Source organism: Carya illinoinensis, chromosome 6, assembly GCF_018687715.1.
Source record: "Carya illinoinensis cultivar Pawnee chromosome 6, C.illinoinensisPawnee_v1, whole genome shotgun sequence".
Classification (NCBI taxonomy): Eukaryota; Viridiplantae; Streptophyta; class Magnoliopsida; order Fagales; family Juglandaceae; genus Carya; species Carya illinoinensis.
This window is the reverse complement of record NC_056757.1, coordinates 9030627-9102715: the sequence shown is the minus strand read 5'-3', so window position 1 is coordinate 9102715 and position 72089 is coordinate 9030627. Positions and strand designations below refer to the sequence as shown.

At 37.0% G+C, this 72089-nt stretch overlaps 1 protein-coding gene and 1 non-coding gene across 2 annotated transcripts; one reads left to right on the top strand and one right to left on the bottom strand.

Annotated features, from left to right (window-relative positions):
• The first annotated feature begins 27688 nt into the window (after positions 1 to 27688).
• On the top strand, positions 27689 to 27770 carry TRNAS-AGA. Its single transcript has one exon. It is a non-coding gene; the product is annotated as a tRNA-Ser (tRNA).
• Positions 27771 to 28565: 795 nt separating this feature from the next.
• LOC122312606 (F-box protein SKIP23-like) lies at positions 28566 to 29813 on the bottom strand. The gene has a single exon (XM_043127259.1). It carries the CDS (start codon positions 29778 to 29780, stop codon positions 28566 to 28568), a length of 1215 nt encoding a protein of 404 aa, XP_042983193.1. The 5' UTR covers positions 29781 to 29813.
• Positions 29814 to 72089: the final 42276 nt, after the last annotated feature.

The following is a 72089-nucleotide window of genomic DNA, read 5'->3' as shown; positions in this document are numbered from 1 at the left end:
CTTTGATTTTATTTTATTTCTCCATTGCTTTTCATACAGTGTAATATGTATTGTGTATTGTAATGGGGGAAGGTAGCTGAGGTATGTCTGCAGAGAAGAATCTCGCCGTGAGTTACTGGGTAAGGGCATAACTCTTTAGATGGTGGCTCAACACGTGGTGTAAAGGAGTGGCTTAGAGGGGCGGCACAAAGGGGCTGTGAAGTCTAGAGTGGGTGCCGCTCGTGGTTGTTCTTGGTTCTCATCGAATGAGGGGAGGGTCGATGCTTGATTGAGCTGAAATATTGTATATTTTATCTATTTAAAACCAATGTATTTTAAATTCATCATGACATTATTATTGGTTTTAAATGGAAAAATGGTTAAAATGAATAAATCAAAGTTGTGATTTTAATTGATTAAAAGCATGAATTTCTGCTTGAATTCTACCAACTATTGATTACTGTGCATTCTAGTTCATAATTTTTCTTGCTTTCCATTATCATTTGCGTTTGTACCATTGTTTTTCTTGTTCTTCATGTTCATAAAGTTTCTTGAGCTATCTTTCCATCTTTTGGGTTCAATCCATGAACCTCAAAAGATAGAAGCACTTCTTGCCATCTTTGAATGGAAGTTGCTCAAGCTAATCTTTCATTTATGTTATTTTGTTGTTGAGTGTTTTCTTTTTAATCTCCATCTCCATTTTTCATGCATACCATGGTCCATTATGTTCATGCCTTGTTCATACTTTGTCTTGAGCTTTCTCACCATTCAAACAATCCCAATTCCATCTAACCTCATACACGACTACACCAATCACCCCACAAATCCACCAACTCATTTCCAACCCACCTAAATTATACATTAATTGGAAGGCTGCTTGTTTGGCTTAACTTACATCGGTTGGTGCAGCTAAATTAAGGTGAGGAACATGTGATGGGAAGGAAGAAGTCATCAAATGCTGCTGCTGTCCACCAATTGCTGTCCACCGAAATGCTTGAAGTAGAGTGCCATATTCAACAAGAGAAGTCAGCTGTGAATTGTGGTTGGGGGAAGTTTGTTGCCGACTTAATATATAAACATATTGCTGGATGAAATAAGAAGAAATATAGAGAAACTTGTGCTGAAATTAAAGTGCATGATGTGCTGGAAATGAAAAAGGAATTGTGAAAAGAAAAGAAAGCAAAGCCGGTGCATGATTGTGGGGAATTTCCAGAATTAATTGAAGAGTCAATCGGTGCTGCTTTTGAAGAGTCAATCAGTGCATGAATTTTCTGGAGCTGCATGGGGTACGTTGAAGAGAGGATGAGACGTGTAGAGAGAGTGCAAGTTTAGAGAGATAGTCGGTTTGTGCATGGTTAAAGAGAGGGAGTCGGTGGGAAATAGAGAGAGACGTGTGAATGAATTGTTGTGTGCTGAAATTGAAATAACATATTGAAGAAAACAGATTGAAGAAGTCGGCTGGGAGGCAATGAAGAAACCGTGTAAGAATTTGCAAGAAGTTAGGCATGAAGACTTGGTTGTTTGGTTTGAATTAGTAAACCAATTGAATAAAATAAGAGAGCAGGAATGCAATACAAGACACGGCAATTAAGAGAAATGCAAGAGGCGGCTGAATTGTGAAACAAATTGAGTGTGAATGCAACAAGAAGTGGCCGAAATTAAGGTGTGAATGCAAGATTGAAATGTGAAACCAATTAAGGTGTGAATGCAAAAGGTGGCTGAATTAAGGTGTGAATACAAGATTGAAGTGTGAAACCAATTGAATGGAGATGCAACTAGCCAAGATGTTCGGCTATAAAAGGGTGCAATCCGAAACTTACAAAGACAGAACTCAAACTTAGAAAAACACAACTCAATACACACAATTTTCTGCTATGTACTTGAAAGAATTAGCTCCTTATTGTTTTCAGAAATTTTGTTTCTCCTTTTAGCTTCAAAGCTTTGTTGTTTTAGCATTTTTTTTTTAGTGTATTAAGATTTGTTCTAGAATTGTATTTCATTAAGTGTAATACCTTAATTTCCATTAAGTGTGCTAGTTTGTTTCATTACTAGTTTGTTTCATGCAATAAAAGAAATTGTTTTAGAAGTTTTAATTAAGTGTGCTATTTTGTTTCATGCAACAAAAAGAAATTATTTTAGAAGTTTTAATCAAGTGTGCTATTTTGTTTCATGCAATAAAATAAATTGTTTTAGAAGTTTTAATTAATTGTGTTACCTTAATTTATTGCAAGAAAGGTTTGGTTTTAAGCTTTTGTTTTTGTTTTTGATTTTTCTGAAACATCATACGTGGGGAGTAGAGGAATTGTTCTAAAGTTTTTATTAAAGGTTTAGAGATTAATTTTCAAGAGTCATATGTGAGAAGTTGTTTCCTTGTTGTTTTGAATTTCAATTGAATAGTGAAAGGAAGTTTTCATTTAGACTTTTCGTTCCCTATTTTATTTAACTTCAGTTTAAAGTTTATAGAATACTTTTGAGATATTTTTTACTTAGAAGTTAGGGTAATTTATTTTCTGTTTACTTATTTCGTGTGATTTATTTTTTTCACTTCCTTAAGTTTTCATTTAATAGTGATTACAATTGTTATGTGTTATTTTGAAAATTTGTGATTTAATTACAAAGATGAATTTTAGAATCTTGGTTTTGGGCATTTTTAATTTTCAATTCATGTTTTGTCAATTACTTTCTAAATTAGTTTAATTCTTAATTTAGTTTTATTAATTTCTGAATTTAATTTATTAGTCCTTTACATTCCAATCCGACAATCAAAAAAAAAAAAAAAATCAAAAGACATTAATCTAGTCCATGACTAGTACCCTTTTCCATCTATTGCACATACCATCATTTTATTTTCTCTTTGTGAAATTTTTTCACCTTTTTCAACGAGTTTGATTTCTAAGTAACTTTCCCTGAGGAGACGATCTAGGAATTTATTCCTAATTATTACACGACATCCTCCTGCACTTGGGATAGCTTTAGTGCTACTCATTTTTGAGTGAGTCAATGCTGTAAGGAGGTTGAGAAGCTCCTCGCCAGCGTCCCTGTAACAGTGGCAAAGGGGTCTAAAGCCCACTACCATGGAAATTCCATGGTATGGAATAAAAAAACAAAAAATACAAAAAACAAGAGAGAGAGAGAGAGAGAGAGAGAGAGAGAGAGAGAGAGAGAGAGAGAGAACAGAAGGGAATTAAAGAATCAGGCCGACTGTACAAGCTCGACCCATTACTATAACAAACTAGGCCCCTACTTGTTCTTGAACCTTCGGCCAGGGTTACTAAATCGGTCTAGTTAGATCTAAACTGGTCAGAATATAAAATATTAGTATATTATTATTTTAATATTATTTATCAAAAAAATTATTAATTAAATTTTATTCATGTTAGTAAATTTTCAATACATGTTATTATTGGTATATACATGTGTTAAATTTTATGAAATATCTTATGTACGTGTTATTATTATTAAATACATGTATGAATTGTTTATTTTGGATCTTATTATCTTGCCATATATATTTGTTTGTCCAATATGGTGCAAATGATTTACATTATAATTAAAGAAAAGATTGGTTACCCAAAGGTACAAGATTTTCTTAATTTTGGTAAAAAATTATTAAACTCCATAATAAGATGGGTATGAGGAAGTGGACAAATTTGTTTGTCAAGATCTACTCCCAAACGAGGGTCTTGATGATACTATTAGTTCATCGATCAAAGTAAGATTGGAATAAACAAATTTGTGTGTCAAGATTTACTCCCAAAGGAGGGTCTTGACGATACTACTTGTTCATCCATCAAAGTAAAGTTGAGGTGAACAATTTGTATGTCAGAGTTTAATCCTAAAGGAGAATTTTGGTGATACAGCTAGTTCATCCACATAATTTAAGATTGGAGCGAATACTTTGTGTGTCAAGATCTACTCCCAAATGATGGTTTTGATGACATTACTAGTTCATCCATCAAAGAAAGGTTGAAGGGAATACTTTGTATGTTAGAGTTTATTCCCAAAGGAGAATTATAATGATATAGCTAGTTCATCTACTAAATTTAAAATTGGAGATAACACACTGTGTATCAAGATCTACTCCCAAATGAGGGTCTTGATGACACTACTACTTCATCCATAATTATTTAAATTATGATTATTGTTTGTGAGTGTCAAACTCAAAGCATTAATGTGATTAAAAAGATTTTCTCATAGTAAGTATACGAATATCTTTACAAGGTTTTCTCTATGGAATGGACTATAGTATAGAGAAACATTGTGATGACTCGCTTTTATGTGTATTTTCACTGAATGGTTATTTTTAATTTAATTAATATATTAATTTATTTATTTTAAATTAATGTATTTTAATTGGTTTTTATTTATTTGATGTTGTGTTTAATTTATTTTAATCGTTTTACGATTTTTAATATCGTTTTCGGCGGATCTGTTTTGGTTTTCAGAGTGAGGACTGGACCTCATTTCTTTTCCTTTATCTTTTCTTTTCTTTCTTTTTCTTTTTTCTTTTTCTTTCTTTTTCCTTCTTTTTCTTCCTTTTCTTTTTCTTTCTTCTTCCTCCTCTCCCGCGTACGCACAACAGCCCCTTTTTCTCCTTCCGTCGCTGCCTGTTTGTCAGCCCAGTTCTCCACCGTCCGGCCACCATTTAGTGCACCGCCATTCTCTTCTCCTTCCACCAGAGATCATCCGCACCAATTTTCAGAGCCATCGGACCAGCCGTTAGCCTTCGAGAGCCGCCGGAAGTCGTTGCACCTGCTCTGTTTTTGCACCTGTTGCCGGTTGCTTTCGTAGCCCAGAACCGCCACTCGCCAGTGGCATGGCCTACACCACCCACCCAGTTTTCTTCCCCTCTCACCGGTGAACATCCCCACCAAGTTTCACCTCCATCCGAGCCACCGTTAGCCGTCACGAGCTCCTCCAAGCCATACGGTTTTTCACCGTTTTCGGCGCCGTTGCACCACCTCCGGCCACCATATTTTCATAGCATCTTCCCCTACCTCTTGCAGACCTAAACCACCCATTTCCAGCCTCGGTCTGTTGCTGGAGCAGCTCCCACGAGCTCAACTCCATTCAGCCCCTTTTTGGCCTTCGATCGCCATTTCCACCACCACCCACGGTCAAAACTCATTTCCCTTAGCTTCATAAATATCTAAAGGCCATTTTCTATCAATCTCAAGCCTTGGTTTGTCCCCGTTCAAAAGTGGGTATTTTACAACCCACGGCCACAGTGTAAATTACACTGTTACGTTGCTTTCCTTCCGCCGTTTGCAACGCCGCGTGTTTTCTAAAAATACCATATAGTGCTGTAAGTATTTTCCAAACTCTACTTTTAGATTTAAATATATTTTGCTCATTCAATAATTATTTATCTGTTGGTTGGCTGATTCCGGACTGAGTTCGAGGAGTTCGGGGGTCGGATGGATGGAGGACGGAGTTACTTGTTTTATTGATTTATGGTTGGTTGATCGTTTTGTGCATTGAAATTGCATTTACATGGTGCATGCGCGTGCGTTTTATTTAATTTGAGAAAAATCTGTTTTATTGGCGTAAGTGGATTTTCGGGAGCGTGTGTATCACGAGCCCAAGCCGAGATGGGATATTATCTTGGTGGAGCTCCTCTGGTCACTCGGGAGCAGAATAAACTGAGTGACGTCCCCTGAGTTGTCGCTGGGCGACGACGGGAGCGGGGGCTAGGGGATGCTTGGCTACAAACGCGCCGGGCGCGGAACTGGGAATCGCTCTACTCACCGACTCCGTGGCCCTTTGCTGGCGAGAGCTAGAGGATGCTTGGCTACGAACGTGTGGGGCGCAAAACTGGGCATCGCTCGTTAGGTGTCACATTCGTGGTCGTAATCTGCGGTGTGTCACTGGAGCCAGAGTCTACAGATGACCCCTAGGGGAGGTCATGGTGCATACGGATTAATTGGATAATAGTTTGAGATGGATATGGGCCAAATGTGACTTTTGGCGTGATATTTGGAAAGGGTTTGTTTTTAGGCCAAATGGGATTTTTGGCGTGTGTGGAAAAATATGATTTTATGGGTTTTGCGCATTGGCATCACTTCATGCATATTGTTTGAGTTCTATATATTTTTATCTGGTGGTGTTTGGATTTTACTTACCTGCGGCACCATTTTGGTTCCGTAGATTTTGGTGCAGAGATCGAGGATGAGGAGGAGGAGGCTGAGCCAGAGGATGCAGCTCTGTCGGGGTGCTGAAGTTTATGCTTTGTATTTAGTTTAAAATTATGTTTGTGTGCTGTAATATTTTAATATATATGTTTTGAACAGCTTTGTGTTAAATTAAGAAAAATTCTGGTACTTAGTTATATGACTTTGCTATCCGCTGCGTGTCCTTTCGTGCACATTTGTTGCTTTTGCACACATTTAGCACACGTCATTAGGGTGGTGACCCGTGATGTCATCATCCGGACGTCTCGATTTTTCAGTATCCGTGCGTGGGGATTTGGGGGCGTCACAGGTGGTATCAGAGCGGTTTGGCTCTGGGTAAAAAACCACATGTCCCGTAGGTAGCACCAGATTGTTTTAAGGTTGTGTTTTAAAATTTATTTTAAGTAAAGTTGCTTTTGAATATGTTTTAATTGTTTTATTTGTTTGAGCTTGTTTGCTTGTATGTGTTTATTTAGTTGTGTTATTGCATGTTGGTTTTTTTTTTTTTTTGATTTGTTGTTATGTGGTTTGGTTTGGGTTTTGGTTTTATGTTGTTGGTTTTATTTGTTTTTCTTAAAGGGGGTCAAAGTTTGTGTTGTGGCAGGAAGGCGGTATAATCGAGGATACTATTATTAGGCATGAACATTTAGTGTAGTAGGCTTGAATTTTTAGTGATGTGGTTTGCTTGTATGATGTTGAGGTCTGAAGGGAATGTCATGGTTTAGGCAATCTTTGTAAGGTGGGAACTCACGTAGCAATGAGGAGAGGAATTAGCTTTAAGTCGCTTAGGATGATTGAGGTCAAGGTTTTGTGGAATTTATGTAACGGGGCTATAGTATAGGAGAGTGTAGGTTCAATGAAACTTTAAGGATACGTTTAAGGGAATTTTGTTTAAGGTTTGGGGTCTATTGCCGCTGTGACCTGGAAGCGCTTTAAGAAAGAATTTAATGACCGCTTCTTTCCCACTTCCGTGAGGCGGCAAAAAGCAAGAGAGTTCTCAAGCTTAGTCCAAGGGAGCATGACCGTGGAACAGTACGCCCGAAAATTTATAGAGCTTGGGCGATTTGCTCCCCACCTCATCGCCACAGGGGAGATGCAGGCCGAGTGTTTTCAGGAAGGTTTGCGACCAGATATATGCAAGATGGTAGTTTGCCACCGGATATCCACTTTTCAGGATTTAGTGGATGTGGTCACTCTTGTAGAGTGAGAGAATAATCTGAATATGGGCTCCCCTTCAAGACAAAAGAGGCGGAGTTTTACTGGTGAAGGAAGTAGTTCGGGTTCGCCTCAGAAGTTTGTTCAGCGGGCCGAGACTCGACTATAAGCAGCCTTGGGAGTGCGTATGGGAGGCTGAGTTCCAGTTTGTGGCAAATGTAATAGAGCTCATGAGGGTGAGTGTCATCTGGGTAGTAACTAATGTTTTGAATGCGGCCAGACGGGACATCTTGCTCGTGAGTGCCCTAGTTATGTTCAAGAAAGCCGTGGACCTCGTCAAAGTGGTAGAACTAACCAGAGGCAATTAGCTCGGGCTCATGTGCGCAATGACTCTTGGTACTATTGGAGGCGAGGTTACGGAGATTCAGAATGCTGGAGTCATGGCAGGTAGGGGTCTAATCTAATCTTTAGTGATGAACGCCTTGTGTGGTTTGTTTTTCTTATATTATAGAGGCTTAGAGAGAGTGACATGATCTGGGTGATCTTTTAGGGAAGTAGAATAATTGAATTCTTTAGTTCCGTGGAGTTTATGAAATGGTCTATAGTGTAGTAGATTGTAAGTTCAACAAATTTCAAGGATAGATTTGATGAAATTTCATGAAAGTTTTAAAGTTTGGGGCCTTATAGATTTTAGGAAAATAAGTTTATGGTAATTAAGGTGTTAGGTTCGACAAGCTTTGGGGGGGAAATAATTAAGTTTCGAGTTTTAGATTTCGTGATTCGGATGAGTAATTTGGTGGCAAATAGGGCTTTAGATTTTACAAGCTTTTAAGGTGAATGTTTTGGATTAAAGCTACCAATCTTTAGAATTTTAGAAAAAGATTTATTATCTATTAATGTTTTAGAGTTTGAAAGATTTGAGAAGTCAATTTTTTTTCTATTATGGGATGTAAGTTCTTTGATCTTAGAGATTCCGGAAGATGATTCTTGTTTGATTTAAGATTTTAGAATTGCAAAATTGAAGGACTGATTTATAATTGGAATTGAGTTCTTAGTTTTACAGACTTAGTGCTATAGCTTAATCTACTCTAGTGAGTAATTAGTTTGTAACCATTAAAATGGGGTTGATTAGAGTTGAGTTATTGATATGAAAATTTTTCTAGAGTAGATTCCTTTGAGAATTGGAGGTAATGATCTAGTTCGTGTTTTTCTTTGAGGATTGAATATATCGAGCTAGTTTAGAAAAATATTTACTGTTAACCCGAGGTTGTAGTGGCAGATTTTAGGAAATGATTCTATCGATTCGAAAGATATAGGTCCATCAGGGTGTTGGAAATAGTAGATTTTGTGTTGGTGTTGAATACGATTGAATTTGAGGCTATACGATCCGTAGACTTTTGGGAATGGATTCTTAGCAAGTTTAAGATCATTCTCGGTACCAAACTTTAAGCAATGACTAGTTGCTGATTTAAGGATATAAGTTTAGTAGATTCAGGAACGATTCTTGTTGAGTTGAGGATATAAGTCTAGGTGATGGAAATGTGATAATGGATCACTTGTACGTTTGAATGATTTTTGGTGTTGGCTAAGAGTGCATGAGATCGGTGAGTAGTAATGGTACGTGCGTATGGATGTCGGAGAGTGCTGGTCCTAGTCTCATCTATTTTTGGCTTAGTAGGAGTTGAAGAGGAATCTGTGTGGTAATATTAAATTCAAGAGATTTTGGCTTTGAGTTGTTTGGTAAATGGAACAGAATGTGCAGTCGAAGCGGGTTACCCATTGGGATGATGGTTTGAAACGACTGTTGTGTTTATCTTGAAAATTAATTGCGACTTGAAGTCATACAAATTTATATTGGTGAGGCTATACTTTTCTTTGCAGATCAAGTATCCAGTTGGGAGAATTGGGGATATGGTTATTTAACTTGAAAGGAGATCGTTAGGTCACCATGTGGGATGTATCAAGTAATAAATCTAGGAAGTTGAAACTTATGCATCAAAGGTGGGTAGCATGATCATATGTATGAAGTAATAAAGCAGTAGGATCCTTGAATGTTGTTTAATAGTTTTTGATGGATTGAAGATTTAAACAGTATGACCTGTCTTGAGATGTTTTTTTTTTGTGAACTGCTATTGAAGGAATTAGTTGTGCCAAAACTAGAGTTTTTGAGAGTACAAGTAAGTGGGTGAGTTACCAAGAGCGTTTTGATTATGTCTGGGTGAAGTCAGTGGTAGTTTATAGTGAGTGAGTTATTGCAAGATTATATGTTATTCAAAATATAGGTAATGAGTTTGAAGTTTGGGATATCAGATAGAAGTTATAAGTGCTCTCGATGGTTGGCCGGGAAGGACTTGGGCCTTTTGGAGATGTTCCTTATCTTTAGAAGGGACAGGTGTATTTTGGGATGATGTTATGCTTGGGGCCTGGAGGTTGATTTGTACTGGTTTCCGTCATCAATCATTGGATGTATTTTTGCGGAATGTTGGTTTTCGTTAGGGCAACGATGGCCAACTGAGGAATGAGTGGAGATTTGTGATTTCTGGAAGTATATGATTTTCTATGGGAATGTGGTAAAAGTTTTCTTGTGATTAGGTGTGGATTGAGCTTGTTCTTCATGATAATAATTTTTGAGGATATAGCCTTTATGTATGTTGGTGAGTTATCAGAGTGCGCGCGAAATCATGATTTTTGGAGATTTTTAGAAGTTCAAATTTTGTATCGATTTGAGGAATTAGTAGTGATTCGGAGTTTTAATATGAGATTAATCTTTTGGTCGTGCAAATTTTATTTATTGATGGCTAATTTTAGGTAGTGGCTATTAGGTTACCAAGGTTGGAATAGGATGAAAATTCGAAAGGTAAAGCAGAGGCGTCGTCAATATTAGCAATTTATGGTGTGAAGATAATAACCTTTGGAAATGTTGGGAGTTGTCGATGATATGTATCTCTCAATTAGGTTCAGAGTTGTATCTTGTATCTTTTTGGCGTTGATGGTTGATCTTGCAAATTTCGAGGACGAAATTTGTTTTTAAGGGGGGGAGGAGGGGATGACCCGCTTTTATGTGTATTTTCACTGAATGATTGTTTTTAATTTAATTAATATATTAGTTTATTTATTTTAAATTAATGTATTTTAATTGGTTTTTATTTATTTGATGTTGTGTTTAATTTATTTTAGTCGTTTTACGGTTTTTAATATCGTTTTCGGCGGATCTGTTTTGGTTTCTGGAGTGAGGACTGGACCTCATTTCTTTTCCCTTATCTTTTCTTATCTTTTCTTTTCTTTCTTTTTCTTTTTTCTTTTTCTTTCTTTTTCCTTCTTTTTCTTCCTTTTCTTTTTCTTTCTTCTTCCTCCTCTCCCGCTTACGCACAGCAGCCCCTTGTTCTCCTTCCGTTGCCGCCTGTTTGTCAACCCAGTTGTCCGCCGTCCGGCCACCGTTTAGTGCAACGCCACCACCATTCTCTTCCCCTTCCAACAGAGATCATCCCCACTAATTTTCAGAGCCATCGGACCAGCCGTTAGCCTTCGAGAGCCGCCGGAAGTCGCTGCACCTGCTCTATTTTTGCCCCTGTCGCCGGTTACTTTCGCAGCCCAAAACCGCCGATCGCCGGTGGCGTGGCCTACACCACCCACCCGGTTTTCTTCCCCTCCCACCGGTGATCATCCCCACCAAGTTTCACCTCCATCCGAGCCACCGTTAGCCGCCATGAGCTCCTCCAAGCCATACGGTTTTTCACCGTTTCCATCGCCGTCGCACCACCTCCGGCCACCATCTTTTCACAGCTTCTTCCCCTACCTCTTGCCGACCTAAACCACCCATTTCCGGCCTCGATCCGTTGCCGGAGCAGCTCCCACGAGCTCAACTCCATTCAGCCCCTTTTTGGCCTTCGATCGCCATTTCCACCACCACCCATGGTCAAAACTCATTTCCCTTAGTTTCATAAATATCTAAAGGCCATTCCCTATCAATCCCGAGCCTTGGTTTGTCCCCGTTCAAAAGTGGGTATTTTACAACCCACGGCCACAGTGTAAATTACACTGTTACGTTGCTTTCCTTCTGCCGTTTGCAACGCCGCTTATTTTTGAAAAATACCATATAGCGCTATAAGTATTTTTCAAACTCTACTTTTAGATTTAAATATATTTTGCTCATTCAATAATTATTTATCTGTTGGTTGGCTGATTCCGGACTGAGTCCGAGGAGTTCGGGGGTCGGATGGATGGAGGACGGAGTTGCTTGTTTTATTGATTTATGGTTGGTTGATCGTTTTGTGCATTGAAATCGCATGTACATGGTGCATGCGCGTGCGTTTTATTTAATTTGAGAAAAATCTGTTTTATTGGCGTAAGTGGATTTTCGGGTGCGTGTGTATCACGACCCCAAGCCGGGATGGGGTATTATCTCGGTGGAGCTCCTCTAGTCACTCAGGAGCGGAATAAATTGAGTGACGTCTCCTGAGTTGTCGCTGGGCGACGACGGGAGCGGGGGTTAGGGGATGCTTGGCTACGAACGCTCCGGGCGCAGAATCGGGCATCGCTCTACGCACCGACTCTGTGGCCCTTTGCTGGCGAGGGCTAGAGGATGCTTGGCTACGAATACGTGGGGCGCGGAACTGGGCATCGCTCGTTAGGTGTCACATTTGTGGTCGTAATCTGCGGTGTGACACTAGAGCCAGGGTCTGCAGATGACCCCTAGGGGAGGTCATGGTGCATACGGATTAATTGGATAATAGTTTGAGATGGATATGGGCCAAATGTGACTTTTGGCGTGATATTTGGAAAGGGTTTGTTTTTAGGCCAAATGGGATTTTTGGCGTGTGTGGAAAAATATGATTTTATGGGTTTTGAGCATTGGCATCACTTCATGCATATTGTTTGAGTTCTATATGTTTTTATCTAGTGGTGTTTGGATTTTACTTACCTGCGGCACCATTTTGGTTCCGTAGATTTTGGTGCAGAGATCGAGGATGAGGAGGAGAAGGCTAAGCCTGAGGACGTGGCTCCGCCAGGGTGCTGAAGTTTATGCTTTGTATTTAGTTTAAAATTATGTTTGTGTCCTGTAATATTTTAATATATATGTTTTGAACAGCTTTGTGTTAAATTAAGAAAAATTCTGGTACTTAGTTATATGACTTTGCTATCCGCTGCATGTCCTTTCATGCACATTTGTTGCTTTTGCACACATTTAGCACACGTCGTTAGGGTGGTGACCCGTGATGTCATCATCCGGACATCTCGATTTCCCCATGTCTGTGCGTGGAGATTTGGGGGCGTCACAAACATGAGCATGTCAAATTTACACTAAGAGTTTTAACCCCTGATTTATACATTTTAAGTCTAAAATCAATTATTATTGAGAATAGTGATAAGGGTTATAAAGGTATAATGTTTAAGAATATTGAATTGATTATTACATATCAAACTATAGGAATTTCTTAGTTTTGCACATAAATGGTTTACTTTAGAGGCATTATTATGTCATTAAAGTAATGAGATATGAACAAGTTAGTAGCATGGTTGTTAGGTAGATACAAATTTATTTTGCTAATTTGTATGAAAAGTCATTTGTATCTTTTGGCAGAGGAAAGGATTGTGATAAAAATATAACAATTATGTCAATTAAAGTTTAAAAATAACAATGCCACATGAATGTTTAGTTTCCCTAAGCATAAGACATGAGTTGAAGGGAAGGGTAAACCTTTTTTTATTGAAGGAAAGCAAATCAAATATATCAATAAAAAAATGCCACAAGAAATAGAGAGTTTCTTGAGATAATGCATATAGACGCATGTAAAACATTTTTCTTTACAATGTTTGGTAGATATAAATATTTCATTACTTTCATAGATGATTTTCACGGTGTGGAATCTGGATGTATCTATCTTGAGAAGTCTCAAGCCATTAGTAATTCTTGAAGTACTTCTCATGGGGAGGAAATGCAGTTAGATAGAAATGTGAAAATCATTTAATTGAATTGGAGTTGTGATGAAAAAAATATTAAAAGTTTGGTCATAACTCCGACCTATTTCGTTAACTTCTTGAAAAAAAATGTAGTAAAACTGTTAAAAATAATGGTCTAGAACTTATAGCGTCTTAGTAATGTAGTCTTAATGACATATTTTTGACTTATGGATAGATTTAAGGCATATACATGTATCGTAGTCAAGTTAAAGTAATACCTTATAACCCAAATGAAAGAAAGTTGAATCCTATAATAATTATTGGGTACATTATCATTATTGATTAGTCAGGATATTCAAATGATTTAGGCTGTATTGTTTCTATTTATAGTTTGAATTTTGAGGAAATTGAAATGTGCAAAATCAATGAGAGCATAGAAACTAGAGATGTGATTATTGTAAAGTACATTCATGTACTTCAAAAATACTTATAGGTTCATTTTTATTATTATCTCAATGATAATGTGAAACAAGAAGCAAATGATCATTTATCTCATAAGAGAAACACTGTTGAATAATTGGCCATGCAGACATCAAAACAGGTAACCTCATATAATCTTCTTGATTTGCTATTTGGTTAGGCTACGTGGTGTATCTTCAAAATTTGAATTTGACATATAAACAAATAAAAGTTCACATTTGTTTTCACAAGTTTTAGAAATAAGTGATTCTATAAAACATCGATGCGTAAAAAAGCAAGTGACTGAAATCCATGAATAAATGTAAAGTCTGTAATTTCATCTAATTGCCTAAAAAGTATAAAAGTTTATTAATGTAAATGGGTCTTGGAGACAAAACCCTAATTTTAAAGGCAATGTTTAACGATATAAAGTCAGACTTCTAATCATGGGTTTTATTTAGAAATGAGTATTGATTGGAGAGAGATTTTCTATTTAATCTGAAAGAACTCGTTAATGATCACTATGGCATTAGTAGCTCATTATGGTCAGGAGTTACATTAAATGGATGTGAAAACAATTGTAGAGTGAAAATCTGAAGTTTTGACTCGTGGTGTAATGTGCTCCCAAGTGTAGAAGTGTCAAGTTGTATCAAGGATAAGTCCAGAATCGTATTCCACAGGGACAATGGGTTATCAAAGCATATAAGAGATTTGTGAGTAACAAATGAATCAAGTATGAGAGATGAAAATAAAATTCAAATGCAATGCAAAAAGATAATCGAAGTTGAAATTAGAGTTTCTAAAAAAAACAAATTAACGAACACTTGGGTTGGGTATGAGGCTCTCTTTATTTTGGATTCTAGATAATTTTCTCGATTAACAACCCAATCAAGGTATTGATAATCGGAAGATAAAAAGATAAGCTCTAGATTTGCAATATTTTCCTAAGGGATTTTCTACTTTACTAGCCGAACACACTTTAACAAACAACTGAGAGAGGCCTTGATAGTTTTCAAACTCTTGTTGTGCCTTACGTCAACAACAAAACAAGAGCAAGAGCCACAATCTATTTTCAATTTAAATCCGACTAGTAACATAGTGAAATCAATAATTATCAACAAAATATTGCATCGATCTAGAATCCAAAACAAATCACGTCCCATTCCACAACCCAAGCTTAACAAATTAGCTACGCATGATATTTCTAGCAATAAAAAGTAATCTAAGTAAACTCATATTAAAAATTAAAGAAAACACTAACATAGAATAAATCTTAAAATGCAAAATAGATGATCTATAAAATACCCAACAGTTCAAACGGTCAAAGCTCAAGTAAATAAAACAAATCAAAACTAAATAAATGAATAAAACTTAAGAAAATTAAATGAAGCTTAACGCTGCCCAAAGGAAATGAAAAGAACAACAAGCCAAATTTACTAACAAACCAAATAAAATGAATCCGTAAATAAAAGTTTTATCTAATCCAAAGAAAAGTAGAGGTTGAAACAGCCGCCACAAGAAACGAAATAAAATAAAAACAAATAAAAACAAGAGAGAGTTCCACCGTCTGAAATGAAAGAAGATTGAAGAAAAATGAATATCTACCAACCAAGAACTTAAATGAACAGAAGACGCCGACTCAAATCTGTCCATAAAACGTAAACCGTAAAACGTAAGAAAGTAAACTTAAGAACTCTTCTACCACTGCACGAGGAAAAAAACTAAAACTAAAAAAGCAAGTTATGAAAAAAAAAACAATCAACCAAAGTCTAGAAAGAAAAGCACCGAAAGAAAATAAATTAATCTAGCCGACTTCACTCCAAACGAAAAGAGTAAAGAAGTAAAACTAAGCTACTTCACTGCTACTGCCTCTGTCTAAAAATGAAAAAGAAAGAAAGAAAAATAAATTACTCTGCTGCCTCTAGATAAACGGAAAAGAAAAGAGATCATCATCTACTATACTGTGCTGCCGAATGTAAACCAAAAGAAAGCTATGAAAATCTACTGCTAATGTCCAAAATAACAAGCAAGAATGAAATAAATAAACTAGATACCAGCCGCCTCTCTTAACAAGAAGAAAAGAAATAAACTTCAAGACTACCTACTGCTATGAACGAAAGACTTCCAAGCTCAGATACTGAACTGTCGCTCCTCCCCCTCGGTGCTGCTGCTTCCAGCTAAATAAATAGCTGATTCCCTGCTATTGCTGCTTCCCATCCACGTGAAAAAGAAAAAGAAATAAAAAGCTCTGCTGCTGCACGTTCAACTTCCATGTGCAGAAGCAAGAAAGGTGAAGTGAACAGCTTGTCTTCCAGCCATGTGCTTGTTCTATTTATCTTGCAATGGTTAGCACGTGTGGTGTGCTGCTATCCGAAGGCTGCTGTCTGCTATAACTTGTTGCGTGTGTGAGCTGGTGTTTTGTCCGAAAGCTGCTGTCTGCTGTAATGTGCTACGTGTGTGAGTCTACTGCATGTGTGAATCCGAATGAGTTTGTGGGTTTGCATGTGTATTGCATGTTGGTCTGCATGTGTGAGCTGGTCCCACGTTTTTTGCATGTGTGCATTTCGAATGAGTGTTGTCCGAAGTGGTCTTTTTCTGCATGTGTGATTTCTCTTCTCCTGCTGTAGCAGCTGCTGCACATCTGAGTGATCTTGTTGCTGCATGTGCTACGTCCATTTCTTCTCCTGCTGCTCTGCATCTGCATGTGTGATGTGTTCCTGCATGTGTGCATGTGTAAGTCCGAATGAGTGGTTGCTGTCCGAATGATTTTTTTTCTACATGTGTGAGTTGGTGTGATCTGAATGATGTTGCATTTGATCTCTATTAGATGAGATTCCATAAAACCATAATCAATTTCTCTATTTTCTCATAGGTCACATTCTTTCTTTCCTTCCATAAATGCCCTACAATATATAAATGAAATGATATTATAGTTTAAGTATTTCAAGGGCAAATATGAGACTTTGATGTGCAAAAAATATTGGCATCAATTAATTTGACATTCAATATTAGAATTTGATGCATAATTAAGTGTTCAATCCTTATTTGATAAAATAAATCACTCATTTAAACAACTTAATTATGCAATTCTAACCCTTTATCAAGTTTACAAGAAACGAATAAAAGGATTACTTAGAAAAGGTAATAGATTTTTTAGAAATTGGTATCTAAAATTTGATAATACCAATACTTTTTTGGATTTAAGAAAAATATTTATTGTTAATGTATACCCTCGTAGGTTAGTGTGAGTATATTTCTATTTATGGTCATGCTTGTACATGACTTTTTGGCAAGTATGAGGCATGGTTTGTAGTATGACATTAAAGTCATGTTTATAAAGTACTTTAAAAATGAAATTTATGAATGAGACATCATTCGCAATTGGGATTGAATTTAATACCAAGACGATGACTGTTAGGATTGTCTCAGTATAGTTGCATAAAGTTTTGAAAGATTTTGCATGAAGAAATATTGGTCAATGGATACTTTATAAATAAAATGTGACATGCTAAGTATTTTACAGTGTCCTAAAATTAATTAGGCTGTTAAAGAAATTATGTATATGATTGTTATAAGAAATTTGATAATTGCACAAACTTGTATAAGGTTAAATATCAGTTTTTCAGATGGCATTCTTGGTTGTTGCCAAACTAACCCAAGGATGTTTGACCCAAAAGCTGTGACAAGAGTGCAATGTTATTTGCAAGAAATTAAAGACTATATTGTTGTCTTAAGAAGAACTGACACTCTTAAGATAACTGAATATTCAAACCTTATTTTGTAGGATTACTCTATGATGGAAAATACAGTTATGATTATGTATTTTGCTATTGAGTAGAGTTATTTTATGGAAAAGTATGAGGCAAATCTCTTACTATTTCATGTGCAATAGGGATTGAGTTTGTGGAGTTTGTAGTATGCTTTGAGGCCATAGTGTATGATATCTAACTGAAGAAATTTATCTTAAGACTTGAAATTGTCAACTTATAGCCAAGTCGCTAAGAATGTATGGCAAGAATTTCTCAGAGTATTTTTCTCTGAATGATGAGTATTTAATAAAATTTTAAATACCTAAGTGTTAAGGAGAAAGTACAAAAACAAATATGTCCATAGTGTGTCAACGATTATAATCCAAAGAACATATTGAAAAGATGGGTTCTATGCTTATACCCATAATGTGAACATATTATTGAGATCGCTGATATGCGGAATATTTTGTTATTGGATATTAAAAGATATCTATTATGGTTGGTTCTGTTTTCTTGTATTTCCACTTTATATATACATTCGATGGTATGAATGAATGACGACAAGATTACATCTGTAATATACATGAATTGGAACCCATGGCATCACATGAGTATTAGCCTTAATTGTCTCAATTAAAGATAGTGTTAAATTACGTTACTAGTGTTGTGGTACATGGAATAGAATTTGTTGGTTTTATAATAAAGGATCGCCATGACTCACATTGTAGTTGATTTGACATTAATATTATGGAACTCATGTAATGTATCTTGAGTTATGAAAGCTTTTTGGAAATGAACTTGCGCAATCTAGTTAATTTCCTTTAATAAACCCATGCCAGAAAATGTTATTTTATTGTCGTATGGGCCAAGTGGGAGAATGTAAGAGTTTTATTTAAATTCTATGTCCCACATACCCATATTTAATGAGTTTAGATTATCCCAATCTTATCACTAAATTTAAATGAGTTACAGTGGGACTAGAATACCTCTATATCTAATCACAGTAAGACACAAACTCTCTAAATTTCATGATGGCCAGAAGTCTATAAATGGCACTGAGGGGTTAACGGGTTCTTACCTACAATATTATTGTTCGCTCCCTTGTTGATCATGCTTGATTTATTGATGTGCTTCACTCCATTGTATAGACAACTTAAGGTTAAGACTATTTTATTCTTTGAATTCATTTGTTATAATCAAAATCTATGTGTAGATATATAGTTATACGAAACTTGAAACCTTGGATTCAACAATCTCTCCCTTTTTTATGATGACAAATACTTGATAGATCTTGAAACTTGTATTAATATTTAAGCTCTCCCTGAGAATGTGCGTTAATTTTTCAAACAAAAGTATAAATATAATCCCAAACATATATAATAAGTTTAGCACTCCAGACAATGTTAATGTTTTAGTCTAAAAATTCTCTCCCTTTTGGCATCTTTAAAAAGGATCCGCAGCAAGTAAATGAACTAAAGAAGAAAAAAACGGTGTGTTAGTAAGAAAAACTGTAGATAGCTGAAAAATTGAAGCCGCCCGTAACCTGACAAGTGTAGCTGGAGATTTGAACAATCGCCTGATGTTGTTGGAAAACAAAATTAAGGGTTGAGTTTCTAAAAAAAAATGATTATTTTCACCCATCTAATACCCTATAAAATCAGTTTTAAGGTTCATCCAATTCGCATCAAATTTTATTCTCATTTCTAAAACTCATCTGCATTCCTTCAATATTCTTGCTTTAAATCTTCAATTCTTTTCTCAATGGCTCATTCTTCTAACATTTCTCTAGATCCATCCATGAGGTATTCTACACTTCAACCTCTTGTCCTTTCTATAGCTGTCATTGGTGCCATGTTGTAGCAAGAAAATAATAATTTGGCTAATAAATTAGATTCCGATGTTATCTACGACTTGATGAGTCTAGAAACTCGTTACTTTTCCTCTATTGTTATTTTTTCCAAATGGCTACAAGTCAGAAATCATGAGATTGAAAAGCTTAAAGAACAAATTGTTGTACTTCAACGAATTGTTCAAGAGTCTCACACAAGGGAAAGAATCATTCGGCAGAAGAATAAACAGTTGAAATATCTATTAGATTCTTCATTCTGCTTGCCAGTTCCCATGGATAGGGATGACATGATATTGTATGAAGAGATTGAGCGTTTCAAACATGAGGCTAAGAATATCAAGTTTATGTAAAAATATTTAAAAAATCTCTCTCTATTTTTATTGACTCTGATCTATCTTTTAAGAGATATTCATAGCATGCATCATACCTATTTTTCTTTAATTATACATAATCTATATTCTGGTAAAGGTTTTTTGAAAATATCTACTAACTGATCGTGTGTGTTTGTGAATTCTAATACTATATCGTCTTTCTACATATGATTTCGAAGAAAATGATATATTATTTCAATATGCTTGGTTCTAGAATGTTGTATTGGGTTCTTTGAAAGATTTATAACACTTATATTATCACATTTGATTGGAATATGATTATACATAAGTTTAAAATTTTCAAGTTGTTGCTTCATGTCAAGAATTTGAGCACAACTATCCGCAACAACATATTCTGCCTTATCAGCAGATAGTACAACAGAATTTTATTTCTTACTAAACTAGGAAACTAGTGCATGACCTAATAAATGACATGCTCCACTAGTACTTTTTTTATCTATTTTACAACAGCATAATCTGCATCTGTGTAGCTGATTAAATCGAAAGATGTATACTTAGGGTACCATAACCATAGGTTAATTGTACCATTAAGATATTTCAGAATGCACTTAACTGCAATTAAATGAGATTCTTTTAGAGATGATTAAAAGCGTGCATATAAGCACACACTAAACATAATATTTAGTCTACTGGCTGTCAAATATAAGAAGCTATAAATCATACCTCGATATACTTTCGAGTCAACTGAATTATCGGTTTCATCTTTATCAAGTTTAGTGGATGGACTCATTGGTGTTCCAATTTCCTTAGCACCTTCCATCCCAAACTTTTTCAATAATTCCTTAATATATTTTGATTGATTGATGAATGTCCCACTTTTTGCTTGCTTAATTTGCAATCCGAGAAAGAATATAAGTTTTCCTATCATGCTCATTTCAAATTCTTCTTGCATAGTCTTAGCAAAAACTTGGCACATATTTTCATTAGTAGCACCGAATATTATATTATCAACATAAATCTGAATCAAAAAAATATCATCATTTTCATATTTAATGAAAAGAGTTGTGTCGATTTTTCCTATTGAAAAATCTTTTTCAATCAAGAAACCACTGAGTCTCTCGTACCAAGCTCTACGAGTTTGTTTGAATCCATATCGTGCTTTTGTGAGTTTGAAAACATGATTTGGATAAATATGATTTTCAAAACCTGGAGGTTGCTCAACATATACTTTTTTATTTATAAAACCATTTAATAAAACACTTTTAACATCCATTTGAAAAAGTTTGAAATCTTTATAACAAGCATATGCAAATGGAATTTCAATAGCTTATAATCTTGCGACTGGTGCATATGTCTCATAATAATCGATTCATTCTTTTTTATTAAAATGTTGGGCTACAAGTTGAGCCTTATTTCTATTAATGATTCCGAACTCATTTTTCTTGTTTCTAATAACTCATTTTGTTCTAATAATGATATGATTTTTAGGTTTAGGAACAAGTGTTCAAACATCATTTCTTTCAAATTGATTTAATTCTTCTTGCATAGTTAGAATCCAAAATTCATCAATAAGTGCTTCATCAATATTTTTTGGTTCAATCTGAGATAGAAAAACAATATGATTGCAAATATTTTTAAGAGATGATCGAGTGCTTACACCTGGTGAAGGTTCTCCCAGAATTTATTCCATTGGATGATCTTTCACAAATTTTCATTGTTTGGTTACATCTTGCATTAAATTTTGATGATCTTTCCTGATGTTTCTATGTTGGACTTCCTCTATTGTGCTCTCTTTGTTGAGATTAAGAATTTCCTTATTATTTATACCTCATGTTTCTTCATCAACGGATTTCTTGGAGAGTAGAGAATTAGATTTATCAAATACTACATGAATAAATTCTTGTACAGTCAAAGTCTTTTTATTGAATAGTTTATAAGTTTTACTATTAGTAGAATACCTGAGAAGATACTTTCATCAGATTTTGCATCAAACTTGCCTAAATTATCTTTGTGATTCAAAATAAAATATTTGCATCCAAATACATAAAAGTAATCAATGTTTGGCTTTTTATCATTCTAAAGCTCATAGGGGGTTTTATCTAGTTTAAACCTTAGCATAACTCTATTTATAATATAACATGTAGTACTTACCGCTTTGGCCAAAAGTAATTAGGCAAGTTGTTCTCATTGAGTATTGTTCTTATCATTTCTTGAAGAGATCTATTTTTTCTCTCTACTACCCCATTTTGTTGAGGAGTTCGAGAAGCAGAAAAATTATGTACAAAATCATTTTCATCACGAAATGTTTCAATATTTTTATCAACAAACTCTTTTCTCCTATCACTTCGGATACTTGAAATGGTATAACCCTTTTCATTTTGAATTCTCTTGCATAACTTGGTTAAGGCATTATGTGCCTCGTCTTTATGAATAAGAAAGATGACCCAAGTATATTTAAAGAAATCATCAACAATAACAAATGCATAATATTTTCTTCCTAAACTTGCAATTCTATTTGGTCCAAAAAGATCCATGTGTATCAATTATAGTAGTCTAGTCGTAAAAATATATTTATTAGTTTTAAAAGAAATTTTTGTTTGTTTACCAAATTGGCATGCATCACAAATTTTGTCTTTAAAAAAAATTACTTTTGGTAAACCTCTCACAAGATCATTGTTTGAAAGTTTGGAAATAAGTTTCATGTTGGCATGACCTAGTCTTCTATGTTATAGCCACCTAGTTTCATTTTGAGTTGAAAAACAAATAGCATCTTGTGAGGTAATTTCTTCAAAATCGATTGTATAAATATTGTTGCTTCTAAAAGTAATAAAACAAATATTATAATCATGATCATTCAAAATAATGCACTTATCTATTTTGAAAGTAACTGTAAATCATTTATCACATAATTGACTTATGCTTAAAAAGATTATATTTTAGACTTTCAACAAGTAGAACATCTTCAATTATGAGAGAAGATTCATTACCAATTTTACATATTCTCACGATCCTCCCTTTCGAGTTATTTCTAAATATCACGTGTTCTTCTTCTTTAGATTTAAGATCAAAGAACTTAGTCTTATCTTCCGTCATGTGTCTTAAACATCCATTATCTAAAAACTATTTATTTTTACTTGTGGAGAACTTCATGCATACCTGTAAAAACAATTAAAATAATTTTTCATAGTACCCAAATTCTTTGGGTCCTTTATTTATTAGTATTAGAAAAAATAAGATTTTTAGGTACTCATATGGCCCTAATAGTCATTGTATGCTTTCTTCTAATAAGACACTCATGATAATTATGACCATTTCTATTACAAAAATTGTAAATATCATATGACATATATGGAGAATTTGAATGATTATAATAGTATCTTTTTTTGATAAAATTATTTTTATGAAATGAATTTTGAATACTGGACTTTGATGTAGAATTATTATCAAAGAAGTTTTTATAAGATTTGTATTTTTATTTTTGCATATATCCCAAACTTGCCTTGTCAAAAACACATATTTGATTAGCAAGAATTTTTTCAAAATTTTTTTTTCCATTCGTAAAGTTTTCAACAATATTTTCTAAATCAATTTTCTTCTTCTTCAACTCAAGATTTTCATATTTCAAAACGATACTTTCTTTTTTTAAAATATCAATTTCGTTTGTTAAGGAAGAATTTTTCTTTCTCAAAGCAGTGTACTTGATACCCAATTTTTCAAATTTCTTATATACCTCTCCTAAAATATTTTACAATTCTTCATATGAAGGATCTTCAATATTATCAATATTTGTTACCTCAATGTCATCTTTAGCCATAAGACAAAAATTTGCTAATTCTCCATTGCTTGCTTCACTATCTGAGCTACTTGAATCATCATGCCATGTAGTTTTCATTACTTTCTTACCCTTGTTTCAATCTTTTTTTAGCAGAGGACAATCTGATTTGATATGACCAGACTTATTGCATTTATAACAAATTAAAGTGTCATTTTTACCTAAATATTTCTTGGAAAACTTTTTGAATGATTTTCTCGGAGGAGTTTTATTTTTCTTTAAGAACCTCTGAATTCTTCTTATTATCATTGCAACTTCTACATTTTTGTCGTTATTTTCTCCATCTTCATCACTTTCACTTTAATGAGAAACAATTTTAAGTGCCAAGCTTTTCTTTGGCTTTCCTTCTTCTTTTCTTCTTTTCAATGTGTACTCATGGGCGATAAGTGACACGATGAGTTAATTCATTTCGAGTTTTTTGAGGTCTCTAGCTTCAAGAATCGCTGTCACTTTTGATTCTCAGCGTTTTTGTAGAGAGTTGAAAATTTTTCTTATTATCTCTACCTTGAAATAAATTTTGTCAAGAGCTGTCAAGCTGTTTATGATGTTAGTAAGATGAGTGTGCATACTAGAAATTGATTCATCATCATTTATCTTAAATATTTGATATTCATGAGTAAGAATATAATTTTTTTTATTTATTAAGAATATAAATTTTTGATTCATTGACTTGCGAAATTCCTTCATAAGTAACTTTCAAGTTATCTCAAATTTCTTTTACCGTAACGCAAGTCATTATTCTATTAAACTCATTTTCATTGAGAGTATTATATAATAAATTTATATCAGTTAAATTCAAAGTATAAAGTCTATCGTCTTCACGATCAAACTCTTCTTCTTCATTTTTGACCTTTACTCCATCAATCACTTTTGTTTGAATATAAGGTCTATTTACAATACATTTTCAAATTTCTTAACCTTGAGTTTGAAGGAATATTCTTATTTTAACTTTCCAGAATGAGTAATTGTCTCCCCAAAAGAGTGACGGTCGACTGTTAGATGGACTTTCACTAAATGAAGCTGTAATGTTAGCTATAAAATCTTAACTCAAAATATAGTTAATCTTATAACAGATCCCTCGCTCTGATACTAATTATTGTCCAGATGACTAACACAAAATGAGGGTGAATTGAGTTGTATTTAAAAAAGAAACAATTATAAATCAAGTATACAATATAAAATATAAATAAGATACGAAACAACAATAAATATAAAGAGTAAGGGTAATAGAGAAGCAAACTCAGTATGTTAACGAGGTTCGACCTCACTGTTTACGTCCTCGCCTCAAGTTACCCCTTGAGGATCTCCAAATTCATTATTCAACCTCATTCAGGTGGAAATAGAAACCTATTACACATTTGAACAACACCACTATAAAGGATTCGTGTAGAACATCCTCTACACTTGCAATTACCTTACATGTGGCGATTCAACTATTCCCTATATAGAACACTTTTTACACGCACAAGACTTATACACACCATTTTACTAATAGAAGAACTGATAATGGGTAGGTTATCAAAAAACACTATTCAATAAGTGAAATAAGAATAATACAGTGTAAACTATATCTCTTTCAAAATGAACAAGAATTAGGGCTCAATGTTTAGAAAAGAGAGAATGAAATATTTGAATGAATGTTGTATGCTCTTGGTCTTGTAAATATGAAGCTCTCAAATAATCTATTTATAGGCATGTGAGACTTCATATTCAAATTTAAAAACATTCACATGTCAAAGACAACATCATTCACTTTTCAAAAAATTTAAATCTAATCTTTTTACTTTTTAAATATGACAAAAGGAGCACACGTTACTTTTCAAATTTTTCAAATAAAATCATCTACTTTTTGCATAAGTCAAAAAAAGCATAAATCACTTTTGAAAATATTCAAATAAAGCATGCACATGTGAAAGATGACAATCAATCATATTTAATATTTTCAAAATTCAAATATTTCATCATGTTATGCACATGTAAAAGATGACAATCAATCATCTTTCAAAAATTACAAATTTAATTTTCAAACTATTCATGCACATGTGTAAAATGTATTTTAATGCTTTACGATAAAATAATAATTTTGAGTCTTAATTCTAATTTCAAAGTTTTAAGAAATTTATAACATTACTCTATGATTTTAATGTGAACTTGTTCCCTTCTTGCTCATACTTGGTTCCTTGATGTGCTTCACTTTATTGTATAGACAACTTAAACTTGAGACTCCTTTATTTTTTAAATTCATTTGTTATAATCAAAATTCATGTATAGATATATAATTACACGAAATTCGAAACATTGGGTTCAACACAAGTAGTAATCAACGAATCGAATAGATCTTTATATATGTGCACAAACTATCTATGCACATACCCAGGGCCATAACCATGGTCATTTGTCATACGGATATACTCATAGACCTTCAAAAATCTGTGTAGATTTGTATGGCCCTTGGTAGCGACTGTGAGTCATTAAACTCATAGACCAGTCACGGCATCACCCACAGTCGTAGCCGCCAAACATGGGTCTCTAACAAAATATAACCCATGACAACGAAGAGAACTCAGAACTTGCAACCACTAGTCGTAACCCATGAAAACAGAAAGAAATTCTCTATCGGCTCAGAGGAGGAGGAGGAGAAAAAGAAGGGAAGAGAGAGTAGAAGAGAAATGAGAGAGAAGAGAGGATGGCAGTCATTGAGGCGTGAAAGCCTGAAAGGAAGGAAGAAAATAGAAGAGGAAGGGGGATGGCGGCGGCGGGGAAAGAGAATAATGGAAAGAGAAAGAAAAAAAGATTTATAGTTAGGATTTTATTTTTTTAAATAAATATGATAAAGTTTTGCTACTCATCATACACCACACTTATTATTATTATTATTTAAAATTTTTAAAATTTATTTTAGTTTTATTCTTCTTACACTAATTGAATTCATCTACTCATCATTTATATACTACACATTTAATAAGAGAAAAAAAAATAAAAAACTAATATATAGTGTGTGATGTAATAATGATAATGAGTAGAATTTTATTTCATATACAATAATATTATGATTTTTATTACGAGTAATGCTATATATAATTATTTTTGCGTAATTTCTGCACACTCCACTGATATAATTAGTTAGAGTAATTTTTTTAATACACAACTAATCACATTAATAATGTGCATATAAAAATATATAAAAGTGATTGCGCATAAAATTTTTGTTATATTATATATTTAACCCTATAATGAAACAATTCTACTGGATACAAACGGGGTGTGCAAGTGGCAGGTAAACGGCCTTATATTTTATAATAAAAAAATAAAACTGAGATCAATAAAAAATTAGTAAAGAAGGAGAAAATAAATAAAGAAGAGAGAGAGAAACAACAGATATTGAGAGAAAAAGGAGAGAAAACGTCATTGTACTACGGTCGTAAACAGAAGAGGCTTCAAAGCTGCTATATATTTCTTTACTGTTCACTCAAAGAATACGCAACTGTATTTCAATCAAAGTTGAGAGAGAGAGAGAGAGAGTATTTCGCAACTTTGAAGCCCTTGTTGAAGAAGGAATCGAGCATTGACATGATCCAATGCTTTTCAGCTCACAATCAGACCAAACAATAGAAAAGGAAAAAGTAGAGAGAGAGAAACACCGAAATATCAAAAAAGAAGAAAGAAAAATAGTAATTTGAAATTTGTTTAAAATGGTGATTGTTTGCTTATACATAGAGAGAGAGAGAGTCGTCAGTTGGAGGAGAAATGAGAGGAATCGGAGAGGGAGGAATTAAGAGAGAGACGAAACGAAATTAAGAGAGAGACGAAAGAAAAAATAACAATACACTGACGTAGCAAAGCTGTTTGCACGCCAGTTGCAGCTCACGCTTGCAATTAGCATTTTTTATAATGAAATGGCGCTCTCTTAGAGATTGAGCGGGCTGGATGGCTCCCACCCACGGGCCACAATGATACCGAGAAGACATTCATTAGACATTTAATAATGGTCAATCTCGATCGATGTATGTAGGACAATGAGGAGACCTAAGTCAATCTCTCTCACGTACTATTTTAGTTTGATATTTTAAGAAAATATACAACAAGTAAGAGAGGCAAAAAATATTAATAATAATAATAAAACAAAAAACATTACCTTTTCCTTGATTGGCCAATGATTTTTTTGGATTTATTGATCTTTTCATATACTTTCTCTTTCTAAGAATTACAAAAGTTCTTTGCTGCTTTCATTAAATAATAACACTACCAACATAAAAAAGCAGGTGGGCGTGCCGGAGTGGTTATCGGGCATGACTAGAAATCATGTGGGCTTTGCCCGCGCAGGTTCGAATCCTGCCGCCCACGTGTTGTGTTTTTAATCACTTATCACTATTTCTTCATTTACGTGGACTTGCATCCTTTCTCCAATAGAGGGAGGGTACGTATTCTTTTATCTCTTCAAGTTTTGGGTATGAGTTGAGGCCATGGGTTGAATATGTGAGACAATATATACTTGCTAAAGATCAAAAGCAACAGGCAAAGCCACCTAGTGGACTATAATAATCCAGACCTTTGCCCTATCAATTCCCACGTTAGTAAAGGATATAAGCATATATATAGGATCATGCACGCTCAAGGATGAACTGCTAATATAAATTGAAGGGCAGCTGGTGCATAAGGGATCGAGATATGGAAATCATAAGGTTAGCATGAGGGGTTATTTTAGGACGAGGGAGGTGTACAGATCATGCATAAAGTTAGCAAGAGATGGGGCTTTAGCACTAGGGAGTTATATAACTCACAAGGTTAACATTTTAGGAAGAGATAGATCAACAGTCAAACGAGTTCTAAACATACATGGTAATTCATCATGAGTTTTTTTTTTTTTTTTCTTTAAACAAGTATATTATAAATTAAGAGAACTGTGCGTCCGGATTAGTCTGGAATCTGAAAATTCAGACGTACGTACGGTTATCTACCCCCATTTTTTAACCGAATATTATTCGTAACCAGGAACTTTTTTGTAAAACATAATTAAGCAACAAAAATTGAAATCAAAGCTACAAGACCAAAAACTGAAGTCTGTTTGATCCAATATTGTGGAAACAAAAAGCAGATAATCTTAAAATATGTAGCCCTGAATATAACTAAAAAAGTAGATCAATTAAAAGGATTGGGCACAACCCAAATTGGATATGGCCAAACAGATTTTGAGTCACCTACATAAGCTCCAAAGTGCTCAAACTTTTCTTCGTCCAAGCTAAATGCACCTACATCCAAATCCCTTCCGGTTCCCAGCTTGATTTTGAAGTTTAGTTGGGTGTCAGAAAAATATATACAATTTCTCTTATAGCTCGGAAAATCGAGAGCTGAAAAGGATATAGTGGAATTCGATCCCAAGAACAACACATCATCTCCTAAGCTTTTAACCTCACACCATGTTTGAGCAATTGTGTCGAGTTTGAAAATCTCGAAACCAACAGTCTCAATTGTGATTATCTGGTCGCCATATTCGTCGTACCCATCGACGCCGTCATATTCTATGTCCCTTCGGACCATTATTAGCCCACTAGAAGACCAATACAAATATAACTTGTCGAACAACATTCTCTTAGGTTTAGGTACAATTTCTTTAAACTTTGGCTTAGGACATGAATTAGAACCTACATTCATAATATTGTCAAGAACTACCAGCCGTCCCTGATGTTGAACTCCATACAACTGGCCTCCATGAAATAAAAGATCTTCCATAAGAAAGACGTCTTCATCAAGAAATGACCACTTGTCGTCTCCACATTTACAGTAGGCTAGTTTTGCAAATTCACCAAAGATAGCCACTGCCACAAAATCACTGCAAGCAGGACTCGAAGAAAATACAACTTTTTGTAGGAGACCGTTCCTGACATGATTTGCACCCAAGGAATAATATTCAGTGAAATTATATCCTGCGAGAATGCCCTCCCAAATTTGATACTCATTGTCTTGATTATGAGCATTATACTCTCTTATATCAGGAAACTTGGACCTTGGAGGAAGCCAAACTCTGGCTCCTGTAAGTGGATTTAGTGCATATATTACATCCTTATTGTCATGAATCACAACCCAGCCATGGTCTGATCCCTTAAAAACTATCTGATCTCCAGCCTCAGGCAAATCTAGTTTGTAGACATTCTTCTCCAGTGGGTTCCAGAATCCACATGTCTTGCTTCCAAGATTATCAGGTAGCAACAACCATGGACCGACTGAGTGGTTTGATAGTTTTTGAAGGTGAGAACGCCACGAAGAGCAAACACAACGGAGTCTAACTTTGTCAATATACAGGACAAGACTCTCTTCAATCGAATCCACCAAATCTATAGGAAGCGAGGACCACATGATATCTGTACCTAAATATTTTTAAAAAATGCAGTAAAAATTGCAAACTAGAGTGAAAGAGTGAATATGATTCAAATGAAAGGGAAAAAAAAAAAAAACTTAAATGAAATAACAGAAATACACATATATAGCACAATTTTCCTCTGATCAAAACATCAAAAGGCAAAGTTGAGAAATATATATAGCTAGCTGAAAATAATGGCGACTCCTGGTAAGGATTTTATCACTAATTTCTATAAGTGAAATATTAGGGGATCGAATACTAACAAAATTAAAATACATGTAATCCAGAAAAATAGGGTCCATGGGAGAAGTACACGAAACAGTTGAGAATATAATATTCTAGCATGATTTTCTGGTCTAGATATTTCTTCCGAAAAATAAATAAAAAAGAAAAAGAAAAAAACTTGATCAAATATATATATATATATATATATTTATTTATATTGCCAGTAAAGGCATGGAAGGGTGGAAAGAGAGAAAAAAAAAGGCAAAAGAAGTTTGAAAACCAACCTGGAGATGGTAGCTCGACGGGACCAGGTTTTGACCGATGAGAAGAGAAAGAGGAGAAGGCCGCGAAGTAACTGTGCGTGGAGTTTGATGACCAGGTTTTTTAAAAGGCATTACGGACATGCATATATGTGTTTTGGATGTTTCAGGTCGTGGAGAATTCTAGTTCTAAAGGGAGTGGGAAATATTAATTGACCAATATAACCCTCGTGTGTGGATGGCCATCTCTTTGTATGATCGTTAATGGAATCCTCCTACAGCGACTTACAAAAGTCATTTAGGGTGTTCAATAAATAGGCTTTTTTTTTTTTAAATTTTTTTAAAGAATATATTTTTAAATGTTTTATTTTAAAAAATTCACAACATTATTTAAAAACACTTCTTTAATTATTAAAATAAAAAAATCGGTATCCACTATCGATGACTTTTATCTACAGAACTAGCATAATCCTTTTTATTAATTTATTAGGATAAAAAAATAGCACAATAGAAAAGTCTAATTAATATAATATATATGCCGAAAGCCTATGACTTAGATGGTATGAGACCCAGCCTCCATAAAAAGAGGTCTTGGGTTCGATCGAACCCTCTCCAAATTCTCTAATATCTAAAAAAAAATTAATACTAATATATATATATATATATATAGAGAGAGAGAGAGAGAGAGAGAGAGAGAGAGAGAGAGAGAGAGAGAGAGAGAGAGAGAGAGTTTTTGTTGCCTTGTTGGAAGTCTTTATAAGATATTGAGGTTAATTACACTTTATCTTCTCGAACTTTCAGTCAATTCACAATGTGCCTTGAAATTAATAATTGCATCAAAGTGGATCTGCTTACTTTCAAAACTTCAAAATCCCCTCCTTCCATCTATCATTAGTGTTAAATCGAACAAAAATTAAGCATGTGCTGCTCATGTATAGCTTCTTTACATGCAAAGACAAAAATACCCTCCAAAGAAAAATGTCACTCTGCCCCCTCAAACTTTCATGCAATTCTCAATTTGCCCTAAATGTAACATTAAATTAGATTTTTATAATAAATTAAATTAAATTTTTATGATAAATCTGAATTTACAAATCTGGGATAAAAGATTGGTAAAAAGATAAATCTTTGAACTTAGAAAAATACTATGATATAATTTTATATTTTTTTAATTTTTAAAAATATATTTCAATAACTCTATATAAATCACACTAAATATATAAATACATATAACTAAATATGTAATATTAATACAAATAAAGCTTTACTCCTCTACCTCATGAATAGTTATTATTCTGATTTTATTCTTGATTTCGATTAATTGCTTATATTATTATTTATAGAACATGAGTTATCATTCCTCTTCATAAAACCCCACAAAATTAAATAAATAAAATTATTATAGACACTATTCCAAAATTTCAAAAGCTATTCTAAAATTAACAACAAATATATAAAATAATCATTGAAGAATTCAAGAATAAAATGAGAATAATAACTATTCATGAGGTAGAGAAATAAACCTTTATTTTTATTAATATTACATATTTAGTTATATATATTTATATATTTAGTGCGTTTTATATAGAGTTATTCAAATAAATTTTAAATTTAAAAAAAAAATTAAAAAATTATATCCTAGTATTTTACTAAGTTCAAAGATTTATCTTTTTGCTAGTCTTTTATCCCAAATTTGTAAATTTAGATTTATTATAATAATTTAATTTAATTTATTATAAAAATATAATTTAATGTGACATTCGGGACAAATTGAGAATAGCGTAAAAGTTCGATGGGGCAAAGCGAAATTTTTTTTTTAGGGTATTTTTATCTTTGCAGTTGAAGAAGCTGCATGTGAGCAGCACATGCTCAATTTTTATTTGGTTTAATGCTTATGGTAGATGGAAACAGGGGAATTGTGGAGTTTTGAAAGTAAACAGGTCCACTTTGATGCAATTATTAGTTTTGAGGGCACATTGTAAATTAAGTGAAAGTTCAAGGGGGCAAAGTGTAATTAACTCAAAATATTATAATTATTTTTTGGTTAAAATATGTAAAGTTTATGTAAATGTTTTAAAGATGTATAAAATGTGTTAAAATTAAAAAGTAAAAATTAATAAGCACCAAATTGGTGATAGGGTCCTCGGTCGAGATCCTAGATACCAAGCTGCCGCGCTCCTTCTTGCTCCTCAATGACCGATGTGGACTGCCACTTGCTTGACCGTAATGGTTATGGGTGGTGTTGGCTGAGTCCATATGACTGATCAGTGGCTGATGGTGGGCGTGATTCTAGTGACTGGGCGTGCATGCATGCATGTGCAGTAGCTGAATCGTCTAAAACGGTTGTGAGTGAGATCAAGCAGTTAAGTGGCTGGCTAACCAAGTCAGGCACACGTGGCCCCTGCTGGTGGGCTGACCAAGTCAGGCACACGTGGCCCCTGTTGGTGGGCTGACCAAGTCAGGCACACAGGTGTCTCCTGATGGTGGCTGACCAAGTCAAGCACAGGTGTCGCTTGCTTGGGGGGCTGACCAAGTCACATACAGGTGTCTTCTAATGATGAAGCACACGTAGCTAAGGGTGGTTTCAGTGGGTTGCCTGAGTGAGTGATGGCTGAGCGGTTTAAGGGATGGTTGGTTGCTCCCTACAAAGTAGGGGAGCAGTTATGGTTAGATAGGTGGCAAGAGCTGGGCGTGTGGCTTGGCTGGTGGGTGGTACTGTTAGCTTGTCCCTGACCTTACTCTAGATTCGACCAGGGTGGCTTGGTGTAGACCAGATGCCCTTCAATGGCAACTCATGGCTGCCTTACCCGATGCCCCACTCGAACGGTTCAAAATGATCAGCAAGCAAATGCGAATGTGATGCAATAGACACAATCCAAAATGCTGAAATACCTCAACAATGCATCAATCAAAGGAAAACAATGAAATGAATAGATTACTATGATTCACGAATTGCACAGGGTGAGCCTTCTCCTTTGGGATTCACGTATTGCACCCAATGGAGCCTAAGTGACAAAGCACCAATGTGCCTAGGCACAGCCCATGCATGCACGCGGTGTGTGCGCATAGCCCATGCGTGCCCGCTGCACACGCACACTAGGAGTGCGTACAGTCTAGCCGTGCGCTGAGCGTGGTGTGACAACCTTGCTTGCGTGCGCGCGCTGACTATTCGCTGTCTGATGGAGGGTGACCGTGGCCTAGCATTCACCAAGGGCTCGGTCATTGGGCAATCAAGCGACGCCAATAATGCTGCTGGTGTGCTGTCCTGGCATGGGCGGGTGCTAGTCAAGGCATGGCCCGTGGCCTCCTGCCTTGGGGTTTTGACATTCCCCCTCTCTTTTAGCATATCCTTGCCCTCAAGGATCAATTGGGGATACTTCTCCTCCAGCCCATCATAGTCCTCCCAAGTTGCCTCTTTCCTTGATAATCCTTCCCACAGGATCAATGCTTGCCACACCCTGGGTCTCCCTTGGCCCCTTCGATGCAGCCTATATCCGAGCACTTCCTTTGGCTTCATAAGGATCCTTCCCTCTTGATCCACTGTGGGTAACTCCTCCCCAATGAGACTCAGATCTCCAACCTTCTTCTTGAGTAAGGAAACATGGAATACCGAGTGCAATTGTGAAGTTGGTGGAAGCTGAAGCTTGTATGCAACACTGCCCAGTTTCTCCAACACTCTATAAGGCCCATAGAACTTCTGGTTCAACTTTGCACTCGCAGTTTTCCTCATGGTCTTTAGCTTCTACTATAAGGCACAATCATATATATTATGTTTCATTTAATAATTTTAGTTTTAAATAAAAATTATGGATTTAATTAGATGTGTTATTGTTCATTTAATAAATTTAAATTAATTATTTTTTTTTTGTTTTTTTAAAGAAAGATGTTTTATTGCTCATAAAGACTTACAAAGTTTCATGCAAAATAATAGAATGAATACAATTAGGAACATCCTCGATGTCTATTATATCCTTTTGATAGTTAACAGCATCCCTTGCTAGTCTATGAGTTGCACCATTGGTTTCTCTCCTCATGTGATTAATAGAACATTGTGCAAATGAGTTAAGCATTCGCTTTGTGTCCTCAAACAGTAGGCCAACTGGACTCCAATCCTTCACTTTCTTATCGAGAAACTTAACAACTTGAAGAGCATCTCTCTCAAGAATAAACTGTCTAAAACCCATGTCTTTATAGAAAATTAAAGCCATCTACACTTCATAAGATTCTGCAAGAAAAGCTTCTACATAAAGAGCCCGAGATGCTCGAAGGGTGCCCACAACTTGTCCATTAGCATTCGTTATAATAACTCCAATACCAACCCTGTCTCTTAGTTTATCAATGGTTGCATCCCAATTGTGAAGCCCTCAAATTCTGTTTGGGATCGGACGAACATTTGAAACGTCGAGACATGCAGCACAAGATTACTTGCCCTCATTCGTGACATATCAGATGCAATGTTCCTAACATGCATCTAACATTATGCAATATTCGCAGCGGATAAATTTTTTTCTTTAGTAATACTATGCACCAAATTGAAAATATCCCAAATGCTTAAAACATACTTCATACATAAAGACCCATTGAACAACTAAGATCACAACACTAGTCCAAAAAGGCTATGATCCAAAAGAGTACTGGAGATGCAACTCCATAGTACAAGTAGTAATTTAAATTAACTACTATATTAACATTGATGTCACACTGTCACTCAATCAACTGTGTCTAGTTGGTCAACTCTCAATTCTCCTTCAGGTCCTGTAACAAGATCTATCATTCGGGGGGAATGGTAGTTAAGACTACCATAGTGAGATTTGATTACAAATCTCAGTAAGTTAACAAAAAACTCCATATAGGCTAATGATGCATGCATGACAGTAAAAGCATGAATGCATAATCAAATTCATAAGCAATCAAAGCATAACTTGACATACAACATAGTATAACTGACATAACTTAAATTGAAATGTGAACTGAACTTGAATTGACATGAACTTGACTTAACATGAACTTGCTCTGAAACTTGACTTAATATGGACTCGCTTTGAAACTTGACTTAACATGAACTTGCTTTGAAACTTGACTTAACATGAATATGATCTGAAACTTATTCTTTAACTGCTTAAATACATACTCCACAGTTGTTGTGGCCCCATGTACTCTACGTGTCACAATTGTTGTGTCTCACGTAGTGTATGCGTCACAATTACTGTGATCCCATACTTCGTGTGCCACAGTTGTTGTGGACCCCATGAAACTGAATGTAGCTCAACTTCTTGGGTGCTACATGGGTCCCCTAGAGCCATATGTCTCTGTCGATTACTGCATCACAACACAGGTATCTGAATCAGCTGTGAGTGTGCTAATACATACTCCACAGTTATTGTGGCTCCACGTGTCACAATTGCTATGTCTCAGGCAGTGTATGCGTCACAATTGCTGTGGCCCCATACTTCGTGTGCCACAATTATTGTGGACTCCATGAAACTGAATGTGGCTCCATCGACGTTAGTGCCTGGGGCGCTCCGGTGACCAGCTAGTTAGGTTCCTGCTCGCTACCTGTTGACAGTATTTCGTCAACTCAGGAGATTTTATATCAATTTGAACACTCCAGCGTGAACAAAGGAGTTTCACTAGGATATTACCCCATCCTAGCACTTAGGGTCGTGATTGACATGAATAACTTGACTTGACTGTTCTTGAAATACAAACATTGTACTCAAGACGAGACGTGACTGAAATATGAAAGGACATAAGTCCTGACGTAATATAACCTGATTTGAACATAACTCGAAAGACATGATTAACTTAATATAGAACATTTCATAACATGACATAAACATGTAACACACAATATTTCATAATATGGTATCACATGTAACGGAAAACACACTTAACATGTAACAATGAACATGACATGACATACATGTAATATATGGCATATTTTAACATGATGTACTTGCAATGTATAGTAATAAGTGACATAATATCTTGTGTAACAGATGAAAACTCATGATAGAATAAATTCTGTGTTATAGACAAATATGTGATAACTTGACATGACATGACATATATTATAACACACATACATACACTGTAGTTCCTTTACTTAGTACACATACACAGTAAACTGCTAGTAAGTTAAAAGCTAACTTACCTTAATCTCCGCGTTTCTTATGAAAACTCAAGTGCGATCACGAGGAACTGTAATTAGTAATTCTAAAAATTAGAACTAAATCACTAATAATTTGAAATATGAAAAAAAATACTAACTTAAGAGTAAAATTTCTATTCTACCCCTTACATGTGAGAAAATGACCATTTTACCCCTAACTTAAGAGTTTTGCATGCTAACTCCAAAAGTTACCACAATTTACATGCCTCATGTAAATTTTATCCTAAACTCAAATATCAATTTAGAAAAATTTAAAACTAATTACAACTATTAAAACTCTATAGGGCCGAAATTCCCATATGCTATTTCCATTAATTTTTGTTTCTAACTTATTTTGATCAACATTTTGATCTATAACTTATAAAGATGTGATCTTCAAACCAAACCATCACAAGATTTAAAAAGATGTCTTAAAACATATATAAACTTCTAATTCAAGATCACATGGTTAAAGATTAACCAAAAACATAATTGAGCCAAGAACATCCACACTTTGGCCTATCCGAATATCTCTTTACATAATATTTTATATCTTTGAAACTAACATCAAATATCTTTAAAATAATATTTTAACATGTATATAAGGGGCTTAAGATCCTCCAATAAAATTATCAAAGCCATTGGAATAGATTTAAACCACCAAAGATTTAAACTTTCTCAAAACAGAAATTGTTTTTCCTCTTCCAGTTTCTAAGTTTCTAGATCTAAGAAAATATTTCATCAAAACCTTTAATCGTACAACAAATCCTTAAAAAATAATCATATATACATGTTAAAAATACTTCATAAAAATTTCAGACCAAGATCTATCTATTAGCTTGGTCAAAAACTCCAAAATACAATATATTCTCCAGTTTATCGCCCAGAATGACCTTTCTAGAGTTTAAAGAATATTTCACTGACCAAATTATCTTCAAATGGGACAAATAAGATATCCATATAAACTACTAAAAAAGGAACAACTTTTATGAAGGAAACTTTATGATAAAACACTTACAAAATCTTTGAAATGGGCACGCAAAAGAACACCTAAAAGCTGTCCGAGAGAGTGTTTGGTGTTCTTTCAATGAAAAATGTAAAGGAAGATGATTTCGTGGAGAGTGGCCTGGAAATATTTTTGCATAAGATATGGAGGAGAATGAGGCTGAAGTGAGGCTTCAGTGTTGGCCTTTCTTACCCAATAAAATCCACAAAAATCAGCTCAAGATATTTTCCAATGGTGAAGTGTAGACTTGGAAGAGTGAGATGGCTCTTTGACTTTTCCCTTCTAGAACCTTCTAGACCCTCTTGAAGACATCTCATTAGCCATGTAGGGGGCTGAAATTACTTGGCCAAAATCAATGCTAAGGTGCCAAATTTCATGGGCCTTAGTGGGCCTAAACCGAATGGGCCTCAATGGGCCTAAACCGAATGGGCCTCAATTTGGGGTTTTAAGAGGGTTTGGGTTGCTTTCAAGGTCAAATCTAATTTCTCTTGATCCAAGTGTCTAATACTATTCATCATGTGTGGCTAATATCTTTCCATGAGTCCAATTAAAACTTCTCTAACTTAATTTGAACATTCCACACTGACATTCCACACTGTAAAGTTTTGAAACTATTGTAGTTATTGCGCTTATCGATGTTACTATTCACTCCGAAAAAGTGTATGATAAACTTGGTATTGAGAAATCCTAAATATTCATATGAAGCTACGTTTACCGAAATTTAGCCCCGAAGTGCCCCTAAAAATAAATTAATAGTTTCGAATAGGCGTTTCATCCAAGAATATGAAAATGAATTATTGTATCATAAAATCTTAAATAATCCACTGAGTTTAATGGTACAAACCATAACGCATTCTGACACTTCTAATTATCTCCAATATTAAAAATACACTTCTGATACTACAGTGAGTGATAACACTAACTATATGGTTAGACTAAAATCTATACTATTAATAGATTCTTGAAAACTTATGGAGCCTTCACGATATTCCTAAAGCTAATAGAAATTTCACAATTGAATTTTTAACGAGCTGTTAGACCAATTTACTTTGTATGTTGCCTTAGGAGGTTTCTTCCATGAGCAAAGTATCTATGGTCGGGCATTGCCTCTTCGTAAGGAATGCCTCTCTTGAGAGCTTTTAAAGAGTTGCAACTCCTCCCCAGCTCTGTGTATTAGAGTGTTGGAGTGATTAAAACCCTTACCATGAGTGACAGAATTTCTCCTCATCCATATCAACCTTGTGATCACAACAGCTTCTTTCAAGTCTTCTGGCCTTCTTCAAAATTTGGGACAACTCGCTCCATATCTCCATAAAAGGATGACTTTGGAATGACATTTTTTGGATTCTGATACAGCCTTGACTCCAAACATCCTGCGAGTCGACACAATTCCAATGTACATGTCCCACTATTTCAGGAGAGGCTTTGCATATTGGACACATATCATCTTTAACAACCTTTCTTTTACATAGATTTAAAGAGGTAGGATGGGCATCTCTACAAGCTTTCCAAATAAACATCTTCACATAATTTGGTACTTCCAATTTCCATAAAGATCTCCAAGTGCCATTATTATTCCTCCTAGTAGAGGCTCAAGATAAAATCTAGTAGCAAACTCCCTATGGAGATGGTATGCACTTTTTACTGAAAAACTGCCCATCTTGGTCTTTTGTTCCTCGCTTACTAAAACTGATAAGTAGAATTGAAGGGCACAACCTCTATTTTATGTTTTGTGATCCATAACTCAAGGACACAATAATCGAAGGAATGAATGTGTGGAGAAAACAAGATGATTATTTATTTGGAAAGATGGCTCTTTTGATGACATTATATGATTTTATGTCATTTGCTTACCTTGCACTTTGCCTAAACTGGTTTCTAAGGGTTATTCAGTTATGGAAGGATGTGACCTGTTGCACTGCTACATTACAGTGCTAATTTCTCTTGGAATGTGGGAATTTGCTATATGTGGAATATGCCAACTTCAATTCAATTGGAAGCCGACCAATGACTATTACTTTCTGGATTGCAATTTTCATATTTGTCAAGAAAAATGGGTCTCGCCTTCCGCTTTTGGTCACTTCAATTAAAATCATCATTGATTGAAGTCCTCTATGTAGTCCTATTCACTGTCAATCTTACATTGAATGAGCTACTAGATCATGTTTTTAAATTTAAAATCTATTTTTAGATGATCATGACTGAGTGTTCAGCAGATTATTGTCACTACATGTATTAACCGAGTCCAACTCAAACTTGGGGCACCCTCTTCTAAATTTCTCTATAATATCTTCATTTCTATGTGTTATTTGGAAAAGTCATAAATCTTTGAAAATACAGTAGCAGAACTCAAGATACGCAGTCCAGCACAGTGCATGTCCTACGTTCACCACACCAATAGCCTACTACCTCATTCCTCTCATAACATCCCTCACGTTTTCTCTCTCTTTCTAGTTCACATGATCAATTTCATGCCGCAAATATTAGATTAACGCTGCAAGGTAAGTAATTTGATCATAAATTAGGATTATAATACGTTAGCTAGTTATATATATTATTATTAAAGCCAATTGCTTGAAGCCAATGTTTATGTACAACGCATGTTATGATATTTGCAAGCGTGACATTCATCATGTTTCATTCCACATATTATATTTATGTATGTATTATGCATCTCATGTATCTCACATTGCATAAGACACGTAAGCTTTCTTATGATCAAGTATAAGATAGGATCAGACCAATTAATAAGATGGTCATTTAGATGCATGGTACCGATGCGATTTATGGGTGGATGTATGATTGAGCTGAAATATTGCATAGTTTAGCTATTTAAAACCAATGTATTTTAAATTCTTCGTGATACTATTATTGGTTTTAGATAGAAAAATGGTTAATAAGTATAAATACGAATTGTGATTTTTAATTGATTAATATCATGTTTATGCTTAATTTTATAACTATGATTTAATTGGATAATATTTCCTCACATATATAGTCTATTTTTATAATCTATTTTTCTTTTAATTTTTTTTGAGTGTTATTTTTCTTCTTCTTATTTTCAGCTTAAATAAAATTCAAATGAAATCCAGTTGGAACTTTTGATCAAAAGTGTATATTAATTGAGAGGAATGAAAAAAAAGAAGCGATGTACTTGGACAACTGAAAAGTGTACAAAATGAAGAATCGGTGGTTATTTTCTTCCTTTGATTATTCAAGATGCATGTAATTTTTATGGTTGAATGAAAATCACGGAGGCTTGAGAATTTTTGATGGTGCAACATTAAAGTAAGGGGGCTGAATTACGGCAAAAGTGAAAAGAGAAAAATGAATTTTCGGTGAGAGTGTGAATGTGTAATTGGGTGGCAGCTTGTTGTTGTTTGGCTTAACTTTCACGTGAGAATCAAATATTTGATGTCGGTTGGTGCAGCTAAAGTGGACTTGATTCAATCAAGTGCTTAATCCTCTAAAAACGTGGTATTGTCAAGAGGAATAAAATAAATTTGGTGTCGGCTGGAATTGGGATTGGAGGAATTGGTACCGACTTGAGGCAGCTATATATATATGTCGCTGGACGGTGCAGTAGGTACGAGAGAGTGGGTGAGTAGAGAAGGAGCCGTGCTTGACTTGTAGAGAGGGAGATGTGTGGGGAAAAGGAAGTGTCGTGCCGTGCTTGACTTGGAGGAAGGAGTTTGGTAGCACCAACTTGAGGCAGCTATATATATATATATTGCTGGATGAAAGAATCATTACGGAAGGAAGAAGGGTAGGGAGAAGAGAATAGAGAGAAACGTGTGCAGTCGGTGGGTGCATGATGTGCTGGAACTGAAAAAGGAGTTGTGAAAAGAAAAGAAAGCAAAGTCGGTGGGATTAGAAGGAAGAATAGGTGAAAGTTGGTGCTTGGTTGTTCTGATTTAATGCCTTGAATTCATTGCAGGGGTATGAGGGAGGTTTGAGATGCTGAGAGAGTGGGAGCTTCCAGATAGTTGTTGGAGTTAATTTAACGTGTGTGAGGTCGGTCGGAGAGAGGGGTGAGTGAAAGAAAGTCAGTGCATGATTAGAGAGATGTGTGGGTGTTGTTCTTCGTTCAGACCTTTGGAGGATTTATTTTCTTTTTCTGTAGTTCAGTTTGAAGAGGCTGGACTTTTGGTTCTGTTTTGAGAACAAAGAAGCAGAGAAATTTGAGCTTCTTGCTTTTACGGAAAGGACGAAACTGGTTCCAGTTTAAAGGAGTCTTTCGGACTTCATTTTCTTTCTATTTTTACTTGCCTATAGTTATTTCCTGGTATTTCTTGTGTTTTATTTTTCTAATGAATAATATTTATGTGATTTCTATAGTATTTGTAATGAAGATGTTTAGCTAAATTTTCATACTAAGGTTAGAGGTGAAGTTTAATGATTTAAATATTGTTTTCAGATCCACGTAAAATTTATTCTGCGAGCTTGATCGATTGAAGGATTTTATTATTGGATATTTTGATTATCTATATACTCATCTTGATTCATTGTGATTTTCGAATACAGTGAATGCTTGAGAAATCCCTGTGGTATTCAAATAGATTTGTAAATGTTTTAATCATCAATCGTTCACGCTTAATCATAAGCGACTATTTTTTCTAGATCTTAAATGCTAACTCTTCCAATTAAACGGAATCATTATTCTAGTTTAATTGAAATAAATCGATCGGAAACAATATCATAAATTATTAGACGGATCCTCGAAACCTTAGTTTTTCTCCATATCAATTCATTTTATCATTTTAGTTTGATTCAGTTATTTTATCAATTTTCATCTTTATATTCGATTGTACGTTTCTTCTAGTAATTTCGTTTCATTATCTAAATTTATTTTTTTTTTATCACAAAAGTCAATTCATGTGGATTCGATCCTGTAAGATACTACAACACCTGTATACTTGCAGGTAAAACTGTACTAAATTTTTGGTTCATTAATTTGAGTTAAAGTTTAGGCACAACAATGTACAAGCCATGGATCTATAGGTGGTCCACTATAGTATGCTAGAATATTATTAGCGGCTCCCCTTGCTGCTGCGAAATGTGGGGTCGGTGCATAACCTTGCACATAGGATAAAGTGTTTGGGTTAGTATGATAAGTAAGATAAGTTATGCATGTCATAAGTATACGTACGAATACTCATTATTTTAAGTGCTCAACATAAAATATATTATGAAAAACCTTATGTTAAATATGTTTACATTATAATGAGTTTCTTACTAAGTCATCGACTCATTTTTAATTGTTTTATATTTTTAAACCACTCTGGGTCTAAATATTTATGAAGGTAGAGCTGCAGAATGAGACTAAATCTAAGGAGGCGTAACAATGGCCTAGATCATGTACAAAGATTTTAAGTTATGATTTTTATGGCATAGATTTGGAGAAATTTTAATAAATGCTTCTATGCACTCTCTCTTATGATCTAAGTATTTTAATAAAAATAAAGTTTATTTATAGAATCTTTGTACTTGGTGTTTCCTTCAGAATAAAAGAAAATATTTTTAAGTTAAAGTCAGTAGTAGCATTCCGGCTCTCCTTTAAAAGAATAACTTTATTATTAATCGTGGGGAGTATGGTGTTACAGTTGGTATTAGAGCCTAGGTAGAAAGATTCTGTAGACTTTTCAAAATAAATGAGAGGAAAACTCTTTAAAAAAAAATTGTTTTACATGGAAAATAGGAATTTTGAAAATTGAAAGTGAAAGAAAATCTAGACCAAGGTCTCCTCATGGCATGTCCTGCTCTACAGTAAGTATTTTTAGCTTTTACTATTTATTTTGTTAATGAAAATTAAAAATGATAAATTTTAGATGCATGGATGTCAAAATGCACAAACTAAGTGAAAGGGTTTTAGTGTATAAGGTAAGGAAATTTCTAAATATGAGGTTAAAAACCTTTGTTTTTTAAGGCATCTTGTGATGACCCGTTTTTACGCGTATTTTTACGGAAAGAGTTGTTTTTAATTTAATTATATATTAGCTCTTTTATTTTAATTTATTGTATTTTAATTGGTTTTATTTTATTTGACGTGATGTTTAATTTATTTTAGTCGTTCTACGATTTTTAAAATCGTTTTCGGCGGATCAGTTTTTGGTTTCCGGAGTGAGGATTGAACCTCATTTCTTTTCTTTTCTCTCTCTTTTTGTTTTCTTTTTTCCTTTTTCCTTTTATTTCCTTCTTCTTTCTTTCTTTTTCCTCTTCTTTTTCTCTTCTCCCATGCGTGCGCTGCTTCCTTTTCTCCCCTTCCCGTCGCCGCCTGTTGACCAGCCCAGACCACTGCCGTCCGGCCGCTGTGTAGTACACCACCCACCCATTTTTCTTCCCCTTCCATCGGTGAATATCTCCACCAAGTTTCACCTCCATCCGAGCCACCGTTAGTCGCCACGAGCTCCTCCAAGCCACACGGTTTTTGAGCTTTTCCGGCGCTGTCGCTCCACCTCCTGCCACCATCTCTTCACAACTTCTTCCTCTACCTCTTGCCGTCCTAACCCACCTAATTTCGGCCCCGATCCGTTGCCGGAGCAGCTCCTGTGACGCCCCCATATCCCCACGCATGGACACGGGAAAATCAAGATGTTCGGATGATGACATCACGGGTCACCACCCTATCGACATGTGCCAAGTGTGTGTATAAGCAATGAATATGCATGAGAAACAAGCAGTGAAAAGCAAAGTCAATAACTAAGTACTAAAATTTTTCTTAATTTAATACAAAGCTGTTTAAAACATACGTAAAGAAATATTACAAAACATAAATATATTTTTAAACCAACAACAAAACTTAAACTTTAACTCAAAACTCCGGCGGAGCCGCATCCTCGGGCTCAGTCTCCTCCTCTTCCTCGAACCCTGCACCAAAATCTACGGAACCAAAAATTGTGTCGCAGGTAAGTAAAATCCAAACACCATTAGATAAAAACATATAAAACTCAAACAATATGGATGAAAGGATGCCAATGCTCAAAACCATAAAATCATATTTTTCCACACACGCCAAAAATTTCATTTGGCCGAAAAACATATCCTTTCAAAATATTACGCCAAAAGTCACATTTGGCCCATATCAAACTCAAACCATTAACCAATTAATCCGTATGCACCATGACCTTCCCTAAGGGTCATCTGCACACCCTGGTTCTTGTGTCACACCGCAGGTAATGACCATGCTTATGATACCTAAACGAGAGATGCCCAGTTCTGCGCCCCGTGCGTTCGTAGCCAAGCATCCTCTAGCCCTCGCCAGCGAAGGGCCACGGAGTCGGTGCGTAGAGCGATGCCCAGTTCCCCGCTCGACGCGTTCGTAGCCAAGCATCCTCTAGCCCCCGCTCCCGTTGTTGCCCAGCGACAACTCAGGGGACGTCACTTAGTATATTACGCTCCCGAGTGACCAGTGAAGCTCCACCGAGATAATAACTCATCCCGGCTTGGGCTCGTGAGACACACGCTCCCAAAATTCATTTACGCCAATAAAACAAGATTTTCTCAATTAAAATAAAATGCACGTGCATGCACCATGTAAATGCAATTTCCATGCACAAAACAGCCAACCAACCATAAATTAATAAATCAAGCAAATCCGTCCTCCATCCATCCGACCCCCGAACTCCTCGGACTCAATCGGGAATCAACCAACCAGCAGATAATTATTGTAAGAGCAAAATATATTTAAATCTAAAAGTAAAGTTTAGAAAATACTTATAGCGTTATATGGTATTTTTCGAAAGCTCGCGGCGTTGCAAATGGCGGAAGAAAAGTAATGTAACAGTGAAATTTCACTGTGGCCGTGGGTTGTAAAATACCCACTTTTGAATGGGGACAAACCAAAGCTCGGGATTGATAGAGAATGGTTTAGGGATGTTTATGAAGATAAGGGAAGTGGAGTTTGGCCGTGGGTGGCGGCGAAAACGGCAGAGGAAGGCCAAAATACCCAAATCGGAAAGCTAGCTTGTGGGGACTGTTCTGGTGACATATTGAGGCTGGAAATGGGTGGGTTAGGATGGCAAGGAGTCGGTGATGAAGTGGTGAAGAGGTGGTGGCCAGAGGTGGAGTGACGGCGGCAAATCGGAGCAAAAGCAATTCGGCTTTGAGTGACTATTTCGGCTAAACGGCGGCTCGGATGGCGGTGAAACTTGGTGGGGGTGATCATCAACCGGAGGGGAGAAAACTGGGTGGGTGGTGTGCCGCATGGTGGCTGGTGGCGGTGGTTTTGGGTGGAGAGAGAGTGTCGCGCGGGAGAGAATCGTGGAGGAAGAGAAAAAAAAAAGAAAGAAAAAGAAGAAAAAGAGAAAGAAGAAGAAAAAGAAAAGAGAAAAAAGAAAAGATGAGGGAAAAGAAATGAGGTCCAGTTCTCACTCCGAAAACCAAAACAGATCCGCCGAAAACGAGATTAAAAACCGTAAAACGACTAAAAAAATTAAACACAACATCAAATAAATTAAAAACCAATTTAAAACACAATAATTTAAAATAAATAAACCAATATATTAATTAAATTAAAAATAACCCTTCAGTGAAAATACACGTAAAAACGGGTCATCACATCCTCTCCCCCTTAAAAACAAATTTCATCTTCGAAATTTGAAAGATCAAACACCAACTTGAAATAAGTCACATAATATCACATAAACCACCGGTGACCAAGATTAAGAAACGTACCGTCATTACTCAAACAAGTATGGGTACTGCTCCCTCATATTCGCTACTCATTCCCAAGAGAAATGTTGAGCTAACGGATCTCCCCATGCCACCTTAACCAAAGGTACTGTCTTGGACCTCAATTGTTGCTCCTTCCAATCCATGATCTGCGACGGAACAACCTCATAAGTAAGATCCGGTTACAACTGAATACTCTCTGGGTCGACAAAGCGTGGCTCTTGTTGTCCAAAGCTCTTCTTCAAGGATGATACGTGGAAGACATCATGAATATCCCCAAAATATTCTGGCAAAGCAACTCTATAGGCGACGGACCCTACCTTCTCCAAGATCTGAAAAGGGCCGACATACCTCGAATCCAGTTTCCTCTTTTTACCAAAATGCTTAACTCCTCTCATGGGAGAGACTTTGAGATAAACCCAATCACCTTCTTCAAAAGATAACTCTCTCCTCCTGGTATTAGCGTAGCTTTTCTGGCGACTCTGAGCTGCCACCATTTTATCCCTGATGATCCGAACTTGGCTTTGCATCTCTTGAATTATTTCGGGTCCAATTATCTTACTCTCCCTGACTTCATCCCAACACAAGGGCGATCTACATTTCCTCCCATAGAGAGCTTCATAAGGAGCCATCTGAATGGTCGCATGGAAGCTATTATTATATGCAAACTCTATGAGTAGCAAATGGTTTTCCCAACTCCCTTGAAATTCCATGACACATGCTCGCAACATGTATTCAAGAGTCTGAATAGTGCACTCTGATTGGCCGTCTGTCTGCAGGTGATATGCAGTACTGAACTTCAACTTAGTACCTAATGCTGCCTGCAAACTCTTCTAGAACTGAGACGTGAACCTTGGGTCTCGATCCGACACTATACTCTTCGGTATGCCGTGCAGCGCACTACCTCTTTCACGTACAAGCGTGTCAACTTACCCAAGGAATCGGTGTTATTAACAGGCAAGAAATGAGCACTCTTTGTTAACCGGTCAACAATCACCCAAACAGAATTTTTCCCACTAGGCGTCCTCGGCAAGCCCACTACAAAGTCCATCGTGATGTCATCCCACTTCCACTCAGGAATAGGCAGGGGTTGGAGCATACCAGCAGGTCTTTGATGCTCATCCTTGACTTGACAGCATGTGTGGCATTTCTCAACATACAAGGCAATATCCCTCTTCATTCCATCCCACCAATAATTTTTCTTCAAGTCCCAGTACATCTTTGTACTGCCGGGATGAACTGAATAAGGGGCCGCATGAGCTTCTGCCATGATCCACTCCTTGAATTCTGAATCTTTGGGAACCACTCTGGGATCTTGAAACCGAAGTATTCCATCTTTATCCATGCTATAATGTAACGGCCCTCGAGATTTTCTGACTCTTTTTCTGATATTCAATAGCTCCAGATCTTTCCTTTGAAGAGTCTTCAATTCCTCAAAATTAGTTACCCGAATATCAAGAACTGAATATAAAATCTTCTCTTGCTGTGAACTTTCAATAAGGAGCCTTCTCATCCCACAAAGCAAAGAATCCAATTCTGACGGCTCAGCTTCATCTTCCAAGTGTGATTTTCGGCTCAAAGCATCAGCAACTATATTTGCCTTCCCTGGATAATACTTGATCTCACACTAGTAGTCACTGATTAACTCCAGCCATCGCCTCTGCCTCATGTTCAGATTCTTCTGGAAAAACAAGTGCTTCAAGCTCTTGTGATCGGTGTATACTTCACAAGCTTCCCTATACAAAAAGTGTCGCCAGATCTTGAGAGCGAAAACAATCGCAGCCAATTCCAAATCGTGCGCCGGATAATTCTTCTCATGGTCCTTTAGCTGACGGGATGCATCGACAACAACCCGTCCTTCCTGCATAAGGACACAACCCAATCCGAATTTAGACGCATCGCTGAAGACTACGAATGGCTTATGCGGTTCTGGGAGCGCTAACACTGGTGCAGTTGTCAACCTATTTTTCAATTCTTGGAAGCTTTTCTCACACTTATCTGACCAAACAAATTCTGCATTCTTCCGAGTCAAAGCTGTGAGAGGTCTGGATAGGTGAGCAAATCCCTCTACAAATCTTCGGTAATATCCGGCAAGTCCTAAGAAACTCCAGATCTCACGCACTGTAGTCGGACGCTGCCATGACAAAATGGCTTCCACCTTACTAGGATCAACAGCCACTCCGTCTCGAAATATCACATGCCCAAGAAATCTGACTTCCTCCAACCAGAATTCACACTTGCTGAGCTTGGCATACAACTGGTGTTCTCTCAATTTCCCAAGAACTAGACGAAGATGATACACATGCTCTTCAATATCTCGTGAATAAATCAGAATATCATCAATGAATACTACCACAAAGGAATCCATATAAGGTCGAAATACTCGATTCATTAAATCCATGAAAGCAGCAGGGGCATTGGCTAATCCAAACGGCATCACCTTAAATTCATAATGCCCATATCTCGACCTGAAAGTAGTTTCGGGCACATCTTTGTCTCTGATCCTCAACTGGTAGTATCCCAACCTCAAATCTATCTTCGAGAACACAGCTGCTCCTTGAAGCTGATCAAACAAATCATCGATTCGTGGGAGAGGATATTTATTCTTGATGGTCACCTTATTTAATTCTCGATAATCAATGCACATACAGAGGGTTCCATCTTTCTTTTTAACAAACAGCACTGGCGCACCCCACGACAAAGTACTTGGTTGAATGAACCCCTTATCTACCAGCTCTTGTAACTGAGTCTTCAACTCTTTTAATTTAGCTGGTGCCATGCGGTAAGGAGCTTTATGTACAGGAGCCGCTCCAGGTTCTAAGTCTATAACAAACTCCATTTCTCGAATAGGGGGTAGTCCAGGCAAGTCATCCACAAACACGTCTGGAAATTCTTCTACAACGGGAATGTCTATCAAAGATTTCTTCTCAGACGACGTAGACACCATCTGAACTAAGAAGGCTTCCGCTTCCCATGCAATCTCTCGTCTTGCTTGAATTGCCTATATAATTACTGGCTTTTCTTTTAGCTTACTTCCCGTAAATTCCAGACAATCACCATCTGGAAGCTGAAAGCTAATTATCCGACTTCTGCAATTAATACTCGCAGAATATCAGTATAGCCAATCCATCTCGAGGATGATATCAAAATCCAACAGCTTAAACACCACCAAATCAACATCCAAGAACATTCCATCAAAATTTAATGGGCATTCCAAAGCAACCTTGGAACACCACACCATTTCACCATTGGCTAGAGCCATTACCAATGACTTCGGCAAAGGTTCCGAGACCAAATTACACATTCGAGCAAACGTGGAAGATACAAATGACTGTGATGCACCGGAATCAAACAAAGTGCAAGCATAAAACTCATATAAACGGACTCTCCCTAAACCAAACACATAAACCCATGAAATCTAAATACACAAAGAAATCAAAGCATACCAAAAATCAAATCCAACATAAAATTAAATTAAACCCATACCTGTAATTACTCAGCATCATGGGTCGCTGGTGCCTCATCATCCACATCTCCAGGTGTGACAGCATAAACTCGGGCTTGCACTGCTTGTCTTGGATTTGTTCTTCCACCGCGTCTACCTCCACGGCTTCCTTGAACTCTGACGGGACACTCACGAACAATATGTCCCACTTGGCCGCATTGGTAACACTGGGGTCCACCACTCAGCCGACACTCGCCCTCATGAGCTCTATTACAAACTCCACAAATTGGCACCCGTCCTCCCCATACGAACACCTAAGGATGCTTGCGGTCAAGTTCCAGTCCTCTAAATAAATTTTTGAGGTGAACCCGAGCTGCTTCCTTCACCAAAAAAACTTAGCCTCTTATGTCCCGGAGGGGAGCCCATACTCAGATTATTCTCTCACTCCACAAGGGTGGCCACATCCACTAAGTCCTGAAAAGTGGATATCTGGTGACTGACCACCATACAGCGTATATCAGGGCGTAGTCCCTCCTGGAAATGCTCAGCTCGCATTTCCTCTGTGGCGATGAGGTGGGGAGCAAATCGCCCAAGTTCTATAAATCTTCAGGTGTACTGTTCCACTGTCGTGCTCCCTTGGACCAAATTTGAGAACTCTCTTGCCTTTTGCTTCCTTACGGAAGTGGGAAAGAAGCGATCATTAAACTCTTTTTTGAAGCGCTGCCAGGCCACAGCGGCGAAAGATCCCAATTCTGATTCCAGCATTAGCCTCTAGGTATCCCACCAATCAGAAGCGGTGCCTTGCAACAGATAGCTGGCGTAGAGTACTTGTTGCGCCTCGGTGCAACCACACACCTCAAAAGTTCTTTCCAAGTCCTTGATCCACTTTCCAGCTTGAAGTGGATCCTCTTCTCCAGTCAAATGTGGAGTTCTATGCGCCAGAAAGCGCTCATAAGTGCATCCAGCTTGCACCATGCCACTAGGCCCTCCTGGGTATAGCCAAGGCCCTCCCTGATGTGGCCAAGGATCTCCTGGTTGTGGCCAAAACCCTCCTTGTTGTGGACAAAGCCCTCCTTGTTGTGGACAGGGACCCCCTTGTTGTGGCCAAGGACCCCCTTGTTGTGGCCAAGGTTCTCCTTATTGTGGCCAAGGCCCTGCCTACTGTGGCCTAAAATTCTGCTACATGAACTCCATCATCTGCCATATTGCTTGAGCTATGGAGTCATCTCTTGATGCATTGTCCCGTGGCTCTTGAGTAGATTTCCTTGGTCTCACCATTTTTCCTGCCACAACACAACCTTTGACCCACTTTAAGAAAACAAATAAAACCAAAAACCAAAACCAACACCACATAACAAGAAACAAAAAGAAACCAGCATGCAATAACATAACTAAATAAATAAAAACAAGCAAACAAGTTCAAACAAATAAAACAAATCAAATAGCAACTTTACTTAACATAATTTTTAAAACACAACTTTAAAAACATTCTGGTACTACCTACGGGACATGTGGTTTTACCCAGAGCCAAACCGCTCTGATACCACTTGTGACGCCTCTATATCCCCAAGCATGGACACGGGAAAATCAAGACGTCCGAATGATGACATCACGGGTCACCACCCTGTGCCAAGTGTGTGTATAAGCAACGAATGTGCACGAGAAACACGCAGCGAAAAGCAAAGTCAATAACTAAGTACCAGAATTTTTCTTAATTTAATACAAAGCTGTTTAAAACATACGTAAAGAAATATTACAAAACACAAATATATTTTTAAACCAACAACAAAACTTAAACTTTAACTCAGAACTCCGGCGGAGCCGCATCCTCGGGCTCAGCCTCCTCCTCCTCTTCGAACCCTGTATCAAAATCTACGGAACCAAAAATGGTGTCGCAGGTAAGTAAAATCCAAACACCACTAGATAAAAATATATAAAACTCAAACAATATGCATGAAAGGATGCTAATGCTCAAAACCCATAAAATCATATTTTTCCACACAGGCCAAAAATCTCATTTGGCTGAAAAACATATCCTTTCAAAATATCACGCCAAAAGTCACATTTGGCCCATATCAAACTCAAACCATTAACCAATTAATCTGTATGTACCATGACCTTCCCTAGGGGTCATCCGCACACCCTGGCTCCTGTGTCACACCGCAGGTAACGACCACGCGTGTGACACCTAAATGAGCGATGCCCAGTTCCACGGCCCGCGCGTTCATAGCCAAGCATCCTCTAGCCCTCGCCAACGAAGGGCCACGGAGTCGGTGCGTAGAGCGATGCCCAGTTCTGCGCCCGGCGCGTTCGTAGCCAAGCATCCTCTAGCCCCCGCTCCCGTCGTTGCCCAGCAACAATTCAGGGGATGTCACTCAGTATATTACGCTCCTAAGTAACCAGAGGAGCTCCACCGAGATAATAACCCATCCCGGCTTGGGCTCGTGAGACACATGCTCCCAAAATCCATTTAAGCCAATAAAATGAGATTTTCTCAATTAAAATAAAATGCACATGCATGCACCATGTAAATGAAATTTCCATGCACAAAACAACCAACCAACCATAAATCAATAAATCAAGCAACTCCGTCCTCCATCCATCCGACCCTCGAACTCCTCGGACTCAGTCCGGAATCAAACAACTACCAGATAATTATTGTAAGAGTAAAATATATTTATATCTAAAAGTAGAGTTTGGAAAATAATTACAGCGCTACATGGTATTTTTCGAAAGCTCGCAGCGTTACAAACGGCAGAAGAAAAGCAACGTAACAGTGAAATTTCACTGTGGTTGTGGGTTGTAAAATACCCACTTTTGAACGGGGACAAACCAAAGCTCAGGATTGATAGGAAATGGTCTAGGGATGTTTATGAAGCTAAGGGAAGTGGAGTTTGGCCGTGGGTGGCGGCGAAAAGGGCGGAAGAAGGCCAAAATATCCAAATCAGAAAGCTAGCTCGTGGAGACTGTTTCGGCGATGTATTGAGGCTGGAAATTGGTGGGTTAGGATGGCAAGGAGTCGGTGATGAAGTGGTGAAGAGGTGGTGGCCGGAGGTGGAGCAACGGCGGCAAATCGCCGTTCGACTTTGAGTGACTATTCTGGCTAAACGGCGGCTCGGATGGCGGTGAAACTTGGTGGGAGTGATCACCGGCCAGAGGGGAAGAAAACTGGGTGGGTGGTGTGCCGCACGGTGGCCGGCGACGGTGGTTCTGGGTGGAGAGAGAAAACGAACAGAAATGGTGTGGAGAGAGAGTCTCGCGCGGGAGAGAACCAAGGAGGAAGAGAAAAAAAAAAGAAAAAGAAGAAAAAGAGAAAGAATAAGAAAAAGAAAAGAGAAAAAGAAAAGATAAGGGAAAAGAAATGAGGTCCAGTTCTCACTCCGGAAACAAAAATAGATCCGCCGAAAACGAGATTAAAAACTGTAAAATGACTAAATAAATTAAACACAACATCAAATAAATTAAAAACCAATTTAAAACACAATAATTTAAAATAAATAAACCAATATATTAATTAAATTAAAAACAACCCTTCAGTAAAAATACACGTAAAAACGGGTCATCACAACTCCCACGAACTCAACTCCATTCAGCCCCTTTTGGCTTTCCACCGCCGTTTCCACCACCACCCACGGCCAAAACTCACTTTCTTTAGCTTCATAAACATCTCAAGGCCATTCCCTATCAATTTCGTGTCTTGGTTTGTTCCCGTTCAAAAGTGGAAATTTATTACCCACGACCATAGTGTAAAATACACTATTACGTTACTTTTCCTCCGCCGTTTGTAATGTTGCGAGCTTTCAAAAAATACCGTATAACGCTGTAAGTGTTTTTCAAACTCTACTTTTAGATTTAAATATATTTTGCTCTTATAATAATTATTTGTTGGATTAGTTGGTTGATTCCGGACTGAGTTCGAGGAGTTCGGGGGTTGGATGGATTGAGAACGGAGTTATTTGGGTGATGTTGATATTTGTTGGAAATTTTGTACCTTGATGTTTGCATTGTATAGTGCACGCATGTTCATATTTAAAAAGGGAAAATCGGGTTTTTTCGTGTAGTGGCAAGCATGTACATGTGTTTGAAAAATGAAAGCTGGGCTTGTAAGCGAGAAATGATTTATGGTATATGTGAAATGTTGGATTGACTGATTTGAGTCAGAGGCACGTGTAGGGATGGTGGTAAACAGGGACGGTGGTAGAATCCTGCCTGTGATTCCCGCCTACGGTGCACGCGTAGGGATAGTGGTAAGCATGGATGGTGGTAGAATCCCGCATGTGATTCTCACCTATGGTGCACGCGTAGGGATGATGGTGAGCAGGGATGATGGTAGAGTCCCGCCTGCGATTCCCGCCTACAGTGCTTTGATGGTTTGGTTTTGGGCCATTATCGGGGATAATGACGAGGTTATGTTTTTGGGCCAAATGAGATTTTTGGCGTACGTGAAAATATGTGGTTTTTGTGGGACATGTGCATTTGCATTTATCCATGCATATTGTTGAGTTTATTTGTTTTTATCTTGTGGCGTTTGGGTCTTACTTACCTGCGGTACCATTTTTGGTACCGTAGATTTTGATACAGAGATCGAGGAGGAGGAGGAGGCTGAGCCCGAGGATGCGGCTCTGCCGGAGTTCTAAGTTGAAGTTTATGCTTTGTATTTGGTTTGAAACTATATTTGTAGTTTGTAATATTTTATTATGTATGATTTGAACAGTTTTGTATTAAACAAGAAAAAATTCTGGTACTTAGTTTATGACTTTGCTATTCGCTGTGTGTTTCTTCGTGCACATTTGTTGCTTATACACACACTTGGCACTCGTCGTTAGGGTGGTGACCCGCAATGTCACCGTCCAGACGTCTTGATTTCTCCGTGTCCGTGCGTGGGGATTTGGGGGTGTCACAAGTGATATCAGAGCGATTTGGCTCAGGGTAAAACCACATGTCCCATAGGTGTAGTACCAGAATGTTTTTTTGAAGTTGTGTTTTAAAATTTATTTTAAGTAAAGTTGCTATTTGACATGTTTTATTTGTTTTATTTGTTTGAGTTTGTTTGCTTGTTTTTATTTATTTAGTTATGTTTTTGCATGCTGGTTTCTTTTTGTTTCTTGTTATGTGGTTTTTTTTTTTGGTTTTACGTTGTTGGTTTTATTTGTTTTTCTAAAAGGGGGTCAAAGGTTGTGTTGTGGTAGGAAAAATGGTGAGGCCAAGAAAATCTACTCAAGGGCCTCGGGACGATACACCGAGAGATGATTCCATAGCCCAAGCAATACGACAGATGACTGAGTTCATGCAGCAGAATTTTAGGCCCCAACAAGGAGGGCCTTGGCCACAACAAGAAGGGCTTTGGCCACAACAAGAAGGCCCTTGGCCATAACAAGGAGGGCCTTGGCAACAAGGAGGGCCTAGTGGAATGGTGCAAACTGGATGCACATATGAGCGCTTTCTAGCACATAGAACTCCACCCTTCACGGAAGAAGAGGATCCACTATGGGCTGGAAAGTGGGTCAAAGATCTAGAGAAAACCTTTGAAGTATGTGGTTGCACTGAGGCACAACAAGTACTCTAAGCCAGCTATCTGTTGCAAGGCACTGCTTCTTAGTGGTGGGATACCAAGAGAGTAATGCTGGAGTCAGAGTTGGGATCTTTAGCCGTTGTGACTTGGCAGCGATTTAAGAAAGAGTTTAATGATCGCTTCTTTCCCGCTTCTGTAAGGCAGCAAAAAGCAAGAGAGTTCTCAAGCTTGGTCCAAGGGAGCATGACTGTGGAATAGTACACCCAGAAATTTATAGAACTTGGGCGATTTGCTCCCCACCTCATCGCCACGGAGGAGATGCAGGCCGAGCATTTCCAGGAGGGTCTACGTCCTGATATACGCCGAATGGTGGTTAGCCACCAGATATTTACTTTTCAGAATTTAGTGGATGTGGCCACTCTTGTAGAGCGAGAGAATAATTTGAGTATGGCTCCCCTCCAGGATATAAGAGGCAGAGTTTTTCTGATGAAGGAAGTAGTTCGGGTTCACCTCAGAAGTTTGTTCAGCGGACCAGGACTCGACCATTAGCAGCCTCAGGAGTGCGTATGGGAGGACGAGTGCCAGTTTGTGGAAGATGTAATAGAGCTCATGAAGGCGAGTGTCGTTTGGGTAGTAACCAATGTTTTGAATGCGGTCAGATGGGGCATCTTGCTCGTGAATGCCCTAGTCGAGTTCAAGAAAGCCGTGGAGCTCGTCGCAGTGGTAGAGCTAACCAGAGGCAATTAGCTCGGGCTCGAATGTACACAGTGACTCCTGGTACCGTTGGAGGCGAGGTTACGGAGACTCAAAATGCTGGAGTCATGTCAGGTATGGGTCTAATCTAATCCTTCGTGATGAACACCTTGTGTGGTTTTGTTTCTTTTATATATATATATATATATATATATATATTATCGAGGCTTGGAGAGAATGGCATGATCTGGGTGATCTTTTAGGGAAGTAGAATAATTGAGTTCTTTAATTCCGTGGAGTTTATGAAATGGTCTATAACGTAGTAGGTTGTAAGTTCAACAAATTTCAAGGATAGATTTTATGAAGTTTCATTAAAGTTTTAAATTTTGGGGCCTTATAGATTTTAGGAAAATAAGTTTATGGTAATTAAGGTTTTAGGTTCGACAAACTTTGGAGGGGGGGGGGGAAATAATTAAATGTTGAGTTTTAGCTTTTGTGATTCGGATGAGTAATTTGGTGGAAATTGGGGTTTTAGATTTTACAAGCTTTTAAGGTGAATGTTTTGGATTAAAGCCACCAATCTTGGGAATATCAGAAAATGATTTATTACCTACTAATGTTTTAGAATTTGAAGATTTGGGAGTCGATTTTTCTATTGTGGGATGTAAGTTCTTTGATCTTAGAAGTTCCGGAAGATGATTCTTATTTGATTTAAGGTTTTAGAATTGTAGAGTTGAAGGACTGGTTTATAATAAGAATTGAGTTCTTAATTTTACAGACTTAGTGCTGTAGCTTGATCTACTCTTGTGAGTGATTAGTTAGTAACCATTAAAATGGGGTTGATTAGAGTTGAGTTATTGATATGAAAATTTTTTCTAGCATAGATTTCTTTGAGGATTGAAGATATCGAGCTAGTTTAGAAAATAATTATTGTTAACTCGAGGTTGTAGTAGCAGATCTTAGGAAATGATTCTATCGATTCGAAAGATGTAGGTCCATTAGGGTGTTGAAAATAGTAGACTTTGTGTTGGTATTGAATACGATTGAATTTGAGGCTATATGATCCGTAGACTTTTGGGAATGGATCACTTGTACGTTTGAATGATTTTTGGTGTTGGCTAGGAGTGCATGAGATCGACGAGTAGTAATGGTACGTGTGTATGGATTTCGGAGAGTGCTAGTCCTAGTCTTATCTATTTTTGGCTTGGTAGGAGTTGAAGAGGAATATGTGTGATAATATTAAATTCAAGAGATTTTGGCTTTGAGTTGTTTGGTAAGTTGAACGGAATGTGCAGTCGAAGCGGTTTACCCATTGGGATGATGGTTTGTAACAATTGCTGTGTTTATCTTGAGAATTAATTGCGACTTGAAGTCAATGGTAGTTTATAGTGAGTTAGATATTGCAAGAGTATATGTTATTCAAAATATAGGTAATGAGCTTGAACTGTGGGATATCAGATAGAAGTTATAGGCGCTCACGTTGGTTGGCCGGGAAGGACTTGGGCCTTTTGGATATGTTCCTTATCTTTAGAAGAGGTAGGTGTATTTTGGGATGATGTTATGTGTTTTCAATTTGGGGCTTGGAGGTTGATTAGGGCAATGAGAGCCCACTGAGGAATGAGTGGAGAATTGTAGTTTTGGAGGTATATTATTTTCTAGATAAATGTGGTAAAGGTTTTCTTGTGATTAGGTGTGAATTGAGCTTGTACTTCATGATGTTAATTTTTTTTGAGGATATAGCCTTTATGTATTTTAGTGAGTTATCAGAGTGCGCGCGAAAGCATGATTTTTGGAGATACCTAGATATTCAAATTTTGTATTGATTTTGAGGAATTACTAGTGATTCGGAGTTTTAATGGGAGATTAATCTTTTGGTCATGCAAATTTTATTTATTGATGGTTAACTTTGGAAATGGCTGTTAGGTTACCAAAGTTGGAATATGATGGAAGTTTGGAAGGTAAAGCAGAGACGTCGTTGATATTAACAAGTTATGGTATGAAGATAATAACTGTTGGAATTTGTTGGGAGTTGTTGATGATATGTATTTCTCAAATATGTTCGGAGTTGTATCTTGTATCCTTTCGACGCTGATGGTTGATCTTGTAAATTTCGAGGACAAAATTTGTTTTAAGGGGGGAGGATGTGATGACCCGTTTTTACGTGTATTTTCACTGAAGGAGTTGTTTTTAATTTAATTATATATTATCTCTTTTATTTTAATTTATTGTATTTTAATCGGTTTTATTTTATTTGACATGGTGTTTAATTTATTTTAGTCGTTTTACGATTTTTAAAATCGTTTTCGGCGGATCAGTTTTTGGTTTCCAGAGTGAAGATTGGACCTCATTTCTTTTCTTTTCTCTCTTTTTTTTTCTTTTTCCTTTTTTTCCTTTTTCCTTTTTCCTTTTCTTTCCTTCTTCTTTCTTTTTTTTTCTTCTTCTTTTTCTCTTCTCCCGTGCACGCGCTGCTTCCTTTTCTCCCCTTCCTGTCGCCGCCTGTTGACCAGCCCAGACCGCCGCCATCCGGCTGCCATGTAGTACACCACCCACCCAGTTTTCTTCCCCTTCCATCGGTGAACATTCCCACCAAGTTTCACCTCCATCCGAGCCACCGTTAGCTGCCACGAGCTCCTCCAAGCCACACGGTTTTTGAGCTTTTTCGGCGCTGTCGCTCCACCTCCGGCCACCATTTCTTCACAACTTCATCCTCTACCTCTTGCTGTCCTAACCCACCCAATTTAGGTCCCGATCCGTTGCCGGAGCAGCTCCCACGAGCTCAACTCTGTTTAGCCCCTTTTTGACTTTCCACCACCGTTTACACCATCACCCAAGGCCAAAACTCACTTCCTTTAGCTTCATAAACATCTCAAGGCCATTCCCTATCAATTTCGTGTGTTGGTTTGTCCCTGTTCGAAAGTAGGTAATTTATTACCCACGGCCACAGTGTAAAATACACTGTTACGTTGCTTTTCCTCCGCCATTTGCAACGCCGCAAACTTTCAAAAATACCGTATAGCGCTGTAAGTATTTTCCAAACTCTACTTTTAGATTTAAATATATTTTTCTCTTACAATAATTATTTGTTGGATTGGTTGGTTGATTCCGGACTGAGTCCAAGGAGTTCGGGGGTCGGATGGATTGAGAATGGAGTTGTTTGGGTGATGTTGATATTTGTAGGAGATTTTGTGCCTTGATGTTTGCATTGTATAGTGCACGCATGTTCACGTTTAAAAAGGAAAAATCGGATTTTTTCGTGTAGTGGCATTACATGTGTTTGAAAAGTGAAAGCTGGGCTTGTAAGCGAGAAATGATTTATGGTATATGTGAAAGGTTGGATTGGCTGGTTTGAGTCAGAGGCACGTGTAGGGATGGTGGTAAACAGGGATGGTGGTAGAATCCCGCTTGTGATTCCCGCCTACGGTGCGCGCGTAGGGATGGTGGTAAGCAGGGACGGTGGTAGAATCCCGCCTGTGATTCTCGCCTACGGTGCACGCGTAGGGACGGTGGTGAGCAGGGATGGTGGTAGAGTCCCACCTGCGATTCCCGCCTACAGCGCTTTGATGGTTTGGTTTTGGGCCATTATTGGGGGTAATGGTGAGGTTATGTTTTTGGGCCAAATGAGATTTTTGGCGTGCGTGGAAATACGTAGTTTTTGTGGGACATGTGCATTTGCATTCATCCATGTATATTGTTGAGTTTATATGTTTTTATCTTGTGGCGTTTGGGTCTTACTTACCTGCGGCACCATTTTTGGTAACGTAGATTTTGATACAGAGATCGAGGAGGAGGAGGAGGCTGAGGCCAAGGATGCGGCTCTGCTGGAATTCTGAGTTGAAGTTTATGCTTTGTATTTGGTTTGAAACTATATTTGTAGTTTGTAATATTTTATTATGTATGATTTGAACAGTTTTGTATTAAACAAGAAAAAATTCTGGTACTTAGTTTATGACTTTGCTATTCGCTGCGTGTTTCTTCGTGCACATTTGTTGTTTATACACACACTTGGCACTCGTCGTTAGGGTGGTGACCTGCGATGTCACCATCCAGACGTCTCGATTTCCCCGTGTCCGTGCGTGGGGATTTGGGGGTGTCACACATCTTGCTCATAAGGAAATAGTATTATATTTTATAGAGTTTTATTTTAAAAAATTATGGATGAATTTAGTGGATTTTGAAGTTATGACATAGATTTATGTGTGGTGTATGGTATTTCACGATGATTGGTGGTACTCTTATGATGAGAGTTTGTAACAACCCTGTCAAATAATTCTAAGATCAGAATATTGATAATTTTTATTTGACCTAATGAGTTATATTGGATAAGCTTAAGAGCAACAAATTATTGAGGTTGATTAAGAGTTTTAATTGGGTTTAATAACTAGGTTAAATTTTATTTATTATTTATTGAACGAGTTGGATTCCTTTTAGAATTTAAAAATTGGCCATTACAAATTTGTTTTAGTTTAAAATCATCACTGATAGAAATCCCCTACGCATTCACAGTCACTGCCAATCCTACATTGAATGAACTACTAGATCATATTTTTAAATTTAACTTTCTTCTTAGATGATCACGACTAAGTGTTCAGTAGATTATTATCACTACATGTATTAACTGAGTCCAACTCAAACTCGTCTGCACCTTCTCCCAAATTTCTCTATAAATATCTTCCATTTTGTGTGTTATTTGGAAAAGTTATAAACCTCTATAAGTGTAATAGCAGAGCCCAAGATACCCAGTCTAGCACAGGGCATGTCCTACATTCACCGCACCAATAGCTAACTACCTCATTCATCTCACAATATCTCTCACATTTTCTCTTTCTTTCTGGTTCGTGTGAATGATTTCGTGCTGAAAAATTAGATTAACGTTGCGAGGTAAGTAGCTTGATTATAAATTAGTATTACCATACGTTAGCTAGTTATATATATTATTATTAAAGCCAGTTGCTTGGAAGCCAATGTTTATGTATCACGTATGTTATGATATTTGCAAGCACGACATTCATCATGTTTCATTCCACATATTACAGTTATGTATGTATAATCTCACATTGCATAAGACACATAAGCTTTCTTATGACCAAGTATAAGATAAGACCAGACCAATTAATAAGATGGCCATTTAGATGTATGGTACCAATGCGATTTTGGGTGGATGTGCAAGTCATGGAGGTTGTGACATCCCCTTTTTACGTGTATTTTCACTAAAGGAGTATTTTAATTTAATTAAAATATTAGTTCTTTTATTTTAAATTATTGTATTTTAATTAGATTTATTTAGTTGTAATATTTGTTTTGTGGAGCTTTCTTAATATTAATTATCATTTTGATTTCAAATTGCTGTATAATTTATTTTAGTTTGCTTTTGAATTTAAAATTATGTTGTTGTTTTTATTAGTTATTCATTATATTTTAGCTTGATGTGGTGTTTAAATTATTTTAATCGTTTTATAGCTTTTAAAATTGTTTTCGGTTGATCAGTTTTTTGACTCAAGATGTGAGAACTGGATCTCACTTTCTTTCTTTCCTTTTTCTTTTCTCCTCTTTTTCTTTTTCTCTTTTTCTTTTTTTTTTCTCTCTCTTCTCTCTCCCTCGTGCACGTCCAGCCATGCCGCCGTGTTCTCTCCAACCGTTCTGTCCAAGCTCCCAGCCGGCGCCACCTCCAGCCCCGTGACCCACCTCCACCTCCGGCATGTCCCTCCCACACCGGCGAGTTTTACTGCACCAGTGGTGTGCTACACCAGCCACCCAATCTCTCTCTTTTCTCCTCTAAACAAATGGGTCTTCAAGCTTTTTTCTCCTCTTTGAGCCACCATACATGGCCAAATTAGCCACCAAGCACTACTAATGGATTCACCACATCAAGAGCTTCCTTCCCATGTCTTTCTTTTCCCCTAACTCTCTCTTTTTCTCCGATGAGTCTCCATAGCTAGAGTTTCGGTTGCACCACCGTACGCCGCCGTACACGGCCACCCATGGTGTTTCACCACCACCATCTTGTTCCTCTCATCACCATGACCTTCCCTAAGAAATTTCATGGCCAACGGAGTTGTGTATAGCTCTCACTCTCCCTCGGCCTCTTTTCCTCAAATTTGGCCGATCTCCACCGTGCGCCGCCACTCATGGCCAACTCTCACTTCCAATAGCTTCATAAACCCCTCTAGGCCATTCTCTATCAATTTCAAGTCTTGGTTTGTCCCCGTTCGAAAATGGGTATTTTACAACCCACGGCCACAATGTATTTTACACTGTTACGTTGCTTTTTCTCTGCCGTTTGCAACATTGTGATCCTTCAAAAATTATCTTATAGCGCTGTAAGTATTTTTCAAACTCTATTTATTATAGCGTTGTCGTGTCGACTCCGTGGTTCCTAGGCTGGCGGGGATTAGAGGATGACCTGGTCTAAGTACGCGCTGGGCGCGAGAACTGGGTATCGCTCGTTTAGATGTCACACGCGTAGTCGTTACCTGCGATGTGGCACAGGAGCCAGAGTGTGCGGATGATCCCTAGGGGAGATCCTGGTGCATGCAATAATTGAAATCGGTTTTGGTTATTGGATACAGGCCATTTTTTGGGAAAATGGCCAGGTTATGTTTGAGGTTTTGTGATCCATTTTCTGGAAAAATGGTGGTTTCTTGATTTGTACCATTATCTGGGATAATGGAAAGGACTGGTTTTAAAGGATATCTTTTGGGCCAAAATGGGATTTTGGCATTCGTGGAAAACTGAGATTTTATGGGATATGTGCATTTGGCATTCTTTCATGCATATTGTTGAGTATAATATGTTTTTATCTTGTGGCGTTTGAATCTTTACTTACCTGCGGCACCATTTTGGTACCGTAGATTTTGATATAGATTTTGAGGAGGTTGAGCCTGAGGAGGCTAAGCCTAAGGAGGCGGCTCCGCCGGAGTATTGATTTAGAGTGTCATTCCTTGTAGTTTGGTATTGAAATAATATTTGTGACTTGTAATATTTTATTATGTATGTTTTGAATGGGTTTGTATTAAACAAAGAAAAATTTTGGTACTTAGTTATAAGACTTTTATTATCTGCTGCGTGTTTTATTTGCACACTTGTTGCATATACACACACTTGGCACTTGGCGATAAGGTGGTGATCCGTGTTGTCATCATCCCAACGTCTCGGTTTCCACGTGTCCGTACGTGGGATTTGGGGGATTCACAGAGATGGCCCACCATAGTATGCTAGAATACTATTAGCGCTCCCCTTGCTGCAGCGGGATATATATGGGGTCGATGTACAACCTTGCACATAGGGTTGTGTGTGGATTAATTTGATAAGTAAGATAAGTCAACATAAGTCATGTATGTCATAACACATTCGTATGAATAATCATAATTTTAAGTACTCAGCATGAAATATTGTATGAAAAACCTTGTGTTAAGTATGTTTACATTATGATAGGTTTCTTACTGAGTCATCGTCTCATTTTAGTTGCTTTATGTTTTTAAACCACTCTGAATCTAAATATTTATGCATGTAGAGTTGTAGGATGAGATTTAGTCCAGTGAGGCGTGACAATGGTCTAGATCATGTATAGAGATTTTAAGTTATAAGTTTTATGGCACAGATTTTGAGAAATTTTAATAAATGCTTTAGCATACTCTCTCTTATGATCTAAGTATTTTAATAAAGATTTAAGTTTATTTATAAAATCTTTGTACTTGGTGCTTTCTTCAGAATAAAAGAAAATATTTTTAAGTTAAGGTCAGTAGTAGCACTCTGGCTCCCTAGATCTTTAAAAGAATAAATTTATTATTAACCTTAGGGAGCAGGGTGTTTCGTGTAACCTCTAAATTACTTCTTCGTGGCATAATATATTTCTTTTTGGTGGTAAATTTACTTGTAGTGTCTGGGTACTTCTTGTGGGCAAGGCTTTTATACGGATTAGATTTTTTCATTACATACGGGGTGTTGAACTCCAACATTGTGAAGAATCCAATAAATAAAAATGAGACATACTCAAAGAAGCCTATTTGCACCTTGTGGGCAAGGTGCTTTGAAGGGAGAAGGTTTGTCATAGTTGAGCTTACATGACTAAGCCCAGATTACACTGATAGTAGGGCCCATGGGCCACTGCATGGCTATTTCATGAATTCCATTTTATGGCTTTTGTATTACTCTTAATGGACTTGTAGTGTAGTTAGTAATGGGCTTGAGTTTAGAGAAATCTTCATTTCATATGTTAATTTGGGCCCTAGAAGATGATGTTAATACTCTAATATTTTTATTAACAAAATATTTTGTAGGTGATCCCGTTCAATTTAAAGAAAGAACTAGTGATTTATTTATCAATTTAAGATGTCCTCAATTATCTAATTTTAGATGGTATAAAGATGTCTTTCTAACTAAAGTTATGATCAGAGATGACTGCCAATAACCATACTGAAAGGAAAAGTTTTTTCTTTTCTTTTAAAAAGTATTACTCTGTAATGTCCAAGGAACCTAATCTTATTTTGAAATAATTTAACTTTAGATGATGAAACTACTAATCCATTTGATTTAATAATTTGAACAAAGGTATTTAAATGTTTCCAAGGTTGTTCAATTGATGAAGAGAATATTTGTGACATCCCGTTTTTACGTGTATTTTCACTGAAGGAGTATTTTAATTTAATTAATATTATTAGTTCTTTTATTTTAAATCATTGTATTTTAATTAGATTTATTTAGTTGTGATATTTGTTTTGTGGAGCTTTCTTTATATTAATTATCGTTTTGAATTTAAATTGTTGTGTAATTTAATTTAGTTTATTTTTTTTTTGGATTTAAAATTTAGTTCTTAGTTTTTATTAGTTATTTATTATATTTTAGTTTGATGTGATGTTTAATTTATTTTAGTCGCTTTATGGTTTTTAAATTTGTTTTTGTCGGATCAGTTTTTGGATTCCGGAGGTGAGGATTGGACCTCATTTCTTTTCCCCATCTTTTCTTTTCTCTTTTTTCTTTTTCCCTTTTCCCTTTTTTTCTTTTTCTTTTCTTTTTTTCTTCGTTTTCTTTTCTTCTTTCTTCTTTCTCTCCCGCGCGCACGACCTCTCTCTCTCTCTTCCGTCGCCGTCCAGCTCCCAAGCCCAGAACCACTGCTCGCCGGCGACGTGGCCGGCACCACCCACCCAGAAAGTTCCCCCTCTGGCCGATGAACCTCCCCACCAAATATCAGCCCCTCCCATGCCGTAGAAATTTAGTAATATCATGAGGTACTTGGAAATTCGTCAAAGGCTTCTTCCAAGAATTCCATTCTTGGTTCTTGGATTTCAGTCTTTTCATTGTTCACAATTCTTTGAATTCTTGATTCAAGTTTATTTGTCTGGGTTGTTACAAGGAAGGTACATAAGAGATCGAAAGCTTTTTTCATATATATATATGATCTAGTTTTTTATTTTTCTTTTGTATTTATTTTTCGGAAGAACCAGAAAATCATGATGCAATACTATATTCTCCTTTGTCTTCGTGTCCTTTTCTCATGGCCTCGTATAATTCTGTGTTGAAAGAATTTTAATTGAAGTTGAGTAATAACATGAGGTTGGAAAACCCTCAAAGGCTTCTTCCAAGAATTCCATTCTAGATTCTTGGATTTTTGTCATTTCATTGTTTTCAATTCTTTGAATTCTTGATTCAAGTTTCTTTACGTGAGTTGTTACTAGGCAAGGTACTTAACATATCAACAACTTTTTTCTCTCCCTACAAATCATGACATTACTTCCACGAATTAAAAAGAGAACACGAAGTGCAAGAACAAGTGTGTCCATTGCCAACATGTAACTTCTTTTAAGCAGGAATAATTCCATTATTTCCATAGGTACAAGTCAGGTCATTATTGCTTGGATAATGCATTAATTGATTAGATTTCGGTCATTTCAGTCCTTTCATTGTTCACAATTCTTTGAATTCTTGATTCAAGTTTCTTTGTGTCGGTTGTTACAAGGTAAGATACATAAGATATAGGAGGAATTTGAGGAAATAATTACTTGATTTGTGAAAAAGTCAATTTTACTGGTCAATATTCATTGTTTGACTATTTATATATCATCTAGTTCTTTCTTTTTCTTTTGTAATTATTTTTAAGAAGAACTCGGAAATCAAGATGCTATTATATTCTTCATTGTTTTTGTGCCCATCTACCATGGCCTCGTAAGATTTTGTGTGGAAAGAATTTTAATAGAAGTTTAGTAATAACATGAGGTACTTGGAAATTACTCAAAGTCTTCTTCCAAGAATTCCATTCTTAAATCTTTGATTTCAGTCATTTCATTGTTGATAATTCTATGAATTCTTGATTCAAGTTTATTTGTCTGGGTTATTACAAGACAAGGTACAAATGAGATCGAAAGTTTTTGTCATATATTTATAATCCAGTTTTTTCTTTTTCTTTTGTATTTATTTTTTGAAAGAACCAGAAAATCATGATGCAATAGTATATTCTCCATTATTTTCGTGTCCTCTCATTGCCTCGTATGATTCTGTGTTGAAAGGATTGTAATTGAAGTTGAGTAATAACACGAGGTTGAAAATCCCTCAAAGGCTTCTTTCAAAAATTCAATTCTTGATTTTTAGATTTCAATCATGATTGTTCACAATTCTTTGAATTCTTGATTCAAGTTTCTTTGTGTGAGTTTTTATTAGGCAATGTACTTAACATATCAACAACTTTTTTCTCTCCCTACAAATCAGGTCTTCATTGTTTAGTCGTCTCGTTCTTCAAAATTCTTTGAATTCTTCATACAACTTTATTTGTCTGGGTTGTTACAAGGCAAGGTACATAAGGGATCGAAAGAATTTGTGGAAATAATAACTTGATTTGTGAAAAAGTCAATTTTACTGTTCACTATTCACTGTTTGACTATTTATATATGGTCTAGTTCTTTCTTCTTCTTTTTTTTTGTATTTATTTTTCAGAAGAACCAGAAAATCATGATGCAATAATATATTCTCCATTGTTTTCACGTCCTTCTCTCGTTGCCTCGTATGATTCTGTGTTGATAGGATTTTAATTGAAGTTGAGTAATAACACAAGGTTGAATCCAATCATTTGATTGTTCACAATTCTTTGAATTCTTGATTCAAGTTGCTTTGTGTGAGTTCTTATTAGGCAACGTACTTAAGATATCAACAATGTTTTTCTCTTCCTACAAATCAGGTCTTCACCGTTTAGTTGTTTCATTCTTCAAAATTCTTTGAATTCTCGATTCAACTTTATTTTTCTGGGTTGTTACAAGGTAAGGTACATAAGAGATCGAAAGAATTTGTGGAAATAATGATTCTTGATTCAAGTTTATTTGTCTGGGTTGTTACAAGGCAATGTACATAAGAGATCGAAAGGTTTTTTCATATATATATCATCCGGTTTTTTCTTTGTCTTTTCTATTTATTTTTCAGAAGAATAAGAAAATCATGATGCAATACTATATTCTCCATTGTTTTCATGTCCTTCTCTCATGGCCTCGTATGATTATGTGTTGAAAGAATTTATGTGACGACCCGCTTTTACGTGTATTTTCACTGAAGGGTTGTTTTTAATTTAATTAATATATTGGTGTATTTATTTTAAATTAATGTATTTTAATTGGTTTTTATTTATTTGATGCGGTGTTTATTTTATTTAGTCGTTTTACGGTTTTTAATGTCATTTTCGACGGATCTGTTTTGGTTTCCGAAGTGAGGATTGGACCTCATTTCTTCACTCCATCTTTTCTTTTCCCTTTTTTCTTTTTCTCTTTTTTCTCTTTTCTTTCTTTTTTCTTTTTCTCTTCCTTTTTCCCCTTCCCTCCCGCGCGATACCCCCCCGTCCGTCTCTCTCTCTCTCTCTCTCTCTCTCTCTCTCTCTCTCTCTCTCTCTCTCTCTCTCTCTCTCTCTCCCTCGCGTCGCTTCAGCCAACCTCCCGGAACCACCGCCGCGGGCCACCGTGCGGCACACCACCCCCACCAAAATCTTCCCCTCCCTCTGGTGAACCACCCCACAAAATTCCACCACCAACGGAGCCGCCGTTTAGCCGGAAATCCACCTTCAAGCCGAGCGGTTTTTGCTCCGATCTGCCGCCGTCGCTCCACCTCCGGCCACCACCTCTTCACCACTTCATCACCAACATCTTGCCGACCTAACCCACCCATTTCCGGCCTCTAATAGTCACCGGAACAGCTCCCACGAGCTAGTTTCCGTTTTGGGCATTTCGGCCCTTCCTCCGCCGTTTCCGCCGACACCCACGACCAAACTCCACTTCCACTAGTTTCATAAATATCCTTAGACCATTCCCTATCAATCCCAAGCCTTGGTTTGTCCCCGTTCAAAAGTGGGTATTTTACAACCCACGGTCGCAGTGAAATTTCACTGTTACGTTGCTTTCCTTCCGCCGTTTGCAACGCCGCGTGTTTTCTAAAAATACCATATAGCGCTGTAAGTATTTTCCAAACCCTACTTTTAGATTTAAATATATTTTCCTCATTCAATAATTATTTGCTGTTGGTTGGCTGATTCCGGACTGAGTCCGAGGAGTTCAGGGGTCGGATGGATGGAGGACGAAGTTGCTTGATTTATTGATTTATGGTTGGTTGATCGTTTTGTGCATTGAAATCACATTTACATCGTGCATGCGCATGCGTTTTATTTAATTTGAGAAAATCCTGTTTTATTGGCATAAGTAGATTTTCGGGTGCGTGTGTATCACGACCCCAAGCCGAAATGGGGTATTATTTCGGTGGAGCTCCTCTGGTCACTCGGGAGCGTAATAAACTGAGTGACGTCCCCTAGGTTGTCACGGGGCTAGAGGATGCTTGGCTACGAACGCGCGGGGCACATAACTGGGCATCGCTCGTTTAGGTGTCACATGCGTGGTCATTACCTGCGGTGTGATACTGGAGCCAGGGTGTGCGGATGACCCCTAGGGGAGGTCATGGTACATACGGATTAATTGGTTAATGGATTGAGTTTGATATGGGCCAAATGGGACTTTTGGCGTGATATTTGGAAAGGTTATGTTTTTGGGCCAAATGGGATTTTTGACGTGTGTGGAAATATATAATTTTATGGGTTTTGTGCATTGGCATCATTTCATGCATATTGTTTGAGTTCTATATGTTTTTATCTGGTGGTGTTTGGATTTTACTTACCTGCGGCACCATTTTTGGTACTGTAGATTTTGGTGCAGAGATCGAGGATGAGGATGAGATGCTGAGCCCGAGGATGCGGCTTCGCCGGGGTGCTGAAGTTTATGCTTTGTATTTGGTTTAAAACTATATTTGTGATTTGTAATATTTATTTATGTATGTTTTGAACAGCTTTGTTTGAAACAAGAAAAATTCTGGTACTTAGTCATGACTTTCGTTATCCGCTGCGTATTACTTTTTGCACATTTGTTGCTTTTACACATACTTGACACTCGTCGATAGGATGATGACCCGTGATGTCATCATCCGGACGTCTCGATTTTTCCGTGTCTGTGCATGGGGATTTGGGGGCGTCACAGGTGGTATCAAAGCGATTTGGCTCTGGGTAAAACCACATGTCCCGTAGGTAGTACCAGGATGTTTTTAAAGTTGTGTTTTAAAAATTATGTTAAGTAAAGTTGTTATTTGATTTGTTTTATTTGTTTGAACTTGGTTGCTTGTTTTTATTTATTTAGTTATGTTTTTACAAGCTGGTTTCTTTTTGTTTCTTGTTATGTGGTGTTGGTCTTTGGTTTTTGTTTTTGTTTTTGTTTTCTTAAAGGGGGTCAAAGGTTGTGGTGGCAGGAAAAATGGTGAGACCAAGGAAATCTACTCAGGAGCCACGGGACAATGCATCAAGAGATGACTCCATAGCCCAAGCAATACGGCAGATGACAGAGTTTATGCAGCAGAATTTTAGGCCACAGCAGACAGGGCCTTGGCCACAACCAGGAGGACCTTGGCCACAACAAGGGGGTCCCTGGCCGCCACAAGGAGGGCCTTGTCATCAACAAGGATGACTTTGGCCGCAACCAGGAGGTCCTTGGCTACATCAGGGAGGGCTTTGGCTATACCCGGGAGGATCTAGTAGCATAGTGCAAGCCGGATGCACCTATGAGCGCTTTCTGGCGCATAAGACTCCACACTTCACTAGAGAAGAGGATCTACTTAAAGCTGGAAAGTGGATCAAGGACTTGGAAAGAACTTTTGAAGTGTGTGGTTGCACCGAGGCGCAACAAGTACTCTACGCCAGCTATCTGTTTCAAGGCACCGCTTCTGATTGGTGGGATACCAAGAGGGTGATGTTGGAATCAGAATTGGGATCTTTTGCCGCTGTGACCTGGCAGCGCTTCAAGAAAGAATTTAACGACCGCTTCTTTCCCGCTTCTGTAAAGAAGCAAAAGGTAAGAGAGTTCTCAAATTTGGTTCAAGAGAGCACGATAGTGGAACAGTACGCCCGAATATTTATAGAACTTGGGCGGTTTGCTCCCCACCTCATCGCCACAGAGGAGATGCGAGCTGAGTGTTTCCAGGAGGGTCTACGCCCTGATATACGCCGTATGGTGGTCAGTCACCGGATATCCACTTTTCAGGACTTAGCGGATGTGGCCACCCTTATAGAGCGAGAGAATAATCTGTGTATGGGCTCCCCTTCGGGTCATAAGAGGCGTAGTTTTTCTGGTGAAGGAAGCAGCTTGGGTTCACCTCAGAAATTTATTCAGCGAACTGGAACTCGACCTGAAGCGTCCTCAAGTGTTCGTATGGGAGGACGGGTGCCAATTTGTGGAACATGTAATAGAGCTCATGAGGGTGAGTTTCGGCTGAGTGGTGGACCCCAGTGTTACCGATGCGGCCAAGTGGGACATATTGCTCGTGAGTACCCCGTCAGAGTTCAAGGAAGCCGTGGAGGTAGGCACAGAGGAAGAACAAATCCAAGACAACCAGTGCAAGCCCGGGTTTATGCTGTTACACCCGGAGATGTGGATGATGAGGCGCCAGCGACCCATGATGCTGGAGTAATTACAGGTATGGATTTAATTTAATTTCATGTTGGATATAATTTTTTGGTGTATTTGGTTTCTCCTTTGTTTTTGGATTTCATGGGTTAATGTGTTTGGTTCAGAGAGAGTCCGTTTATATGAGTTTTATGCTTGCACTTTGTTTGATTCCGGTGCTTCACAGTCATTTGTATCTTCCATGTTTGCGCGGATGTTTAATTTGGTCACGGAACCTTTGCTAAAGTCATTGGTAGTGGCTTTACCCGATGGTAAAATGGTGTGGTGTTCCAAGGTTGCATTGGGATGCCCGTTAAATTTTGATGAAAGGTTCTTGGATGCTGATTTGGTGGTGTTTAAGCTGTTGGGTTTTGATATCATCCTCGGGATGGATTGGCTATACTGATATTCTGCGAGTATGAATTCTTGATTCAACTTTATTTGTCTGGATTGTTACAAGGCAAGGTATTTAACGTATTAACAAGTTTTTCCTCTCCCCAAAAATCGGGCCACTATTTCCACAAATTAAAAAGAGCACGCGAAGCGCAAGTACAAGTGTGTCCATTACCAACATGTAACTTCATTTAAGGAGGACTAATTCCATTATTTCCACAAGTACAAGTCAGGTCATTATTGTTTGGATAGCGTATTAATTGTATAGATTTTAGTCATTTCATTATTCACAATTCTTTGAATTCTTAATTCAAGTTTCTTTGTTTGGGTTGTTACAAGGCTAGGCACATTAGAGATCGAAAGAATTTGTGGAAATAATGACCTTATTGGTGAAAAAGTCAATTTTAATGTTCACTATTCATTGTTTGACTATTTATATATGATATAGTTCTTTCTTTTTCTTTTGTATTTATTTTTCAGAAGAACCAAAAAATCAAGATGCTATTATATTCTCCATTGTTTCTGTGTCCTTCTGGCCTGGCCTCGTATGATTCTGGTTTTAAAGATTTTAATAAAGTTTAGTAATAACATGAGGTTGGAAATCCCTCGAAGGCTTCTTCCAAGAATTCCATTCTTGATTATTGGATTTCAGTCCTTTCAGTGTTCCCAATTCTTTGAATTCTTGATTAAATTTCGATTTCTTGGTTGTTACAAGGCTAGGTACATAAGAGATCAAAAGAACTTTTGGAAATAATGATCTGATTAGTGAAAAAGTCAATTATATTGTTTGACTATTTATATATCATCTAGTTCTTTCTTTTTCTTTTGTATTTATTTTTAAGAAGAACTCGGAAATCAAGATCCTATTTTATTCTCCAATGTTTTCGTGTCCATCTGCCATGGCCTTGTATGATTCAGTGTGGAAAGAATTTTAATAGAAGTTTAGTAATAACATGAGGTACTAGGAAATTACTCAAAGTCTTCTTCCAAGAATTCCATTCTTAAATC

What these genes read in the sequence shown, in the direction of transcription:
- LOC122312606 (XM_043127259.1), bottom strand. Translation starts at nt 29,780, where the DNA reads ATGTGGTCCTCGCTTCCTATAGATTTGGTGGATTCGATTGAAGAGAGT.